The sequence below is a fragment of the Sciurus carolinensis genome, chromosome 12, assembly GCF_902686445.1.
Source record: "Sciurus carolinensis chromosome 12, mSciCar1.2, whole genome shotgun sequence".
Classification (NCBI taxonomy): domain Eukaryota; kingdom Metazoa; phylum Chordata; class Mammalia; order Rodentia; family Sciuridae; genus Sciurus; species Sciurus carolinensis.
The window spans coordinates 37,017,886-37,089,974 of record NC_062224.1 but is presented as its reverse complement, the minus strand read 5'-3'; the positions used below and the strand labels follow the sequence as shown (position 1 = coordinate 37,089,974).

Sequence of the window (72,089 nt, the reverse complement as noted above, 5' to 3'; positions counted from 1 at the left end):
AAATGGATGCCAACCAAGAATCTTATACCCAGCAAAACTTACGTTCAAATTTGATGATGAAATAAAATCCTTCCATGATAAACAAAAGCTAAAAGAATGTACAAAAATAAAGCCAGCATTACAGAACATTCTCAGCAAAATGTTCCATGACGAAGAGATGAAAAACAAAGAAACAAATCAGCAAAGGGAGGAATTATCCTAAAGAAATTGTCAAATAAAAGAGGAACCAAGTCATGTCAAAAATAAATAAATAAATAAATAAATAAATAAATAAATAAAATTTTAAAAAAGAACCAAGTGACTGGGAATACAAATCATATCTCAATAATAACCCTGAATATTAATGACGTGAATTCATCAATCAAAAGACATAGACTGGCAGATTGGATTAAAAAGAAAGATCCAACAATATTTTGTCTGCAAGAGACTCACCTTATAGAAAAAGACACCCATAGACTAAAGGTGAAAGGATGGGGAAAAACATACCATGCACATGGACTCAGCAAAAAAGCTGGAGTATCCATCCTCATTTCAGATAATGTGGACTTCAAGCCAAAGTTAGTCAGAAGGGATAAACAAGGACATTTCATACTGCTTAAGGGAAGCATAAATCAGCAAGATATAACAATTGTAAACATTTATGCCCCAAACAGTGGCTCATCCATGTATGTCAAACTAATCCTTCTCAATTTCAGAAAACAAATAGACCATAACACAATAATACTAGGTGATTTTAACACACCTCTCTCACCACTGGACAGATCTTCCAAACAAAAATTGAACAAAGAAAACATAGATCTCAATAACACATTCAATAATTTAGACTTAATAGACATAGAATATACCATCCAACCAAGAGTGAATACACTTTCTTCTCAGCAGCATATGGATCCTTCTCTAAAATAGACCATATATTATGCCACAAAGCTAATGTTAGCAAATACAAGAAGATAGAGACACTACCTTGTATTCTATCAGATGATAAAGGATTGAAGTTAGGAATAAATGAAAGAGTAAAAAACAGAAACTACTCCAACACCTGGAGATTAAACAATATGCTATTATATGATGAATGGATAACAGAAGATATTAGGAAGGAAATTAAAAAATTCTTAGAGGTAAATGAGAACAAAGAAACATCATATCAAAATCTCTGGGACACTATGAAAGCAGTACTTACAGGAAAATTTATTTCATCGAGCGCATTTACTAAAAGAAGTAAAACTCAACAAATAAACGACCTAACACTACAGCTCAAAGCCCTAGAAAAAGAATAAGAGACCAGCACCATAAGTAGTAGAAAGCAGGAAATAGTTAAACTCAGAGCTGAAATCAGTGAAATTGAAACAAAAAAAACAATACAAAAAATTGACAAAATAAATAGTTGGTTCTTCGAAAAAATAAACAAAATTGATAAAACTTTAGCCACACTAACAAAGAGAAGATGAGAGAAAACCCAAATCACTAAAATTCGGAATGAACAAGGAAATATCACTACAGACACGACTGAAATACAAAACATCATTAGAAGCTATTTTGAAAATCAAAATTCCAACAAAATACAAACTTTGGAAGACATCAACATGTTCCTAGAGACATATGAATTGCCTAAACTGAACGAGGATGACATACACAATTTAAATAAACCAATTTCAAGTAATGAAATAGAAGAATTCATCAAAAGCCTACCAAGAAAGAAAAGTCTGGCACCAGATGTGTTCTCAGCCGCGTCCTACAAAACCTTTAAAGAAGAACTCATTCCAATACTTCTCAAAGTATTCCATAAAATAGAAGAGGAGGGAATACTCCCAAACTCATTCTATGAAGCCAATATTACCCTGATACATAAACCAGACAGAGACACATTGAGGAAAGAAAATTTCAGACCAATATCCTTAATGAACATCGACGCAAAAATTCACAACAAAATTTTAGCAAATCGCATACAAAAACATATTAAAAAGATAGTGCACCATGATCAAGTGGGTTTCATCCCAGGGATGCAAAGTTGGTTCAATATCAGGAAATCAATAAATGTAATTCACCATATCAATAGACTTAAAGTCAAGAATCACATGATTATTTCAATAGATGCAGAAAAAGCATTTCATAAAATATAGCACCCTTCATGCTCAAAACACTAGAAAAAATAGGGATAGTGGGAAAATTCCTTAACATTGTAAAGGCTATCTATGCTAAGCCCATGGCTAATATCATTCTAAATGGTGAAAAACTGAAAGCATTCCCCCTAAAATGTGGAGCAAGGCAGGGATGCCCTCTTTCACCACTTCTATTCAATATCGTCCTTGAAACTCCAGCCAGAGCAATTAGACAGACCAAAGAAATTAAAGGGATACGAATTGGAAAAGAAAAACTCAAACTATCCCTATTTGCTGGTGATATGATTATATACTTAGAGGAACCAGGAAATTCTACCAGAAGTCTTTTAGAACTCATAAGTGAATTCAGTAAAGTAGCAGGATATAAGATCAATGCACATAAATCTAGTGCATTTTTATACATAAGTGATGAATCTTCAGAAAGAGAAATTAGGAAAACTACCCCATTCACAATAGCCTTGAAAAGAATAAAATACTTGGGAATCAATCTCACAAAAGTTGTGAAGGACCTCTACAATGAGAACTGCAAAACACTAAAGAAAGAAATTAAAGAAAACCTTAGAAGATGGAAAGATCTCCCATGTTCTTGGATAGGCAGAATTAATATTTTCAAAATGGCCATACTACCTAACATGCTATACAGTTTCAATGCAATTCCAATTAAAATCCCAATGATGTACCTTACAGAAATAGAGCAAGCAATTATGAAATTCATCTGGAAGAATAAGAAACCCAGAATAGCTAAAGCAATCCTTAGCAGAAAGAGTGAAGCAGGAGGTATCGCAATACCAGATCTTCAACTCTACTACAAAGAAATAGTAACAAAAACGGCATGGTATTGGTACCAAAATAGAAAGGTAGATCAATGGTAGAGAATAGAGGACACGGACACAAAACCAAATAAATACAATTTTCTCATACTAGACAAAGGGACCAAAAATATGCAATGGAGGAAAGATAGCCTCTTCAACAAATGGTGTTGGGAGAATTGGAAATCCATATGCAACAGAATGAAACTAAACCTATATCTCTCACCATGTACGAAACTAAACTCAAAATGGATTAAGGACCTCAGAATCAGACCAGAGACTCTGCAGATTATAGAAGGTAAAGTAGGTCCAGATCTTCAACATGTCGGTTTAGGACCAGACTTCCTCAACAGGACTCCCATAGCACAAGAAATAAAAGCAAGAATCAATAACTGGGATGGATTCAAACTAAAAAGCTTTCTCTCAGCAAAGGAACTATCAGCAATGCAAAGAAAGAGTCTACAGAGTGGGAGAAAATCTTTGCCAATCATACTTCATATAGAGCACTATTCTCCAGAATCTATAAAGAACTCAAAAACTCTACACCAAGAATGCAAATAATCCAATTGACAAATGGGCTAAGGAAATGAATAGACACTTCACAGAAGAAGATCTACAAGCAATCAACAAACATATAGAAAAGTGTTCCACATGTCTAGTAATAACAGAAATGCAAATCAAAACCACCCTAAGATTCCATCTCACCCCAAATAGAATGGCGATTATCAAGAATACAATTAACAACAGGTGTTGGCGAGGATGTGGGGAGAAAGGTACACTCATACATTGCTGGTGGTGCTTAAAATTAGCGCAGCCACTCTGGAAAGCAGTGTGGAGATTCCTTAGAAAACTTGGAATGGAACCACCATTTGACCCAGCTATCCCACTCCTTGGCCTATACCCAAAGGACTTAAAATCAGCATAGTACAGAGATGCAGCCACATCAATGTTCATAGCTGCTCAATTCACAATAGCCAGATTGTGGAACCAACTTAGATGTCCTTCAATTGATGAATGGATAAAGAAACTGTAATATATATATACAATGGAATATTACTGGCCATAAAGAATGATAAAATTATGGCATTTGCAGGCAAATGGATGAAATTGGAGAATATCATGCTAAATGAAATAAGCCAATCTCAAAAACCAAGGGATGAATGATATCGCTAATAAGTGGATGATGACACATAATGGGGGGTGGGTGGGAGGCTTTAGTGTTAGGGTTATAGTTAGAGTTAGGGAGGGGGGCAAGAATGGAGGAAGGAAGGACTGTATAGAGGGAAAAGAGGGGTGGGAGGGGTGGGGGTTGGGAAAAATAACAGAATGAATCAAACAGTATTACCCTATGTAAATTTATGATTACACATATGGTATGCCTTTACGCCATTTACAAACAGAGAAACAACATGTATCCCATTTGTTTACTATAAATAAATAAATAAATAAATAAATAAAAGACAAAAGGAAGAAAACTGTTCCGACCTGTGAAACATCAACGGGGACGGCGAACCTAAGAGAGAAGGAATGAAGGGACAAGAGACACAAGGAGTGTCAGCAAGACAGGAGTTCTGATCAAGCTGCAAATTTTTATTTTCACCCGGGTATTTATATCCTGAGGGAATGAGGGGTATATCGAGGCGCAGGCTGGTTGACTGTGTTCTTCTATTGGGCTCCTGATAGGATGCAAGTTCGCGCTGGCGAGAAGATGAGTTAGCGCCAGTGGGAATGTGAAATCCTGGAAGAGAAGCAGGGACAGCACCATATCGTTAGAACTATCAACCTGGAGGGGGGAGGGGTGCGCCCTGCCAATCTGTCAGCCGCCAGCTGCAGGGTGTCTGTGCAGGGCGAGGCAACCACAAAATGTTCCCTTGGCTGCCGCTTATCAAACATTCTTGGAATGAGAACTTCCTCTTGGTCCCTGACATTTCCCCCTTTCTTATATAAAATCATTGACCATATTCTGTGAGCCATATTTTAGGGGGGGTGATAGATGCTATGTGGTGAGGCGGGTGTGTGGCCTGCCTGGACAGGTATAGAACTGGAGTGACAATCCCTCGGGAACTGCGCCTGTCTTAGGTTGTCTGTGACAGAGCAACATCCTTACCCGTCATTGGATAATGAGGTTCTAGCCCTCATTTCTTGTCTTGGGTTGGTATGAGCTCTCACGAATCTTACCTGTTATTGGCTGTCCAGTTCAGTTCACAGGGGTGATGGTCTATTAAGATCACCATCACGATCCATCATCTCCAGTGGATGGTAATGAACCTGAATAGGTTTCTCCATATAGCATCAATTTGAGCTCTAAGAAAGTCACGATCTTGTTGAATATCAAAGGACCTATAGATAGGATAAGCAGCAAGCAAAGAGGGGACCTAGGAAGGGAAGGAGATAGGGAAGGAGTCCACTGAATCCAATCCATAGTGGATTATCAGCCAGTGCTTGTTGGCGTTTTTCTAAGTCTAATGTCATAATCCCTACATTTAAATCCCAGGTATTATTATAGCCAGGTGAGAAAAAGCAAGTAGTATTGGAAAACATGAATGGTTGTACCAAAAATGGTGGAGTCTGTAGACAATTTTCACTGGTAAAATTGGACCGCAGTGTATTAGGATAGGTTACATTCTCAGCAATTGTTCTAGTAAGGGTAGCAGCTGAGTCATTTCTATAATCAATCGGAATAGCTAATGGAGTGGGATATCCTAGCTGCAAGCAAAGCCAACAATCTGCACTCAAAGGAGAATTGGACCAATTAAGCAAGGCATAAGTGGCCTCAAGAATATCGTAAGTGGCAGGGTCTATCTCAGAAGGTCTGTGTTTAGGTAGTGTTAGTGGGTGATAAAAGAGACTAGGATGCAGTTCCTCATACATCCATTGAATTTTCTCATGGACTTGTTTGGCTCTATTAAGATCTTGGGAACCTCCTTCGTCAGTCTCGTGTAGGGGGGCCATAGTAGGCCAGCAAACTGTTTGCCCTACTAAGTCTGCAGGACATGAGGCAACACTTAATTTTCCAGGGGTATTAGACCAATCCCCTCCAACTGATTCTGGATGGGACCTTAATAAGGTGGTAGTAAAATAGTTTTTACTCCCTGAGGAACAGGATTGAGCTAAGGAATAGCAGTAACTATGGAAGGAAGTGTGAACAGTTGTGCAAGAACAGGGTGCAGATTTGCCATTAACTGGGGGATTTTTCGCATAGATTGTCAGCTGCATCTGTAAGAGAGAAGGATTCATTCTCAGGGGGAAGGTTTCCGTCCCTGGGTTGTGGTAAATCATTGACCTGTCTAAGCAGGCAACCATCTTGGGGCTGCTTGTTCTTGATCTAAAACGCAAGCTGAGCCTCCTCCCCAAATGAGGACGGGATCTGGGCCTTTCCATTTATTTGTTAAAGGATCATGCCACATAACAGTGGGCGAACAGAATTAGAAGAGGTATGCTAATGTCTGTCCACGGCCAAATGTCCTTCATTGTCTATGGTAAGAAAGTTAAGAACAAATAATGCATGATTAAGGTGATCCCTGGGAGTGGTAAATGCAAGGGAAGAGGCCTTAAGACGGGTAAGCCAGGTTTTTAAGGTAAGGTGTGCGCATTCCACAATGCCTTGACCTTGAGGGTTATCTGCAATTTCAGTAGTATGAGATATGAAAAGTGGCACAAAACTGTTTAAACTTGGTACTGGTATATGCAGGGCCATTATCTGTCTTAATATGTGCTGGCTTTCCCATTATGGAAAAGGCTGAGACAAGATGAGAAAGGACATCCTTGGTAGCTCCTCCGAATGCGGTGATGCAAAAATAAGGCCACTAAAGGTATCTATGGAAACATGTATGTACTTTGTTTTTCCAAATTCGGGAAAGTGAGTAACATCCATCTGCCAAATTTGATTGGGCAGTAATCCTTGAGGGTTAACACCCAGATGTTGAATAGGAAGGGAGACAATGCAAGCAGGACATGCTTTTACAATTTCCCTTCTTGTTGCCTGGTAATTTTACAAAGTAACTGAAGGCTCTGAGAATTTAAGTGGTGAAGTTTATGTAAATCTGTGGCCTCTTGGATGGATCCAATAAGAACTGGGAAAATAGAGCGAGTGGCTGCATCAGCCTGAGCATTACCCTGTGATAGGGGACCGGGAAGATCAGAATGTGCTCTAATGTGTCCTAAAAAAAATGGATGTTTTCTAGCCTGAATTAGTTGTTGAAGCTGGTTAAACAAAAAGGCTGCGTTGGAGGAAGACTTAATGGCGGGTGAAATCTCCAATAGGGGCACAGAATGGGCAATGTAAGCACTGTCTGTATAAATATTAACAGGTTTATCAAAAAATGTCATAAAGACTTGTGTTATAGCAAACAATTCTACAAACTGTGCTGATGGATAAGCAGTGTCAAAGGTGGTGGGCTGATTATCAACAACAAAGGCTGCTCGGCCGTTGCTGGAGCCATCTGTAAAAACAGTAAGGACTTGTGGAATAAGAGCCTTCTGAGTAACCCGAGGAAAAATGAATGGATGTAACTGAGCAAAATGCAAAAGGGGGTCATTGGGAAGGTGGTTATCAATTGTTCCCAAAAAGCCTAATAGGGCAATACCTTATTCATCCCTTGTCTGTAGTAAAAATTGGGTCTGATCCTTAGTGTATGGAATTAAAATCCTATCAGGGTCTTTGCCAAAATGTTGTCGAGAAAGCAGGTGACCTTCAATAATGATAGAAGCTACCTGAGCGGGATAGACAGCAATAACTTTAGAGGATGTGGCGGGCAAATGAACCCAAAGCAAGGGGCAACCTTTATTTTTAAAATGTGGATCCCGCTGCCAGAATAGTCCCATTGGTGTATGAGGGGTGTGTAATATAACCAAAACCAAAGGAAGGTTATAAGATATTTGTGTAACAAATTCTTGAACAATGGCTTCTGTGACTTGATTTAATGCTTGCCGTGTCTCAGGAGTAAGCTCTCGAGGAGAAGAGGGGTCAGAATTTCCCCTTAGAATATCATTAAGAGGCAAAAGCACATAGGTAGGTAGTTTTAAATATGGTCTTAGCCATTGGATATCCCCTAGTAATTTTTGGAAATCGTTAAAAGTGTGGAGATGGTCCACACGCAATTGTATATTAGGGATTTGAAATTGATTTGTTTGAAGTTTGAGGCCCAAGTAGGTGTAGGGGTCCTGTGTCTGAACCTTATCAGGAGCTATCTGTAGTCCCAAGGCAGTGAGGGCCTTATAGAGATCCAAATAACAATTGTTAAGATCATAGGTATTAGGTGCAGCGATTAACAAATCATCCATATAATGTAATATATAAGATTGTGGCCACTGCTCTCTCACAGGGCGTACCGCTTGAGCAACATATTTTTGGCAAAGACTAGGGCTGTTAGCCATACCCTGGGGAAGGCCCTTCCATTGAAATCTTTGCATATGGCCCTGAAAATTGTTGCAGGAGAGGCTGAAAGCAAAATAGGGTCTGTCCTCAGGATGTAAAGGAATAGTAAAAAAACAATCTTTTAAGTCGATGACCATTTTATAATAGTCCCTAGGAATAGCTACCAGTGTAGGGATGCCTGGCTGTAGTGCCCCCATCGGGTGCATAACCTTATTGATAGCGCGCAAATCCTGTAAAAGGCACCATTTGCCTGATTTCTTCTTAATAACAAAAATAGGAGTGTTCCAGGGTGAGGTTGAGGGTTTCACATGGCTGGCTGTCAACTGTTCCTGCACTAACATGGAGGCAGCCTCTAATTTTTCTTGGGTAAGGGGCCATTGATCCACCCACACAGGAGTTTGAGTTTCCCAAATAATTTTGTCTGCATGGGGTACAGGAGGGTCAGGTACTGACACTAAAAATCCGAATACCCAAGTCCAAATTTGTGTTTTTTGTATGGGCTGTACAGGCTCAACCTGTCCTTGTCCTAGCCTCCCAAGGCCTGTACCAGGGACAAAATCCATACGAAGCATCTGATGAGTAACTATAGAGTTGGGACTAGCAAGAATAACTTCCATTTGACTCAAAATATCTCGTCCCCATAAGTTAACAGGGAGGTCAGGAACAACGAAGGGAGTAACAGTTCCTTTATTTCCTTTCTTGTCAGTCCAATTGAGAGTCCTAGAGCTGACTAGGGGATTTTTTGATTGTCCTATTCCTTTGAGGTCAGTTAACGATGAGGTAAGGGGCCATCCTGATGGCCAATATTTTTGAGAAATAACTGTGGCATCCGCACCAGTATCTAAGATTCCCTGGAATATCTTTCCTTCAATAAATAAGGTAAGAGTGGGTCTTTTGTGGGAGATAGGGTGGACCCAATACACATCAGAGGAACCTAAGAAGGCTGTGTTTCGTAGTGAATTTTGGGCGGCGGGAGTGTTTCCTGAATTGAGGGGAAGGAGTATTGTGCAATTCTTGTTCCTGCAGGGATGGCCGCCATTCCGTTAATCGCTGTGGCCAGTATTTTAATTTCTCCAGTGTAATCATTATTAATGATGCCAGGAAAAACCTGAACACCTTGTAAGGTAGTAGAGGCTCTCCCAAGAATAAGAGCACACATATAAGGTGGAAGGTGGCCTACAACCCCAGTGGGTATTATTTGGGGTCCTTGCATAGAGTCTAATACTGTATCAGTGGAGACACAGAGGTCCAATCCTGCGCTGCCTGGGGTAGCGCGTTGGAGGGAGGTGATTGTGGAGAAGGACAGGGGGCCTGGATTGGGTTGGGAGTCTGAGAGGGAACAAACCTTATTGACCCTGGATTTGTTCTGGGGGTGGTTGGGGGCAGGGGCTGGCCCCAAGAGGAGTTTCCCAAGAAGCGAGAGGGGATATGCTGTCCAAGGGCATTTGTCTTGGATCTACACTCCTTGGCCCAGTGGCGACCTTTACCATATTTAGGGCAAAGGGTGAGCAAAGGTGGTTTAGCCCCTGTTTGAGGAGATATGGGTCATTGACCCAGTCTCCCTGTTGGGCACTCTCGCGCAAAATGGCCAGGTTGCTTGCAAGTAAAGCAAGTACGTGGGCCAGGGTTGTGAAGGGCCTTGGTGAAGGCGGCGCCAATGGCGAGACCCATGGCATGGGCCGTTCCCACCCCGGCACACAGCCTAATGAAGTCAGAAAGTTCCCCTTTATCTTTATGGGGCCGAAGAACATCTTGACATATTGGGTTGGCATTTTCAAAGGCAAGATATTTTACAAAGGAGCTCTTGTTTTCACTTGGTCCAAGTAAGTGCTCCACAGCTAGATTAAGCCGGGCAACAAAGTCACTGTAAGGCTCGTCAGGACACTGACAAATTTTTGCTAGGGAGGTGGTGGCCGAGCCCTTTTGAGGGAACCATCTCCAAGCATGTAAACCAGCAGTTTGAACCTGTGCTAGGAGCCCAGCAGGGAAGCACACCTGTTTAGGGTTTGTATCAAATGGCGCATTGCCCACTAGCTTAACATAGGTCCAGGATTTAGAGGAAGCCTTGGTTGAATTTTTTTGAGCAGTTTCCCGACAGTATTCCTTAAAGTCTGCATTCCATAACAGGAAGTCACCCGCACTGAGGGTGGCTCGGACCCAAAATTTCCAATCATTAGGGGTAAGCCATTGTGTACTATGGATTTCTAGCAAGGCCAGTGTATAAGGTGCAGTGGGGCCATACTGAGCACAAGCCTTTTTAAGTCTTTCAAGAAAGCAGAGGCTCAGACTTTTATAAGAACCAAGGGCTCCACTATGTCCAGAGGTGGGCTCCTCCTCATCCCCTGATTCCTGGTCCTCCTCTTGTTCTCCCTCTGGTTCTACCTCTTGTTCTTCCCCTGATTCCTTTTCCTGACCTCCTTCTAGACCCTCTGCCTCAGTCTGTGCGGGCTGATCTGCTTGACTGCAAGTAACTGGAAAGGCAAGAATGGGCCGACCGCGTGGCTTCACCGTACGAGTATTAAAGGGTCTTGGGCCAGTTTGTGTTAACTCCGTGCCCAAGGCTAGTGAGCAAAGTTTGGCATCAAGGGCTTTTAGTTCTTTTAAAAGTTGGATTTGTTCCCGCCAATGTTGGAGAGACTTGTGTAAAGGGGTTAGATTAGGCAAGGGAAGTGGGGAAAAAGTGTCTGGGGGGGCAGTAGGTCCCTGAAGGGCCGGAGCACAAAAGGCATGGGATATATAAGAGGGAGGTGGATTTTTAAGAGGTGGCAGGTCTGGAGAATGGTATTGAGCTGCTGCCTCCTCCAGGGTAGCCTCATCCTCTGGGGTCAACTCATCATGGGGATTTTAAACTGGATAAATCTTAGGGGGATTTTTAGGGGACTCCTTTGGTAAGGTGGGGTCTGGGAGGGTCCCAGGGTCCTGAGAAGGCTGAGTAGGGGGCATTTGAATACTAACCGAAGGGCATGCCGAGGGGGGGCAAGAGGTGGATTGCATCGCCTGCTCCCCAATTTTTACAAGTTTTAAAGTACCACTGTCAAAGGGTGAACTTTTAAGAATCTCATTAATTAAATTCCAATAAGAAAAGGCAGTGACTGGCACCTTTTGAGGACCAAAAGTCTCATAATAATCTTTGGGGCAGTCTCCTACTCTGAGCCACCGTTTACCGTCGAGGGGAAACCCTCGAGGGGAAACCAAGGACACAAATCCTCTATGTATGAAAAGAATAATTTTAAGTACTTTTTCTTAACACACACTCTCCGAGTCTTGAGGGCCTCTTTGAGACCCGACAGAAACAAATCGTGTGACGAAACTGCTTGTCCCATGGTGTGCCACTCACCTTGTGCCGGCCTCACTCTCCTCCTTGATCTGACTCTCGGCGACATTAGCCGAAGCAATCACGAATCCCACTTGGCAAAGGCTTCCCTGGAGGACGGCGTTCACTTCTCAGGCAAAGGCTCCAGTCAACCACGTTGGGCGCCAACTGTCCTGACCCGCGGGACATCAACGGGGACGGCGAACCTAAGAGAGAAGGAATGAAGGGACAAGAGACACAAGGAGTGACAGCAAGACAGGAGTTCTGATCGAGCTGCAAATTTTTATTGTTCACACAGGTATTTATATACTGAGGGAATGAGGGGTATGACGAGGCGCAGGCTGGTTGGCTCTGTTCTTCTATTGGGCTCCTGATAGGGTGCAAGTTTGCCCTGGCAAGAAGATGAGTTAGCGCCGGCGGGAAGGTGAAATCCCAGAAGAGAAGCAGGGAGGGCGACATATCATTAGAACTATCAACTGGGAGCGGGGAGGGGCGTTCCCCGCGAATCCGTCAGTGCAGGGTGTCTGCGCTGGGCAAGGCAACCGCAAAATGTTCCCTGGGCTGCCGCTTATTGAACGTTCTCGAAATGAGAACTTCCTCTTGGTCCCTGACAGAAAAAAAAAAATTGTAACCACATGTCCTGGATCCAAAATGGGACACATATTCTATCCACAGGTTTTTCTTCCCAGGCTTAAGATTTTATGAAATAAATCAAGAGACTGCACCTGAAGTGGAGCTGATCACTGGTAACATTCCTCACTACTCCTGGGCAGTCTGGTAGGACATTGTGGAGGGATGGGGCTACACAAGCCCTGCAGCTTGAGTTCCACACACTGGGATTTAGTCTGTGTTAGCCAGCCCCAAGGCTCTTTCTGTCACTGTTCCTCACCTGGAGTCCTGTCATGGGTCTTCGTCTACAGAACCAGGCAATGCAGAACTGGGACTCAGAGCCCTTCCTCTTGGCCCATGCAGGAGCTAGATCTGACTGCAGCGAACACCTTCAGTGCCCCAGTTTCTGCCCTGGGGCTCTCCTTCCACCACCTAGGGTTAGGCACTTCCCCATTTCCCAGATAAGAAAGAAGGCTGAGATCCAGTGATTTGTCCAACATCTTTACTCAGAGCCCAGGATCTATCTGATACCTAATAAAGCAAAGAGACTGGATAGTGTCCAGAAAAAGGACAGGTAAAGACACGACTTACCTTTGTGACCTGGCTTGAGGCTGTGGTCCACAGCAGGAGGCTGGATCCCACTTCCTCTGATGAGGTCTTTCTGTAAAGAAAGGGCTGCAGGTGAGCAGGTAGAGGGACAAAATGAGGGTTCCCTGGACTTCAGGGGTTAGGGATATTCTGGGCATTCCCACCTGCTTTCTCTGTAGCCAACAGGATGAAGGGAAATGTACTCATGGGCCTATAGTTATCATCAGGACCAGCCTCATTCAGATGGCCAGTATCTGTTTCTTCTGGCTAAAAAGAGGTCAATGAAGGAAACTGCCATCAATGATCAGATGAAATAAGAAGTGTTTATATATCTGTATTCAAATCAAGTTAGACACCACTGTATGGGCCACACTGTGACTATGGAGCCTGCAGAGGCCAGGCAGGAAGGCAATGGAAGAGAGGTGTGTGAGCCTCCTCCAGATTTCCAGGAATCCACCACCATCAGGGGTAAGAATAGTGTGAAATGCTCATGGTGGTGGGGTCATCTCCACCCAGAGTTGTATTGGGTATGGATAGCCCTGACTGCAGACTGTGCCTCCAACTTCACCATGCCAGGTCAGTATCTCAGAGTTGATCAGGAGAAATATGTGGGCAGTCCTAAACCTGCAATGTGGGCCTGGGTCCTTGATGCATGTCCAGAAGCTTTCAGCTCAGGTCAGAATTTAAATTGCAGGTAAACAACTCAGCTGGCTACTCAGCTCTGGCTCCACAGCCAGGCACAAAGCTGAGAATTTGCTAAGCTGTATTTCACAGTCCTCAGTTCACCAGTCAGACTGCTAACACACAGCCTGGGCATTGTGGTGAACCCCCATCTGCTAGCACCTGACTCAGCCCTTGCAGCACCATTCTTCTCCATGAGACTCTGTATGTGAAGCTGCTGCAGGGAACACCACTGACCAGGATTCCTGGATCTGCTGATCAGGTGAGTCATGGAGCTTGTGCACCATTCCACCTCAGCCCATTCATTTCTGCCAGACTACGAATTCTGTACTGACTTGGGGTCAAAGGCAATGGACAAAGCAGGAGCTGGACCAAAGGGGTCCTGATGGGACAACAAAGAAGAAGGAAACAAAGATAAAGGAGGTAGCCAGGCTTCCCTGGAGGTGGCCTACATGGAGAAATGGGAGTTGGTGGCCCTCTTTGTTAAGGTGGAGGCCTGCCAGCAAGGCCCAGTGCAGAAAATGAAGGGAAAGTCATGCCAGTGACTCTCCAGAACTGCCTGCAGGTGCTGTAATGCCAACAGTCACAGCAAGGCCCACTAGAAGAGGTGAATGGGGAGCAGGTCGCAGGGCAGGTCCAGGATCTGGAGACCAAGATGAAATGGACCACCAGGTTGAGCAAGGTGGACTGTGTGTTGATCTGCATCAATGCGTGCCTGCTGCTAAAGGCCCTGAAAGACAAGGGGAAGCCCTGGGTGCAGCCACACCAGTGGGAGAAGCGCTAGCCCACATGGTGGAGAAAACAGCTGACTCAGTACAAGCAGAACCAGAACCTGCTCAAGAACAAGGCAGCTGAGGCAGAGTGGTTCCTGCACAAGGTCTGGAGGAAGTGGAGTGGACAGTCTTGCCTGAGAAGCTATGCGCTGCACCTAGGTCCCTCATCAGCTCCCCTGCAGGACAGCTCCTCATCCTGGCTAGTGTTTCTGAAAGGCTTGAGGTTCCCCCAGTGATGTGTGATGCTGGGCACATCCCCAAGTAAGCTGGCCACAGTCCTAGCCTCCCCAGAGCTCTCCATGAATGCATACCATGTACCCAAGAAAATATTGTTTCAGTATGGTCACTGAACAGGCCACACCATCAGACACTGGGAAGGGGTGAACCCAATGGGCATCTGGGTACCAGGAGAGCTTCCCTGGTCTGCAGGGTCAACATACATAGACTGCAGTGGAAGGGGTAGGGATTGTTGCATGAGGCAAGCTCATAGACACTCCTGCTTCTCCTGGGTTCCCAGGCACCACAGGAAGAAAAAAAAGGGCCTACACCAACTGCCTCATCAGTCCAAAACTCAGCAGAAGGGATTCAGACCAAAGGATCTGATTGGCTCCCACAACTGAGGAGAAACCAAGCCAGGCAGGAATGGTTCCTCTGTGGTAGAACAACAGGCTTCCTGGTGTTTCCTACCTCCACCCTTTTTAAGTCTTTTTATCCTGTTCCCCAGAATTCCCTGAACAATGTCCTCAGAGCTCAAGCCCAAAAGAGAGAAAGAGAGTTGCACATCCCTGGCCCATGGGTATGAACCAGTTTGCAGGACTAACGAGACACTTGTGAGCTGGAGGCTGTGGTGCAGTGAGAAGTGTGACTTGGCACTTTCCTGGATGCTCCTTGCCAGGCCCATGGGAGTGACTCAGGGTGCAAGGCCATGTCTGGTCAGTTGTGGATCAAGGGTGGACGTGAGGGAGATTTAGAACTGCATGTGCAGCCAGGACAGGATGGTGAAGTAGGAAGGCAGGGGCAGGTTCAGGTCCAAATAGCAAGAGTAAGATGGTTCGCCAAGAAGGTCAACTGCCTAGCTGACAGAAGTGCTTGTGGACATGAAGTGGAAGTCCAACAGAAAGACCAACAAAGATACATGGTGTTATGGTTGGATGTGAGGTGTCCCCCAAAAGCTCACATGTGAGACAATGCAGGAAGTGTCAGAGGAGAAATTATTGGGTTGTGAGAGTCTTAAGCCAACCAGTGAATTCATTCCTGATGGGATGTGGTAAGGTGTGGCTGGATCAGGTGGGAGTCGGGGCATGGCTATAGGGTATATATTTTGTATTTGGAGAGTAAAGTCTCTATCTGTTTCCTGAGGATGCAAGCTGCTTCCTTCTGCCACACTCTTTCAACATGATGTTCAGCCTCACCTTGGTCCCCAAGGAATGGAGCTGGCATTCTATGAAGTCATGAGATCTCAGATAAGCCTTTCCTCTTCTATAATTGTGCTGGTCAGATTATTTAGTCATAGCAGTAAACAAGCTGACTAGAACATATGGGCTTGGAGGTATCAGTGAGTGATAAGATGGGGAGTGTGGAGCGGGAGGTGATAGAAAGTGGAACAAGCCTCTGAGGAGAACAAGTCAGTAATTTTTCTGTTGACTACCCTGTTCTGGGCAGGAGTCTGTTACTTTGTAATCTTTGCTTTGCAATAAACATGCTGCTTGTTTGTTACATTTGTAGCCTGTTCTTCATTTCTCTGCTAAGTGTACCCTCAGTACCAAAGGCAGGAAGATCCCCTGAGCCCTGGAGTTTGGGGCCAGAATAAATAACATAACACCCCCACCCCCACCCCCACCTAATAATTGGAGTTGAATGCAGGCTTTGGAGGCCACAGTCAAGGGAAGTCAAAGGTGCAGGGCCTCTGGGAAGTGTTTTCACATGGGCTCAGAGACAGGTTGGGCGGGTCAAAGGAAATGTTTATAATCAGTAACCTCTGGCCCAGGGATATTTTATATGTTGAGTAAACGGCAACCAAAAAACTAACAGATTTTATATCAATGATGTAAAATAAGAAAATGTGTTGAGCTCATTCCATATTAATAATGTGGGCACTTGGATGGTTTAGATTCTAAATTGGTTGGTAGTTAATGCAACCAATTGTGTGGTGACGGCTTCCCAGGAAAGTTTTCCTTCTGAGTGAGCAATTTACAGATAATGTTTCCCCACTAGTTATTCACTATGTCAGGGTGACTCCAACAATAGGCTGGGTCAGTGATTGACCTGACGTACCTCACCCCAACTATGTCTTTCTGTATTCTCTTTCCATCCCTTGAAAAGAAGCCTAAAGATAAAAACCTGGAAAATGTTTTCTTATGAAAAGTAAATGAAGGGAAAAGAATGCAAACATCCATTCATGAAATTATATTTCCCAGGGGTATTCAAGGTATAACTATGTAACTTATGTAACTTATCTCTGCATATCTAACTTATTTTGGGTAGAGATTTTCTCATAGTAAAGAAAAGATAAGATGGCACTTTGACTATCAATGTGATCCTTCCACATTTCAGTTGGGACACTGGTGCTACTCGTAGTATAGAAATAGAATGCTCAGACACTGGGCATGAGGGAATGTCAGTTACCTCATACAGGAGACTGAGAACTAGTGTGCAAAGGGAAACTAACAAAATTTTACAAGGGTATGCTCCCTGTGCCAAAGGTTCACCCTCTAGATAAGAATCCACTGAGCGAGTGCTGGCATGTAAAAACACTGGTTCCTGCTGCCATACCTGGTGTCTCATTTCTCTTCAAATATCCTACAACAATTTCACTTTGGCCACTATCCATCACTGTCCTGAAACACACCTTTTGTTTGAATTCTGAATCACAGCAACCCAAACCCTAACTTAAGTATAACAGGTTACCAGAAGCCAGTCCTTGACACCATGGTGTATTCATGATTTCTTCAACAGACAGAGGGACTTCATTCAGATCCTTCCTGAGTACACAGTGCTTGTTTCTCTCTTCCCATGGGTTTTGCATGAGCGTTGCATACATTTCTTGCCCAACAGACTGGACTCCCTTATAGCATCATCTCCAGGCATCCAAGCCTCACAGATTCCAAGACACTGCATCATACATTTTTGGACAGTGAGGGTGGAATGATGCAGCCCTCACAGGACAGTTCTCAGGTCTGGGCAGAGGCATCCTCTTGCCAGGTCCTGCAGGAAAGGAACATGGCTAGTGAAGCATGGCAAATGTAGGGGGGTTGACCAGGTCAAGTTTCCTTATTCCTGAGGCCCCCTTCAGGTCCCACATCTCCAGACCCAGGTGGACTGCCCAAAGCTTGCATTCTTTGCAGTGTTCACAACTTACTCTTCATGCTCTGCATGTCTGGCACCTCTTCCCATGTCTGGCTGGTCCCACATGTGGAAAGGATGGGCACCATGTGAGGATCCAGGCAGATCCTTGAGTTGAGTGTGGGGAGAAGACCTGCCAGGAACTTTGGAAGGGCACCAATGGTGTAGAAAGTCGAACTTTCCTGAGCACAGATATTGAGCTGCAGCTTGGAGAACTGCAACAAGAGAGGTAAGGGCACTTTACAGTGTCTGTTGCAGTCAGGGAGCCCAGCAACCCACTGGATTCTGGTCTCCTTTCACCCAACACCCCCTCAGTGCATGGTCCAAGGAAACTTTTCTTTCCAAATTTAAGGTTCTCATCCAACCTGCACCCAGCCCTGTCCTCCCACATAACTGCTGGCACTGTGCAGGAGGAATATGTTTTCCTGAGAGGTCTCTGTCCTCCTCTCTGGAAGCTCTGGAGCCCTTTTAGTTGAGGGGCAGATGAGTCATGCTGTGCCCTTTGGGGCACTTGGTATCCAGCATGGGAGAATCTGAGCAATCCAGATCCACAGCCAAGGAGCACAGGCAGGCTGAGGTCCCTGCATCTGGAACGGCATGTCTACAACTTCACTTTCAGGAGAGTGTTCTGTGGAATTGAGTTAGGTAGCAGTAAGATGTTCTGTCTGAAAATTCAACAGCAGCAAATTGCCCCAGTCACCAAGTGGGGAGCTCCTTCTTTAGTAAGGGTGCTCTGCAGTAAGAGCAATGATTCAGAAAACATGTCTATCATTCTAGGGGGGCTGGTATTGGCAGAAGCTTCACATGTACACATGTTAAGTCAGGTGGACCCCATCTGGAAGCCCAAGACATCTGGTGAACCAGAGGTCACACCAGGAATGAGGGGAAAGTTCTCAGCACCTTGAGGTGAGGGATAAGGAGAAATATGAAGACCAGGGTGTGCCGGTGAATGAGTGCAGGGGAGAGGGGAGACTCAACCCAGGTAGATGGTTGCAGACAGCACTGAGCTCAGAGCTTTGCACAGAGGACCTAAGGCTAAGGATGTAACCAATGAGGTAGGTGTTCACAAAGAAAATCTATGTGGTTGTGATGAACATCTCCTCTCTCAGGTAAGATCTTACTGTCATACTGTGCAGGTGTTCCTGGCCTCAGGTATACCTACATCACAAACTTGGTCTGAAGGTGGATAGACAGGAAGTATCAGCTCTGTGTTAGGAAGGATTAAGCATTTCCTGGTGCTGATGAGGAAGCACAAGGGCTGCTTCCAACCTCCTGCAGAGCTGGTGACCCTGGCAGACTGGCTGTGCCATGGCATGAAGGATGGCCTTGCTCAGGGACAACCATTGGTTGCTGCTCTTCTGGACAGCCAGCTCTGCTTGCACTTCCTCAGCAATGGGGATGTGTCCTTGATTTGTGCTGTTCATGGTCCAACAGGAAAAACTGCAGGCTGCCCGCTGGTTTCTTGAGGTAAGCCTGGGTGGGGATCAGCATGCAGAGAGAGGTGTGGAGGCAGCCTCCACCATCCCCAGCAGGATGTGAGCTCAGTCAGGGTGACCTACTGTCCCTGAATCAACATTAACTGGCTTGGAAATGGGAAGCAAAACTCCCCTATGTTCAAGTCCAAGTTCACTGGTGATCCTGTGTGACCCTTGCAGCCCTGTGCAACCTGTAGAGCATATCAACATGCTCCTGGGTGTTCACACTCAGCCTGGCACAATGGCCTCTCACATCAAGCAGTCTGCAAAACCTCCACCTCTGCCCATGACCTTCCTTCTTCCCAGGCATCTGGACTCCTGGAACCGACCTTGTCACCAAGCATCCCCACCTCAACAATCCTCTGGTTCACCAACACAGTGAGGACAGAGACCAGGTTCTCCTGTCCACTGTCCACTTTCTCCCACTGTCTTCCTCCTGTGGTACCCTGATGGAAGGGAGAGCAAACCCAACCAATGCCTGTTTCTACCCTTGTCCAGTGTTGTCACATGCTCTGCTCCTGTAGATGGTTCTGACGTGCTCCAGGGCACCAAGTTACCTTCATCTCCTGGCCTTTGACTTTGATCTTCTGCCTGGACACCTGCTCCTGTGATCAGCTGCTCCATCCTGTTCGGGACTCTTCCAAGGCTTTGGAAAGACCCACACTAGCTACCCTTCTAAACAACTGCTTGTCCCACATCAAAGACCTAAACTGTCCCGATCCTCTGTTGAAACTGTTCTTGCACACCCTCTCTACCACCCACTCCCCATGGATTGTGGCCAGCACCAGGGATGATGGGATGTCCACAGCCGGCATCTCCCAACACCAGAGAAAGAAGGCAAATGTCACCTCCCCAACACACAGAGAAATCCACAGGAACTGGTGCCCACGTCTCTGACTGCTGAGTCATGCCCTCTCAAGCAGAGAGCATCTAGACAACCTACTAGCATTGAGACCTGAGATCATGAACTGCTGGACTTCTGAGGACCTGTCTCCTGCCTCCACTAGCTGATGGGAATTACACAAGAAAATCTCTCTGATCCAAAACAGCATCTGTCTATTCTTCCTGCATCATGATTCCCTGGGAATCAGCAACCTTGAAGTGAGACATGCAGTGCACCCCCAAGCAGCACTGACCCTGAGATGAAGAACAGAGGCTCTGTGCTCTAACTCTGGCTGGAACCTTGTGCACATCTCTCATGTGAAGTGTCAGCAGCCAATTACACTTTGCTGTGTCTCATGTGTGAATGGTGATGAAGGTAGTGAACACTTATTAGAATGAAATTCATTTACAGCTGATCATATAGAAAAGATGCCATTGCAATTATTTGGCACCTGCCCTTTGCCAGGTGTCCTTCTGACATCACACACTACTCATTCTACTCCTTGCTGCACATTCATTCCTATGGCCTTGAGAAGCACCATATTGGCTGAATCTGGGACACAGTCCCAGCAGCCCTGACTTGACCCACATGTCTACTCCCCTGATCCATGGGCTCTGTCATCCTGCCACCCTCAGGAGGCAGATGGGAGGAGATGGCCATGGTGCCCACAGCTGGCATGGCCTCAGCCACCAAACCAGGACTGAAGAGGTGTAGGAGTGCATTTCGGGGCCTGGTTCACAGTCAGCAAGAAACACTGATGCCATACTGCTGATGGTATTGTGGCCGTGACGTTTGGATACCATTGCCAGCCTCTTTGGGACCCTCATGGTACATCCAATCCTTTATGTCCCCCAGTGAAACCAGCACAGCCACATGCCTGCACTACCTCTCCCTGCAGCAGAAGCTCTGAAGGCTGATCAGCACCTCCTGGAAATCATGTGGTAGTGGATGTCATTCCAGAGCTTGCACCAGCTCCTTCCTTCCTCCTGACACCTGGTAACTGTAGAAGAACATGCTGAGACCTGGCAGCCCTCATCAACATGGGCTGCCACACCCATAAACCAACATTGGGGAAACAATGATGAATGTGAGAAGGAGCAGGCCTGGGTTTGGACACAATGAACAGCAAATACACAGTGTGTTGAAGCAGGGCAGGGGCTACTGTGCCCACAAGGCTCCGAGGAATGGTGCTGACATGGAGGCAGTTCTCAAGCATTTTAGTGCACCTCACCTTAACTGCCAAGGGGTCAGACCCCAAAACCTACCTGAATACTTTTCGACCATCCCATCAGAGCATGGTTCTCAGCTGCACAGGTGAAGAAGATAGGCATGGAGAGGCCTAACAACCCATCTTTGGGTGCACAGAAAAGATGATCACACTCTAAAGGCCACAGTGTTCTAACCCATAGTGCCAGGGTTTGGCCCACACCTTAAGTGAAGGACCACCATCTCCCACCCAACAGAACCAGGACCTCAGTTGTGAGGTATGTTCTGAGCTGAGTGGGATGAAGGGGTTCAGTGACAACTCACTCACATTCTGATTCAGATATGGCCACCAACAAAGGACCCCTCAGCTGGTCCTCCTAGTCCCATTTGTAGTCCCTCCATTTACTCAATCATGACCATCCACACTACTACCTCTGTTGCGATGTCCACAGGACAGGGAGAAGGCACTGGGAATTATGTGCCCTGCTCACTGAGGCTGTGACCTGTGGCCTCTTGGCAGCTCAGGACACTTTTGCCTGCCCTGGTACAGATATAGGCCTTGACTTTGTGAGAAGGCCCTGCAGAGGACAGGCTGTCACTTGTGATAGGTGTGGTGGCCACATTCCCTCAGGTCTCAGCTATACATTATATCATCAGACATTCCTGTGAGCCATCCTAAATGATGTTCTAAATATCTCTGTGGTTCGTCTCACCAATGTTAGTTAAGGAGGGCTCCAGGCACTAGCAGAAGGAGCAAGACACCCACATGCCCTAGAAAGAAATATGTCAGGGGGTCTGGGATAAGGATGTGGTCACATGCCATGTAAGAAAACAGGGGCCCAAAGTTTGGACTGGAATATGGGCAGGCCTGGTGGTCCTTCCAGGTGTACACCTGCACTTTAGGGATCCCTTGGCAGTGGGGTAGCCTGAGTGGCCAGCTCTGGGGTCAGGGCAGTAGGAGAAATGAAATAACTAAAGGGCACTGAGTAATTTGAATGTAAACTCACAATAAGTGATACACAGAGTGTACCATAGGATGAAGGGGGAAGGAAGGTTCCAAATCCTTCATTCAAATCTTTCAGGGCAAACTATTCAATTCTTGGCACCTGCCCAGCACCATCCAGCCATACTCTGCCCAAACACACCACAGTTTAGGGAGAATGAAGCACAAATGTCACACTAGATGTACAAATAAAAATTACAATGTCTCTGTCAAACAGGTCAGGTTCTGATGCCAAATACATTGAGATTCAAGGTGCCACCAGATGACCTCAGAGACATTTCTAGTGGTCAGATCTGCTGGAAACTTCAAATTCTGGGACTAAATGATCACCTTGCTGACCAGGACATCAGGGCTTCACAGGTGTACCATGACTTACCAAATAGTTTCTTGTGTTATTTGGCATCGGGTCACACAGGTTCACATGGAATTTGGACTTGATCATAGGGGAGTTTTGCCTCCAATTTCCAAGCCAAGAAATTGATCCAAGGACAGTAGGTCACCCTGACTGAGCTCACGTCCAGCTGCTTCAACACCTCTCTCTGCATGCTGGGCCCCACCCAGGCTTATCTCCAGAAACCAGTGGGCAGCCTGCAGTTTTCCCGTCAGACCATGACACAGCACAAATCAAGGACACATCCCCATTGTTGAGGAAGTGCAGGCAGAGCTGGCTGTCCAGAAGAGCAGCAACCAATGGTTGTCCCTGAGCAAGGCCATCCTTCATGCCATGGCACAGCCAGTCTGCCAGGGTCACCAGCTCTGCAGGAGGTTGGAAGCAGCCCTTGTGCTTCCTCATCAGCACCAGGAAATACTTAATCCTTCCTAACACAGAGCTGATACTTCCTGTCTATCCACCTTCAGACCAAGTTTGTGATGTAGGTATACCTGAGGCCAGGAACACCTGCACAGTATGACAGTAAGATCTTACCTGAGAGAGGAGATGTTCATCACAACCACATAGATTTTCTTTGTGAACACCTACCTCACTGGTTACATTCTTAGCCTTAGGTCTGAGCTCAGTGCTGTCTGCAACCATCTACCTGGGTTGAATCTCCCCTCTCCCCTGCACTCATTCACCGGCACACCCTGGTCTTCATATTTCTCCTTATCCCTCACCTCAAGGTGCTGAGAACTTTCCCCTTATTCCTGGTGTGACCTCTGGTTCACCAGATGTCTTGGGCTTCCAGATAGGGTCCACCTGACTTAACATGTATACATCCTTTTCACAGCAGACACAGGTTCTGCCAACACCAGCCCCCCTAGAATGGTAGACATGTTTTCTGGACCAATACTCTTACTGCAGAGCCTTAAAAGAAGGAGCCCCCCACCTGGGGTTTGGGGCAACTTGCTGCTGCTGGATTTTCAAACAGAACATCTTACTCACTACTACCTAACTCAATTCCACAGAACACTCTCCTGAAAGTGAGGTTGTGGACATGCCGTTCCAGATGCAGGGACCTCAGCCTGCCTGTGCTCCTTGGCTTTGGATCTGGATTGCTCAGATTCTCCCATGCTGGTTACCAAGTGCCCTTTGATCCACAGAATGACTCATCTGCCCCTCAACTAAAAGGGCTCCACAGCTTCCAATCAGTGGCACAGAGACCTCTCAGGAAAACATATTCCTCCTGCACAGTACCAGCAGCTAAGTGGGAGGACAGGGTTGGGTGCAGGTTGGATGAGACCCTTAAATTTGGAAAGAAAAGGTTTCTTTGACCACGCACTGAGGGGGTGTTGGGTGAAAGGATACCAGAGGCCAATGGGTTGCTGGGCTCCCTGACTGCAGCAGACACTGTAAAGTGCCCTTACCTCTCTTGTTGCAGTTCTCCACTACAGCCAAACATGTGTACTTAGGAAGGTTCTAATTTCTGCACCACTGGTGCCCTTCCAAGGTTCCTGCCAGGCCTGCTCCCCACACCTAACACAAGGATCTGCCTGAATCCTCCCATGTTGCCCATCCTTTCCACATGTGGGCACCAGTCAGACCTGGGAAGTGGTGCCAGACATGCAGAGCATATAAAGCACGTTGGAATCACTGCAAAGAATCCAAGCTGTGACCAGTCCACATGGGGCTGGAGATGTGGGGCTTGAATGGGGCCTCAGGAAGGAGGATGCTTGACCTAGTCAACCCCCCTACCTTTGCCATGCTTCACTAACCATGTTCCTTTCCTGCAGGCCCTGCCAAGAGGATGCCTCTGCCCAAACCTGAGGACTGTCCTGTGAGGGCTGCATCATTCCACCCTCACTGTCCAAAAAATGTATGATGCAGTGTCTTGGAATCTGTGAGGCTTGGGTGCCTGGAGATGATGCTATAAGGGGGTCCAAGTCTGTTGGGCAAGAAATGTATGCAACGCTCATGCAAAACCCATGGGAAGAGAGAAACAAGCACTGTGCACTCAGAAAGCATCTGAATGCAGTCCCTGTATCTGTTGAAGAAATCATTAATACACCATGGTGTTAAGGACTGGCTTCTGGTAACCTGTTATACTTAGGTTAGAGTTTGTGTTACTGTGATTCGGAATTCTAAGGAATGGTGTGTTAGGACAGTGAAAGGTAGTGGCCCAAGTGAAATTTTTGTAGGATATTTGGGAGAGACATGATACACCAAGAATAGAAGCAGGAAGCAGTGTTTATATGTGCCAGCACCGGCTCAGTAGATTCTTATCCAATGGGTGAACCTTTGGCACAGGGAGCATACTCTTGTAAAATTTTGTTAGTTTCCCTTTGCACACTAGTTCTCAGTCTCCTGTATGAGGTAACTGACATTCCCTGTTGAGCATTCTATTTCTATACTACGAGTAGCACCAGTGTCCCAACTGAAATGTGGAAGGATCACATTGATAGTCAAAGTGCCATCTTATCTTTTCTTTACTATGAGAAAATCTCTACCCAAAATAAGTTAGATATGCAGAGATAAGTTACATAGGTTACATAGTTACACCTTGAATACCCCTGGGAAATATAATTTCATGAATGGATGTTTGCATTCTTTTTCCTTCATTTACTTTTCATAAGAAAACATTTTCCAGGTTTTTATCTTTAGGCTTCTTTTCAAGGGATGGAAAGAGAAAACAGAAAGACATAGTTAGGGTGAGGTACGTCAGGTCAATCACTGACCCAGCCTATTGTTGGAGTCACCCTGACATAGTGAATAACTAGTGGGGAAACATTATCTGTAAATTGCTCACTCAGAAGGAAAACTTTCCTGGGAAGCCGTCACCACACAATTGGTTGCATTAACTACCAACCAATTTAGAATCTAAACCATCCAAGTGCCCACATTATTAATATGGAATGAGCTCAACACATTTTCTTATTTTACATCATTGATATAAAATCTGTTACTTTTTTGGTTGCCATTTACTCAACATATATAAAATATCCCTGGGCCAGAGGTTACTGATTATAAACATTTCCTTTGACCCGCCCAACCTGTCTCTGAGCCCATGTGAAAACACTTCCCAGAGGCCCTGCACCTTTGACTTCCCTTGACTGTGGCCTCCAAAGCCTGCATTCAACTCCTGTCTTTAGATGGGGGTGGGGGTGGGAGTGTTGTGTTATTTATTCTGGCCCCAAACTCCAGGGCTCAAGGGATCTTCTTGCCTTTGGTACAGAGGATACACTTAGCAGAGAAATGAAGAACAGGCTACAAATGTAACAAACAAGCAGCATGTTTATTGCAAAGCAAAGATTACAAAGTAACAGACTCCTGCCCAGAACAGGGTAGTCTACAGAAAAATTACTGTCTTGTTCTCTTCAGAGGCTTCTTCCTCTTTGTATCACCTCCCCCTCTACACTCCCCTTCTTATCACTCACTGATACCTCCAAGCCCATATGTTCTAGTCAGCTTGTTTACTGCTATGACTAAATAATCTGACCAGCACAATTATAGAAGAGGAAAGGCTTATCTGAGATCTCATGACTTCATAGAATGCCAGCTCCATTCCTTGGGGACCAAGGTGAGGCTGAACATCATGTTGGAATAGTGTGGCAGAAGGAAGCAGCTTGCATCATCAGGAAGCAAATAGAGACTCTACTCTCCAAATACAAAATATATACCCCATAGCCATGCCCCGACTCCCACCTGATCCAGCCACACCTTACCACATCCCATCAGGAATGAATTCACTGGTTGGCTTAAGACTTTCACAACCCAATAATTTCTCCTCTGACACTTCCTGCATTGTCTCACATGTGAGCTTTTGGGGGACACCTCACATCCAACCATAACACCATGTATCTTTGTTGGTCTTTCTGTTGGACTTCCACTTCATGTCCACAAGCACTTCTGTCAGCTAGGCAGTTGACTTTCTTGGCGAACCATATTACTCTTGCTATCTGGACCTGAACCTGCCCCTGTCTTCCTACTTCACCATCCTGTCCTGGCTGCACATGCAGTTCTAAATCTCCCTCACATCTGCCCTTGATCCAGCAACTGCCCAGAGATGGCCTTGCACTCTGAGTCAGTCCCATGGGCATGGCAAGAGTATCCAGGTGGGTGCCAAGTCACACTTATCACTGTACCACAGCCTCTAGTCCACAAGTGCATCCTTAGTCCTGCAAACTGAGTCATACCCATGGGCCTGGGGATGTGCAGCTCTCTTTCTCTCTTTTGGGCTTGAGCTCTGAGGACATTGTTCAGGGAATTCTGGGGAACAGGAGAAAAAGAGTGAAAAAAGGGTGGAGGCAGTGAACACCAGGAGGCCTTCTGTTCCACCCCAGAGGAGTCATTCCTGCCTGGCTTGGTTCTCCCCAGTTGGGGGAGCCAATCAGATCCTTTGGACTGAATCCCTTCCTGCTGAGTTTTGGACTGATGAGAGACAGCTGTCCAGAGCCCTTTTCTTTCTTTTGTGGCCCCTGGGAATCCAGGGGAAGTAGGAGTGTATATGAGTTTGCCTCACATCACAATCCCTACCCCTTCCATTCCAGTCTACCTATGTTGACCCTGCAGACCAGGGAAGCTCTCCTGGTACCCAGATGCCCATCGGGTTCACCCCTTCCCAGTGTCTGATGGTGTGGCCTGTTCAGTGACCCCACTGAAACAATATTCTCTTGGGTACATGGTATGCACTCATGGAGAGCTCTGGGGAGGCTAGAACTGTGTCCAGCTTCCTTGGGGGTGTGCCCAGCATCACACATCACTGGGGGAACCTCAAGCCTTTCAGAAACACTAGCCAAGATGAGGAGCTGTCCTGCAGGGGAGCTGATGAGGGACCTAGGTTCAATATGTAGCTTCTCAGGCAAGACTGTCCACTCCACTTCCTCCAGACCTTGTGCAGGAACCACTCTGCCTCAGCTGCCTTGTTCTTGAGCAGGTTCTGGTTCTGCTTGTACTGAGTCAGCTGTTTTCTCCACCATGTGGGCTAGCACTTCTCCCACTGGTGTGGTTGCACCCAGGGCTTCTGTTGAGAGCAGGGTGGTATCTGTGCTGCTAACTGTCTCAAGGACAAACAGGACTGCTGGGCCCCTGTGCTTACCAAGGTTGTTAAGAGATATTTGTCCGAGGAATGTGCGGTTGCCTGGAGACCTTATCCGTCAAGGACGGGAGCGGGGCTTATCTCCTACATAGTTCACCCCTTCCCTCCTCCCTTCTTCCACTAGGACCGTTCAGTTCTGACAGGACCCAATGAAAATCAAATAGATTGGCCGGACCCAACCAGAGGAGGTTTAGCTGTTCAAATGTTAACCAATTAAAAGAACACTGTAAAACTGCTTGCCTTTGATTATAAAAACCCTGCTGACAAGGGCTCGGGGCCTCTCTTAGCGTCACTGGTTAAGGACGCAGAGGACCGGGTTCGAACTTGCTAATAAATGACTCTTTGCTGCTTGCATTGATCGTGGTCTCTGGTGGTCCTTGTGGGGTCTCGAGCCTTTGGGCACAACACTTCCCCTTGTCTTTCAGGGCCTATAGCTGCAGGCATGCATTGATGCAGGTCAACACACAGTCCACCTTGCTCAACCTGGTGGTCCATTTCATCTTGGTCTCCAGATCCTGGACCTGCCCTGCATCCTGCTCCCCATGCAGCTCTTCCAGTGGGCCTTGCTGTGACTGCTGGCATTACAGCACCTGCAGGCAGTTCTGGAGAATCACTGGCATGACTTTCCCTTCATTTTCTGCTGCTTCTCTTTCTTGCAGTGGGCCTTGCTGGCAGGTGCTGCCTCACACATCTCAACCTTATTAAAGATGGCCTCCAGCTCCCATGGTGCCATGTAGGCCACCCCCAGTGAAGCCTGGCTACCTCCTCTGTCTTTGCTGCCTTCTCTGTCCCACCAGGATCTGTTTGGTCCAGCTCCAACTTTCTCCGTTGCCTTTTATCCTGAAGAGCAGCGGACAGCTCCTTAAGTCTGCCCTGTTCCCTGGTCTGCTGGGTCTTTTCCTGTAGAACTGTTGCAGGGCCTCCAGGTCAAAGAGAGTCTGGCTCTGCCATCCCAGCATAAGCCTTTTCCCCTTAGATTGCTCCTGGCTTCTTTGCCCATAAGGTCATTGCAGACTTCTCCCCAAGGGTGTTGACCATGCTCCCAGCCTTCTGTTCCTTTATTTTATTTTTTTAATGTGGTACTCAGTCTCAAACCCAGGTCCTCATGCATGCTAGGCTTGTTTTCTACCACTGAGCCACAACCCCAGCACATGTCTTCTGTTTCTGTTCTCAGAATTTGTTTTGTTTTTTTGTTTTATTTTTCTTTTGGGGGACCCAGACTCCTCTGGAATCTTTAATATTCACAGTTTGTGTGTGCCAGAGTGACTTGGGCCAGGGCAGGTTGCAGGTCATCCTAACCAGATCCCATAGGTTGGCATATGCATGGCCTCCCACCAGGACCCTGCAGTGGCATAACTCGTGTATCTTCTTTTGAAAAATGTCTACTTAGAACTTTGGTCCATTGTTTAGTGTGCTTTTGTTTCTTTGTTTGTTGTTTTTCCTATGGAAAAGTTTAAATTCCTTGGAGATTCTGGGCATAATGAATAGTTTTTAAATATCTTCCCTCCTTTTGAGGTTGTCTCTTCACTCTATTGATTATTTTCTTGGATGTTCAGAGGATTTTAATTAGATATGAACACATTTGTCAGTTTTTGTTGATGTGCTTTTGATGTATCAAGTAAATCATGAACTTATTTTCTAATGTGAGTTCTATACTGGGCTACTCCACTCTGTGAGCAACAGTCAACCTAAGGAGAGACTTTGAGCTTTCTTCTGGGCAGAGCTTCTCCATGAGTGTGGTCTGAGGTAGGCTGTGGAGACAGGTCCAGATATAATCATGTCTTTCTATGGAAGAAGAATGGAGATGGTGCTTCTGGTACTCCACTATGGAGGTGAGCCCTGAGTTCCCAAATTGGAATCAGCCCCCTCAAACTGTCCACCGATGTCCTGGTTATCTTGATGCAGCTGGGTGGATAGGATCTTAGGACCCATTGGTGATGGAAGTAAAATTGGGTCAGGTGAAACTTTTTGGGGGCTTCCATTTTTGAAGGGAGATATTCCCACTGGAAGACATCAGGTTGCCATGTGGACGAACATCGGGAGCTCTTTGTTTGGTTACTTGCAGGAGTGGGATGCTAGTTGTCTTGATGTGTGCTTACTTCAGGCACTTTGCTGTGTTTGCGTGCAGGGCACCCTGGCCTAAATGATGCAAAGCTGACCCTGGTGGGGTGGCATACACCAAGCTCCTTTGCTGGTTCCATTGGGCAAACTGAGGGATTGTTGTACTCCAGAGACCTAGAAGGACTGTTAGTTGAAGCAGGAGGTCAAAGCCAGAACACCATCAGCAGCATGGCATCAGCATTTATTGCTGGCTGTGAGCTGGGCCCCAAATATCACCCCTCAGTGCTGGGATGTTGAGGCCATGTCAGCAGTGGGTACCTGGCCATTTTTTGCTGTCTGCCTCCTGAGCCTAGCAGGATGACAGAGCCCATAAATGGGAATAATGGATATTAAGGGCAAGTGAGGTCTTCTGGGGTTGTGTCCCACATCTAGGTCCCCAGTGGGTTCTCAGGGTGAGATGAATATGTCCCAAGAAGTAGAATGAGCAGTGGGTGATATGGTCAGAAGGGCGCCTGGCACAGGGCAGGTGCCAAATGATTGCAATGGCATCTCATCAATGTGATCAGCAGTAAATAAATTCTATTCTAATGAGTGTTCACTATCTTCATCACTATTCATGCATGAGGTACAGAGAAAGGTACAGTAGGCTACTGAGGGTTTATATGAGAGATGTGAACAAGGTTCCAGCCAAACTTATAGCTCAAAGTCTCTGTTCTTTACTCCAGGATCAATGCTGTTTGATGGTGCACTGCATGTTTCACTCCAAGGTTGCTGAGTTCCAGGGCTTCACATTGCAGGAAGAAGAGATGGATGCTGTTTTAGACCAGAGAGATTTTCTCGTGTATTCCCACCAGCTAGTGGAAACAGGATACAGGTCCTCAGAAGTCCAGCAGTTCATGGGCTCAGGTCTCAGATGCTAGTAGGTCCTGTAGATGCTCACAACCTGCCAGGGCATGGCTCAGCAGTCAGAGAACTGGGGACCAACTCATGTGGACTTCTCCTTGTATGTGCGCAAGGGGTGATTTGTCTTCTGCATCTGGTGTTTGGAGATGCTGGGTGTGGATAGCCCATCTTTCCTGGTGCTGGACTTGGGCCATGGGCAGTGAATAGTAGATAGGCTGTGCAATAACAGCTTCAAGAGCAGATCAGGACAGGTTAGGTCTTTTTTGTGGTACAAGGAGCTGTTTAGAATGGTGTCTGGTGCAGACCTATCCAAGGCTTGGAAAAGTCCTGAACAGGATGGAGCAGCGGAGCATATGAGCAGGTGCCCAGGCAGAAGGTCAAGGTTATAGGCCAGGGGTTGAGGGTTACTTGGTGCCCTGGAACCCATGGAAACCATCTGCAGGAGCAGAGTGTGTGGCAACCCTGGACAGGGTAGAAATAGGCTGTGGGTAGTGTTTGCTTACCTTTCCATCATGGTCCCCCAGGAGGATGAGAGAGAGTAGGGTATGTGGGAAGTGGGCATGAGAACCTGGGCTTTTTCCTCACTGTACTTTTGTCCTGAGGGTGATGTGGATGGGATTCATGATGTCAAGGTGTTTCCAAGGACCCCAGTTGACTGGAGAGAGGGAAGTTCATGGTAAGATGTGGAGGTTTTGCAGATGGGTTGATGGGAGATCCCAGGGTGCCATGCTGAGTGTGAATACCCAGAGACAGGCTGCCTTCTTCTCCAGGGTGCACAGGGCTGCAGGGTAGTCGGATCAGGGGGTGGGTTATTGGGTTTTGTGAATTGTGAGCACCATCTAGATGTTGAGTCTACCACAAATGGCTCATATGTGTGTCACGTTTCACTTACAAAGAAGATCAGTCATAGCAGAGATAGAGCCACCAGTCTGGACACCCCTCATCCAGCATCAGTAATTCCAGCACTGTGCCCTTTTGTCATCTTGTGAGTTGTCCTGAAACCCCTCAGGGTGCATAGAGGAGAGGTTGAGGCAGCACCTGGGCCACTCCTGCAACAGGACAGAGCTCTGAGGCTTTGAAGCCCAGAGCAGGGAGAGCAGCAGTGAGGTGAGAGGAGAAGAGTCCAGGAGTGCACAGGGCATAGAAGGAGTAAGCTGGGAGGTGACTTGGGGTTTGAAAAGAAGGAGGGATTAGGTGAACTGTCTCCAGCAGGGAGTGATCCTGATGCAATAGGACCAGGCCACCCAGGGGAGCAGTGGGAGGGGAAGGGAAGGTGAGACAGATTGCTGTGTTCACCTGCTCACAGGCCTGTCCCTGTGTCTGAATCACTTCTGTTCAAACTCTCCAAGTAATTTAATCCCTGGGGTCTAAGTATAGTATGAAATGATTTGGAGTTAAACCACAGTTTTTGACAATCATAAGTTAGTGCAAACAGGAGTTCTATAGCAAGTTTTCTTTCAGCCCTTGACTTAACATTTTTTACCCAGTAGTTCTGCCTTTCAGGTGTTGGCGATGGAAACATAATGCCATACAGCTGTCTTGAAGTGCTTCTAGATGTTCAGGAATCAGAAACAGCACGAGTGCAGGAGCACATCCCTGGAGGACAAAGTTATGCTCTGCTGAAGAAAGAAGGGGAAATGCTGGAAATAAGTAAAAACAGGACTCAAACAAAAATATGTCTGATGTGTTTCAAAAGTGACTTGTATTTCTCCTTTCAAAATTGCATTGTCAAATGCCTGATGTTAAGAATTCCTTCATGAGGAAGGAACTGGAAGGCCAAGTCTCTGTTGGGGGGCTGTGGTCAATGGAAGGAGACAACGTGGTTAGCATTATGTCAGGGGACAAAAGGAGGATGTTAATTTATGTGCAAAAATGTATTTTGAAATTTGATCCAAGATGAGATCCATCATGTTCCAATTTCCTCAAAGAGATGTAAAAGCTGGAAAGTGCCCAGCTATGGTCCAAGACTCAGACACAGGCTGCCTGGAGACAGACAAACTCTGTCTGGGGATCCTTCTACTTAGCTTTCTCAGGGCTTTGGTGTTTCTGTATGGCAATAGGTGTGCTGTGGGGACCGTGGGGAGAGTCTGTGCATTTGCACCCCAAAGATACTCACCTGGGAAGACAGCAAAGCAGCCTGGGGAGGTGGAAGCAGGGAATTTCACGGGTATGGAGCAGTTTGGACTGGGTGGACTGGGTAGACTGGGTAGACTGGGTAGAGAGTCCCCCTTCTCCCATGTGTATTTGCTTCAGCAGCAGGGACATCACAGCTGACCCTTTCTTTCGTGGGTCTGTCCAGGACAGGTGAAACATCCAGGTGGCAGGTGGGCTTCAGTCTTCATGTGCCACATGACTCCATTCTTGGAATTACTCGGGAGGTGGATCTGAGGGACTAACTCTGCCTCTCACACCAAGGTCAGTGGACCTGCCCAGGGCTGTCTGAGCTCCCACCTCCCATGCCCCACCCTCTCAGGCCCCAGCTCCTGGACTCTGTGCAGTTCGAACCCCTGCTAACATCTTTGGTCTGACCCCACAAAGTCATTTCAGCCCTATGCAAGTTGTAACTAAGTATCCGTACTAATAATGACATGGCCCATCACTGCACACTGCAATTGGAAGGTATCACTCCAACTTCCATAGAAATATCACCCGAAATGAAAACTTGTCATTTTTTATTCTTCTTTCTAGGCAGGGCCATGTGGGTAAAACAAGTTCTGGAGTTAATATTTTATTGTTCAACAACCTTTATAGAAAGATTGTTAAAATGATCTGTCTTTCAGAGCTAGGTGATGATTGCTTTTTCATCTGACTTTTTCTCTTACAGGCAGGGCTTTGTTTCCTGTGTTAGCAACAGCTGTAATGTCAGGGGCTCAGGCCCAGTTCTGCAGTAGTGTGCAGGGATCATTGGTAGCCTGGTACAACTCCTTCCTTTTCCTCACATTCACCCAGCTTCTTCCATAGCTGCCCCTTGGCCTCCTTCCTTGTCTTGATTGGTGAGCAATGGCTTCAAGTTTCATCAAATAATATTTGAAAGTAGAAAGATGTAGAAACTTAAGTGAGACATGAGGGCAAGCTTTTGTTCCATTATGGGCAGAACGCACAACCATTTTGGGAACCCAGACTTCTTTGATGCTTCCCAAATCCCAACCCAGAGACCATGGTGAAGATGCAGGTGAGGCTTGTGGGTCCAGGATTCCAGCCAAAACCTGAAAATCCCTGGCAGTGCATATTATGGAGCAGATGGGGGCTCCATGAAGGTACCATGCCACCAAGAAGAGCGAAGGCAGTCAGGAACCTACTGAGGCCTCCAGGACCTGCAGAGAATGACCCCCCTTCTGCCACCCTGAGGGTTCCCTGGGTAGTTCAGGAACCCCACAGAGGAGCAGGACCAATATTAGGCTGTCACACACTGCTCCATGAAGCAGCCCAGTGACAATGAAGAGTGGCCTTAGCTTTGACTGCTTTAATTGGTGACTAATTTGCTACATAATTCCACTGGACTATGGGAGCTGGAATGTGCTCTCCATCTGAAGCAGCCACAACTATGCCCTTTATGGAGTTTGGGCTGAGGGCCAGGTGGGACCAGCAACCACACACCAGCCAATGGGCCACCTTGAGTTCTGACAAGAGGCTGTCAGAGAGCTGGCCTTTCTGTGGATTCTGTGGAATTGCTGGAATTTCTCCTCAATTCTAGCTCACAGCTGATGTGCTGGTGACAGCCATGTGGGGAGGTCCTGGGGCAAGGCCTGGGAGAGAGCCAGATGTGAACTTGGAGCAGGCTGGACATTCTATGTTTTCCAGGAAGTGAGGGTGGCACTTGGGAAGAGAATGAGGTCCAAGGCAGGAGCAGGAGGACCCTTCTATTGAATAGGGTTTCTTCCACATCCCCAGCCCCAGGGTTTCTTCCTTGGAGGGGTAAGGGCGATGGTGTCACCTACACACAGACACCAGGGACTCACTCGAGATGGTGGTGAAGCAAAATCCATTTATTGTGCACAAAGCTTTTGGTTACATAAACTATGCAGCTGCTAACATGAGGGGAGGCTCCTTCTGCATCAACCAATGAAAATGTCATTAACTCCGCTTATTGGGGATGTTCCCAAGGCTACAGGAAAGCCTCACAAGTCAACTGGATGGTGTTCCAATCCAGCCTGAGTGGTGGGCCTTTGCTCACACCATTGACTCAGTGACTGCTGCCAAGTATGCCTGTGGGACTTTGCCTACACCTTTGTCCATGGCAATCCTGTGTCCTGGCCACACAGCCTCCTGTGCTGTAACTGGAATTCCTTCTTCTCACAGCCTTCCAGTGCCTTCAGCTCCTCACACCAGAGAGAGGCCCATTCACAGGGGCATTGCTGGGGACGTAGGCATGATGGTCTTGGGGTTCCAGTGCCCTGGACCTTGTGTGACTCCACAGTCTTGAGTGGCTACACAGTCCTTGCAGAAACCTCAGACATGTTTCTCCAGAGAGATATCTGGGCTGGGAATGGTCAAATTCCCTTCAGAGTAGCAGATCATCCATGAGGTAAGACCCACCACTGATACACAGAACAGTGTTCCAGAATTAACTACCTTGTGGCCTGTGAGTCAGCTTGTCCCCTCCTTCCACAAGCTATGTGCTGCCCCAAGTCACTGAATCAGGATCTCTGAAGGTAGGTGGATATTTGTCTTTGTAAAGTTCTCCAGGTGGTGCTAATGAACAATAGCACTGGAGCTCAAAAGACTTATTCCACATCTGGGAAGTGGGCCATGAAGGTGACTCACCAAGGCCAATGGAGTCAGGTCCAATATTACATTACCCCCAATGACTGTCAGTGTTCTGGGACAAGGCTACCCCACCCACCCCAAGGTCCCTGGGCTTCCATTCTCACCAGGGCACAGGTTCTGAACTCTCCTGTGTGCCCATGGGTGCCTGCTCTCTAACCTGCTTTGCATGGGAGAAAATTGTTAATCACTCTAGTTTCATATTTGGACGATAGGCCCACAGTGTTGTAGCCTACAGTTCCTGAACAAGGCTGAGGGCCCCCAACATGCTCTGGAGAAACAGAGAAGTCAAGTTTCTTCCAGGATAGAAGATGACATAGTCTCATGGAAAGATATCTACTCTGGAAGCAGGCGGGTGGGTATACAGCCAGTTTTTGCATATGAGGGTTGGATCCTGGCCTTGCTGGACTTTTACTCACCTATGAAATAAGGCTCCCAGTTGGCAGGGGTGATTACTTGAGTTTACAGATGGGAAGGCACCTGTTCTGTTATCATAGGTAGAATTTTGCCTGATGATAGTCAGGAGAGGTTAGGTTGCTACTGCAACAAACACTCCCCAACTCTCCATGCACAAACCAAGGCTTCATTTCTGCCACACATTAGATGTTGAGGAGGGACTACAAGTGGGATTGGTTGATAGTTGACCCTGAGAATCAAGCTGCAGAGTCTCCATCACCAATGGAGCATCAGGTTTCAGGTTCACAGTGACAGAGAAGAGAATGTTGGAGAACCACACACCAGATCTGAAGTGTTCTCCCCAGAAGTAATATATCATGCCTTTCATATGTATCAGCTAGAGCAAGTCAAAGGGCACATCTGACTTTGAGGGCAAATTTTCAGATGATGATAATGAGAGGCCTTGATGATCATGACCAACAAGCACAGGATGTAAGAACTTAGCCTCATGTGGGTGGCAGGGAGACACACAGGACTGCCGCACAGAACTGACTAGCAGCCAGGTTCTCCTTGGTCACAGCATGCAGCCAACAATGGGCAGTTCTCTACAGAATGACCATGCCTTCTGAGTCCTTCACCTCACACTGGATGGTCACTGAAAAGGGAGATTTCCAATAAGCAAGAAAAACATCTGAACAAATGCAGTGAGTTCTGTTGTCAAGTCTTGCTGCTGGAGGATGGTTTCTTCTCTCAGGTTCATAGCTTCTGCAATATTGCTAAGTGGCTTACACGTGTCAGCAGTAGACTTATATAAGCAGTAGGATTTCAGGTAGGACACATGGAAGGCATCTCACTCCTCAGCATTGCCTTTGACTTCATGTGTGGGTTCATATCCTGCTTCCCATGGTTACCTACAGTGAGCTCCTCTTTCAGCCAAGTTCTGCAGAGGCTCCCCAGCATGCTCACAGGGACCTGGCTATGGGGCATCTCAGGTCTGCAGTAGCTGCTGGGACAGAAGGTCTACTGAAACTCTGACTCACTGCAATAAAATCAGTGGGCACCATGGGAGAGGAGAGATCCAGTAGCCAAAACTCTCTGGTTCATACAAGGTTCTTCCTTATGAACCTACACTAGAGCTGGAAGTTCCTTAGTGACTACTTATACATGCATAGTGTACTCAGCTCCTGCTACAAGCCAGATTTTTCCTGGGTTTGGGGGTCAGGCAATGAGTGGCAGAGTTCCTGCTCTCCTGGAGTTGATACTCTTGGAAAAGAAGAGGAAAACAGAGAGACCCACAGAGAAGGAATCCTGTTTTAAGTGGAGCATATCATGAGGAAAATCACACAAGGTAAGGGGAGAAGGGATGCCTTGGCCTGGGAAGGGGGTTCCCCTTTAGTAGAGGGACAGGAAAGACTTTCCAGAGGAGTGCATGAAGACAAGCATGAGGAGAAGGGGTGAGTAAGCTGACACATATGCACTCAGGGGTGTGTGCCTGGTGCCAGCATGCCCATGTGGAGGGGGTGACATTCCTATCGAGTCTCTGCAGGTCGACTGGCACTCTATCAGGGGGTTAGCTTCAGTGTGGCAAGGAGGCAGGGTAGTAGCTCACATGAGGTTGCTCTCTAAGCTCTTGCCCTGCCTCATCCACCTACTGGGTCAGGAAGTGGCTTAGCTTATGGATCAGCAAGCAGGTGAGAGGGGACAGTGTCCAGCATCTGAACAAGAAGAGGAAGGGTGCAGGGTCAGGTCAGGGCCCCAGTGGGGGCCAAGCTCTGAGGCATCAGAACATAGCCCTCAAGGCCCATCTTGCCCTTCAGAACCCACAATGCTGGTCTCCTGAAGTAGGGCCAGCTGTGAGAGCCATGCTGGGGAGAGGCTGGTGTCACAGGCCCAATAGCTGGGAACCCCCTGAGTCCTGCAGCATCACCCTGCATCAGTCTGCCCAACTTCCTCACTTCCACCCACACACACCACCACCATCCATAGAGTGGCAGGTGGCCTTGTGCACCCTTTTTGTCTGGGAAGTGTCTGAGCTTCTGCCAAGAGCTTCAGGGACCGGAGAGATGCACCTCTCCCTTTAAGGAATGGGTTGTGGGACACTGAGATCAGTAAGTGGGGAGCTCCTTGAAGTTTTTAGAAAGACCTTGGTCAAACTCGGAGGATCAGGATTTCAGAAAACAAACCCACTCTTGACCAGTCAGTCCAGGTCCCCCATCCACTCTCTATGCTCTACCACCATAGTAATCACTTTCTTGGTATTACAGGGTAACAGGTCACATTAGAGTCTTTTCTTTCAAATATCCTACTGACATTGAGGTGGAAGGATGTATGGTAAGAAAGGTAAACTAGGGAGGATTTATATGTTTCATGTTTCGGATGTGCAGGAATGCAGGCTGAGCACAGACAGTGAAATCCTCAGTTTATGGAAGGGTGGGTGGGTGGGAGTGGGACCTCCGAATGCAAGAAAAATCAGGACTCTTAGCAGAGTGGTCAAGAGCAGAAAGCAAGAGTCCAGGGCAAGACTTGGCAAGTTGAGATATTGTGGTGGATAACAGAGGGTGTACACAGAGCAATAAAATATGCACAGGCTGCAGAGGAGGCCTGATGTGATGGAGGGGTGCAGAGAGGCAGGAATCTGGCCTTGGATTCCTCTCCTGGGGTCCAAATATTTTCCTCTGTAAAGAGGCATCTTGAGGTATAGTTTTCCATGTCTCAGAACTTCCTGGACATTCCTGACTCAGGAAAAAATAATTCTATTCCCAAATAGTCATTGGGTAACTGAGTAATCAAAAGCAATTTCATTTTAATAACCTAGTCCTGGTCCTGGGATGTGGAAGTTGTCAATCTGAGGGAGGAGTGAATGTGGGCATGTAAAGTAACTGCAGAGGTCTGAAACAGCACCCAGTGAAGGGTCTCTGAATCATTCAGAAGAGAAAGATTCCAAAGGGAAGTGTCATGGAGTGGGCTGCAGAGAAGCCATCTTGGAAGACTGCAGGGGAGGGCATTCTTGGGGAGAGAAGTGAGCAGCCTGCACAGAGGCATATAATTCTCCTGCCAGCCATTTCTGCCATGGTGAATGAGCCTGAGCACCTGGCTTGAGACAAGTTTTACTTTTTAAACTTCTCCCTGACACTTACTTCTAGCAAACAGAACTTATGCATTCTTTATAGCTCCTCAGTCTGTATTCTCCACACCCCGTGGCCCTGTCTTCCTGAGTCAGTGCTAGTGAGGGTGTGTGTGGTTCGCTTGCATGAGTTGTCTGTCTTTGCTTAATTGGTGAAAGGAAGAGGAAAGCTTGCATTTGCACTTAAATTATGATTATGCTCACTGGGCACCATAGAATCTGCAGCAAGCAAATTGACTCTGCTCTTGTGGATCCTGTCTTCAAGCAGGAAGAGAGAAAATCAGCTCTGAGTAGGTGAATGTGATGGTGATGCATCCCAAGAAGAAAACACTGGATAAGAAGATGGCAGAGAAGGAGGTGAAAGGTGTGGATATGGAGGTGCAAGATGAGAAGATTTTATGGATGCTTCCCTTCAGAACCTCTCAGGGCCTTCATCACAACATGTGTGAGACTCCATAAGGGAATGTGGGAATGTAGCCTGCCCCAGGGGGAGCCCCAGCATAGCAAGGGATGTTGCTCATGATCTGAGGAGCATTCAAATGTTCTTCTAATTCTAAGGAGGAAAGTGGGGCTTGGAGGACAAGCAGCTCACCCAGGAAGTCACAACTGGACCCCTGGGCTGGAGTTTCAGCCCTGGTTGTGTTGGGATCTCTGTTCTCTAAACTGCACTCAACCCAGGCATCATTACATTCATTCCTCTGTCAGATGCAGCTAATGTTTAAATGATTACCTGTGTCGAAACACCTTTTATCAGGTGGAAGCATGAAACTTGATACAGCAGTTTCCAAATAGAGGAAGTGTGTAAGATACCTAAATGGACATATGGATCAAATCTCAGCATTATGAAAAAATGCTACTAGCCATCTGAATTCCTTCCCTGTGATGGAATTTAATTATGATTACACTCACCTGAGCTGCTTTGTTAGGAACTTAGTGAGAACATATCAGGCATTTCAGCACTATGGTGAATTTTAAAATAGGAGAGAATATAATGAGCACAGGATGGAGAAGAGGGAGACTTCTCTGCCTCTGTGTCTCTATCTGTCTCTGTGTCTTTGTCTCTCTCTCTCTCTCTCTCTCTCTCTCTCTCTCTCTCTCTCTCTCTCTCTCTCTCTCTGTCACACACACACACACACACACACACACACACACACACAACTTATTTTACTGTCTTGCCTGCAGAATCTGGGACTGTTGGGAACACTTTGCCAGGTGGTGGAAACTCTTTGGATGGAGAGGCTGAGGGCAGCAGAGAGAGGGCTGAGATATTTCTGGTGTTTGGCTTTGTCCTATTTATTGGATGCCACACTACTTTATGTTAAAGAAGCCCATGAACACGCACCTGCATTCTCCTGCAGGCTCAGTGGCAGTGGAGTTGAAAAAGAAAAAAGAAAGTTCATGACAAAAAGAGAAAAAATTGGAGTGATAAAACTGGAATATTTGGAGAAAGAAAAAGTAAAGAAGCATCATATGGAAAGGATCACTGGATTGATCCTTGGATTGTCATGGATCCAGACTTGGTGGAGTGGAACACTTATATGGGGGAGGTGGTGACTTTGATTGGGGAATTGAAATCCTTTTCAGAGTCTCCCTATTCCCAGAACTCAGGTACTAATCTGAGGTTAAGAATGCATCTTTTCAATATGTAAGTACAGATGACTGATGGGTTTCAGGCAAAGCTTGCCAGACCACTGTGTTCTAGCATGGAAAACAGAGAAAGAGAGGATGCATTCATACTGTGGAATTTCAGGACACAGTACACTTAATGGATGACCTCACAGTACCTTAGTGAAAGGCATAAGTCTCATGGCCTAGGAGGCTTCCTGCCACCCAAGCACAGGTTGGACACCTCTCCAGAGACAGGCTGATCTTTGAGTTAAATCCTGAACCTTTGAGATGTATTCTGAGGTGGGAAGCAAACTGACCTCCGGCTAGTGTCCTCTAACCCATTTCTTCCCTCTACTCTGTGCCTGTGTCCCATAGGGGCAGAACCCTTCTGTTGAGCAGTCACAGGGTCAGTCAACCTGAGAACATGACACCTCCTACAGCTACCTGCAGCACCTATGTGTGGCTGGTCACCTGTACTGTGCTGTCAGTAAACATCCCTGACTTGTATAAGTTTCCTTCATTCAGCGGACAACATCTGGGAGCCCTGCAGGTCTGGGGTTAATGCCTTCAGCAGATGGGGTCCATGATCCCTGGAGAGGAGCCCACAGGGAGTGAGCCTTTCACCTTCTGTCCTCTAATAGGAGAAGATATTCCCTGGTCTTGAGCCATCCTTCTGCCCAGGGATCATCCCCAGAAGATTGTCATCACAAGATTCCTCTTCCAGATTCCACCTGGAATTGGAGACATGTCTCTTTCTCCCATTCCTGCCGAGGTGTTCTTTCTCAAATAGTTATTGAACTTCTACCATAATTAGGAGCCTACAACACCAAGAAGCATGGGTCCTCAGGAGAAATAAACTAACAGGGGAGAAGGAAGACTACCATGCAAATTTTATCCAGCATGCTAAGCAGAGAAAGGACAGGATGCTGTGCAGACTTAGGGCAGTGTTCCATGCACTTGATCATCTGGGCTGTGTCCTGAAGGACTTTCAGAAGATGGCTAAGCAAAGTGGGCAAAGTGGGGAGAGGAGTATTCCAGAGGACAGCATTGGAGAAGTCCAGGGGCCTGCTGCAAGATGGAGGAATTCCAGGCACTCAGCAGTAAGAATGGAGGGTGGGTGTTGGAGGGTGTGACAGGGACAAGGCAAGGGTCTCAGAAGTCTGGGTCACACTCTGATTATAAATCCTGAGGGTGAGTCAAGGTAAGTTCAGGCATTTGCTGGGTGCCTTGCCCATCACAAGGAGTGTAGGAAGGTACACCTGGATCACTGGGTCCTGGGTGAACTTCAGGTGGCCCTGTTCCTAGGTTCAGGAAGGTCTGACTGAGGAGAGCCCTGGAGCTAGGCTTCAGTTGTGATTCACATTCTCCTTCAAGGGTCCTGAACAATGAGGTACCATGACATAACCTTGAGAAAATAACACAGAACCAGAAGTAGGACCTACATAGCAAGAAGGGGATGCAGACCACCTTGGAGCCCCACACAACCACAGAATAAATGCCCCAGTTAGTATGTACCCAGAGGCTCTTCTGGGATGAAGGGGGCACCATGGCCTGCCTGCCAAGGGAGGTTCTACTCTGACACAGGGGATGGTGGCCCAGAGGCTGGTCTGAAGTAAAAACAGGCACACCCCACACTTGGAGTTATGTCCTGGCCATGGGCAGTCCTGGGCACCCGAGGACTCTTCCCTACAAGCTGCCTCCGACAGCCCAAGGTGAAAGTACAACCCTGCCACACCCTGTGTTTCACCAAACATCTCTAGCATAATGGCTTGGTCTAAACCTAAGAACTTAAAAACTGCCTCATTTTCTCCAGAAAATTAACTTTCTTAAACCTGTGCTGGGCCTTATACAGACCTGTGCCCAGTGCCTATAGTAGAGCCCATTGAAAGTCAATGGTGAGTAGATGTGGGTTGTAGTAGGAAGGAAGAAGGGAGGCAAGGAGAAAAGGAGCAGGGAAAGCAAGAGGGCAAGAGGGACATAAAATTACCTGGTGGCCAGCTGTTGGCATCAATATGATTCACCTGAAATGTGCAATGGAGAAAAAAGTTAAACCCATCATGACTCACGGCTCTTCCACTGTGAGGAATATATCAGAACAGAGAAAGGTAATGAAAAAGCTTATAAAAGATGTAGAACAATTAAAATATAACCATATTTCATGATAAGATGAACTATAGCCATCTCTGCTGCAGGCCACATGCTCACTACACTACCCTCAGTGGGTAGTTTGGTCCATCTCTCCAATGCTGTTCTCCTGCAGAGGTTCCTGCAAACTCAGACCACATGCTCATAAGGCACCCCTGATAATTGTGGCCAGTGTAAACCATCCTTCCTGGGCCAACATCACCCACAAAATTCATGGAACTGCAGGCCCCATACCCCACAAAGCCCTGATGTTATATAGTGTAACCCATTTTTCCTGCTCAGGATTCTCAATAATGTCACATTTTCCTGAGGCCGTCACCCAGCAGTTCTAGAGAGCTGTAGGCCAGATGCTTACCACACACCACTGAGGATTCTGGGCAATACAACCCATCCTTCCTTTTCAGCCTCATCCAGAGGATGCTGGGAGCTTCAGGACAGAGGTTCACCAGAAACCCAGATAATTCTGTTTACTGAAGCCCTTCCTTCCTTTGCAAACCTCACCCAGATACTACTGGGAGCTGAAGGCCACATGGTCTCCACACACCTCTGAAGAGTCTAGATAGTGGAACCAAATCTTCTTGGCAGCCCTCACCAAGAGTTTCCTAGGAACTGCAGGTCACATGCTTACCTGGCAGACTTAGGATTTGGGGTAGTGCATTTAATTCTTCCTTTGCAACCAAAATCCAGGGTTTCTAAAATCTGCAGGGCACATGTTAACCATATGCCCCCAAGGATTTTGTGTAGTGCAGCTCATTCCTTCTGTGGGGTCCTCATGTAGAGGCTCCTGGGAGCTGCAGACCACATGCTCACAAGGCACTATTTAGGATTGTGGGCAGTGTAACCCATCCTTCCTGGGCAAACCTCACTCAGAGGGTCAAGGGAGCTGCAGGCCACCTACCCCCACAATCCTACAAGTTTCTGGGTAATGCAGCCTATACTTCATCTGTAGCCCACAATCAGATGCTCTTGGGACCAGCAATCCTCATGTTCCTAAGACACCCTGAAGTTTCTGGGTAGTGCAGACCATCCTTCCTTTGCAGGCCTCACCTGTAAACTCCAGGGAATGCAGGACACATGTTCACCACATGACCCTGATGATTCTGTGCAGTGCAGCCCATCTCTTCAGGAGGTCCCATGCAGAGACTCCTAGGAGTTGCATGCCACATGCTCACCACACACCCCTGAGGAATCTGGTCAGTGTTACTGACCAAAGTCTCCCAGAAGCTGCAATTCACATGCTCATAAGGCATGCTCAAGATTCTGTGTAGTGAAGCCTATTCTTTTCCTACATCCCTCATCCAGAGGAACCTGGGATCTTCATGCTTACCACAATCCCCTAAGGACTCTAGCATTGTAAACCATTCCTCCTGTGTGGCCCTCATGGAAAATCTCCCAGGATCTGCATTCCACATGCACTACACATACTCCTGAGGATTTGGTTAGTGCAGTGCATCCCTTGTGTAATGCCATACTCAGAATATCTAAACATCCAGGAGACTAAGCCCCACATGAATAGGTTAAGGAGTCCCCCACACTGGAACCTCAAGGGCACATCTTATTCACAAGAATGACTCCTGGAGCACCAACAGTGTGTAGTTGCCTGCTGACCATGCCTTTTTAATGTCCAGGAGGCCACTCTGGTTGATTGACTCTTTCTCCTCCAGGTCTGTGAGTCTGGCAGGGCTGGGCCACACTGTTAACACACAGAGGCAGAGAATTTTCCATTGTCTTTATTTCTGGGAGGATGAAGGGATAAAAACCCTAATAAATGTCAAAATATGATTTTTTCCTATAAAAATTTTTATTCTGATCATGTCCTTTCCTCCAACTTTCCTTTCTGAGGACCCTCAGTGATACAGTTGTTCTTTTTTTAGTCAATAAGAATAAAAAGGAGAATTAAGGGAGAGAGCTATTCCTTTGCCATGATTTGTCACTTAGCCTTCAAAAGGAAAGTTCTTCTTGCAGGCTTGAGGCTGATCTCAGTGTCAGTGATGGACAAGATCTTGGGTTGGACCTATTTTCCTGACCTTGGACTTAGAGGTGTGATGTGCAAAATGTGTCAGTATGATGAGCTAAATGTGTCAGTATGATGAGATTTGGGGGTAATAGCATACACTAGTGTCATTGATGACAGCAAAGTATGTAAGAGAAATTGCTGACATGCAGATCAGTCACCAAGAAGCAACATCCTAAGCCTAAATGGTAGGAGAAGAAACCACAGAGGAGTAAGTGTAACATCTGCACTCTACTTGGAGTCACGGAATCAGAAAGTGCTGTTTCCAACTGTGACATGTTGCTTATGCATTGAATTTCATGGTCCTATAGCAATAGTCTGAGGAAAGGGCACCCACATGAGCTGCCACTTAGACCTGCATTGTTGGTGTGTCCTGCAGACACCATGGAAGCCATGGCCTCCCAGGCATTGCTAGCATTGTGCAGATCAGAGCCACATCTTGGAGAAATTGTCTAGTGTTTTTGGTAGAGGTTTGTGTGTGGTCCCATGTTTAGGAAATGTTTACTCATCTATTATTTCTTGACCACATTTTTAATTTTCTGAGATTTCTGAAGTATCTTGCTCTTACTTTGCCAGGAAGCATATTTTTTCCTGATTTCATATTAGCACAATATTTACAAAAGTTCTGCACATTATCATGATTTAAACAAGATTTAAATTCTTTTGACATTTCTCAATAAAATAACTTTATATAGAACAATTTATGACTAGCTAGAACATTGAAAATAACCTTACATGGATATATTAATTGTAACTATTTAAATGAGATTACACAACCAGCAAAATAGTTTTCTTAATAAAAAACACTTTAAAAATTGTTATTTGTAATTTCACTGGAATGATGCAAAATTCACCTAGGAAAAGGAAGTGTTGCAAATACAATTTGAAGAGAGGTGCTAATTACGAAGTGATTCCAAATTACACTAACTGAAGTGAAACAACAAGAAACAGGATGAGGGAAAAAGCAAAGATGCTTTTGTGTACATTGTTAATCTAGATGTCTACCAAACCCCCTTTGTCCAACATTTAATCATTAGAGCATCAAGCAGGTGATCTTATCATATGCAATTAATACTAAAGCTGATTTAATTATGGATTCTGCTTCAAGACTGCCTTTGTAATCTCCATTCCTTCCTTTTTTGTTTCATGTACTTATAAAGTGTTTCTATTGCACTGTTGGTGCTTAAGTGCTATAACTTAAGCTCTTTCTTTTTAACTTCTTTTTTTTATTGTAAACAAATAGGATACACATTGTTTCTCTGTTTGTACATGGAGTCAAGGCATAGCATTTGTGTAATCATAAATTGACATAGGGTAATGATGTTTGATTCATTCTGTTATTTTTTTCTTTCCCCCCACTCCTCCTACCCCTCTTTTCCCTCTATACAGTCTTCCTTCCTCCATTCTTGCCCCCCTAACTTAAGCTCTTAAAACACAGGAATCTGGAAAGTACCTAGGATTTGTAAAATGATATTAGGTGAAATGCACACAATCTATTTTAAAAGTTAACATTAGGAACTGAGGTATAGCTCAGTGTTAGATCACCTAGCACGCAGCCCTCAGTCCAATCCCCATCACAAAATCATGTAAAATAATGAATCATGCAAAGCCAATGCTACTAGAATGGCATTTGACATAAAAGTTGCCAAAGTCAGTAACAGGGTCTTGAAATGGTCTATTTTCTGTATTTTTCTGTTTCAAAATTTATTTTACCCTTCAGAATTTATAAAAAAGAATAGTGAAAATTTTAACCTTCATAAGATTTGGATTATATTCATAAGATTTGGATGATGCTAGATTTTTTGAATTCTTTGTTCAAAAATAATATTGCTCATCTTTAAAATGCAAAATCTTCAAAATCATAGTATATTTCACAAACACTCAGATACTCAAGTTTTATTTTAAACATTAATAATTTCTTAAGCATGCAAATATGTTATAAACATCAAGGCTATATCACTGTTCAGCAATTATATTTAAATTAATAAAATTTATTTTAGATCCCAAAGTTAAATGAAGACGCTTCCATAAGTCAAACAAAGCAGTTTATTGTACAAGTTTAAAAAAAGAATGATTCACAATCCAGGAACCCAAGAGCACAACATTAGGGGCACAGGATCAGGCAGCACATATTGACAGAAACCAGATGTTTCTGACTGAATGTTACCTACCCCACAACAAACTGCTGGTCTTGTCCAGTTGCAAACATTTTGTGGGTATCAGAAGACAAGCCTCTAGGAAAGGATGGGCTAGGTCCACCTAACTTCATCACACACCTCAGGTGCAGCCAGATTGTGCAGATGTCTCAGGGGCTGCAACCAGGGGACTCAGCTCCAGCACTGGGATGTGAGGGAGATTCAGCACCACTTTCTTTATGATGGGTCACCCTCCTGATTTTGCTGAGTTTAAATGTTTAGATATTTATGTCTCTTAGGTGTTTAGGTTGCAGCTGGTTCTCCATATATGCTGATTCCGCATCCTCATATTCAAACTATCTTAGTGGCAAAACGTTTAGAAGCAATTCCATCCGTACTATATAAATAGGTACATTTTCCTTGTTATTATTGCCTAACTTGTTACATAGTGCTTATATTCTACTGGGTATTCTATGGAATGTCTTGATGATTTAGAACATGCAGGAGGGTGTGCATGCATTATATGCAAATGCTATGCCATTTGTTATGAATGACTTAAGCATCCCTGGGTTTTGATATCTATGGGCTCCTAGAACCCATCCAGGCCAGCAGTTAAAAATTTATGTTGGACCCAACCAGCTCGCAGCGGCATGCAACAGACCATGTGGGACAGAAAAACCTTCTAAAATTCTGGTGAGAATAATCCCTTCCTTGGGGTAGGGTTTGCATACCCTTCCTGCTTGAAGACAGACAATACCAAAGAAAGCAAAGCCTGCAGGGAATGGGAAGGAAGAGAGTCCTGTTCCCTGTATGCAGGTGAAGGAAGAGGCATTTGGTGAGTCTTCCATCTTAAACTTTGAGAGCCCCAGTGGTCTCTTTGAAAGTTTGATTTCACCCATGAAGGCAGAGACTTTTTCCAGGAATTCTGGGAGCAGAAGCACCTTCTCATTCAGAGGAATGACCCTGCACTGGCAACATGCTACAGTCCCTGTTCAGGCTGACAGATCTGAAGAGTCTGTGCAGCCAGCGTATATACTATGTAAGAGATGTGAATGTCTGTCTGTGTGTCAATGGGAAGAAAAAGGTTTTAAATAAAGATGGAAAAGCACACTTCCTTCAGCTGAGAAAAGATTTTGATCATAAAAAGGCAACATTTCAATTTCACCAACCTCAGAGATTTAAGGATGAGCTTTGGCAGATCCAGGAGAAGCTGGAATGTTACTTTGGCTCTCTGGTCGGGCTCCAAAGTGTACATAACCCCCAGAGGATCTCAGGGTCTACCTCCCCACTATGATGATGTCAAGGTCTTCATCCTGCAGCTGGAGGGAGACAAGCACTGGCACCCTTACCCACTCACCGTAGCCCTGGCACATGAATACAGCACGGAGGCAGAGGCCAGGATTCACACTCCAACACATGAATTCACGTTGAAGTCAGGTGATTTGTTGTACTTCCCCAGTGGGACTATTCATCAGGTGGACACTCCTCCAGGACTGGCCCATTCTACTCATGTGACCATCAGCACCTACCAGAACAATTCATGGGGAGATTTCCTTTTGGACATCATGTCAGGGCTTGTGTTTGATACTGCAAAGGAAGATGTAGCATTATGGTCTGGAATACCCCAGCAGCTGCTCATGCAGTTGGAAACCACAACAGTTGCAACAAGAAGACTAAGTAGGTTTTTGAGGTCTCTTGTAGACCGGCTGGAAGGCACCAAAGAACTACTTTCATCAGACATGAAGAAAGATTTTGTTATGCACAGACTCCCACCTTATTACATGAGAGAGGGAACAGAGATGTTGACACCAGGGGGAAAGTTACCAAGGTTGGACAGCATAGTGAGTCTGCAATTTAAAGACCACATTATCCTCATAGTAGGGTCAGATCAGGATCAATCTGATGAAGCTCAAGAAAATATGGTTTGCATCTATCATTCTCTCAAATATAGGAGATAAATATACATGATGGGAAATGAGGAAATAGAACCTCATGGACTTTGTTTCCCTTTGTCACTGTGGATGCACCGAAGCAAATTTGGAACAGTTCAACAATTTCTGTCAAGGACCTGAAGTTTACTACAGATGAGAGAAAGGAAAGTATTGTATTATCCCTTTGGACAGAATGTTTAATCCAAGTAATCTAGTGCTGTTATGAAATCAAATACCTGCTATTTTACATATTTTTTTTAATTGGGAAGCTGGTAGGAGAAAAATGTCAACCATCTTTACTTACCAACCCCCAATATATGGGAACATGGAAGGGAAAAAAACACACACACACAAGGTACCCCAGAATGTGACAAAACCATATTTTCGACAAGTTCATTTAATCCAGTGTGGCAGAAAAGGCACAATTCCAAAAATATATGATGTAGAACTAAATGTCATTAACCTTTGTTCTTTGGAAGTAATAACATCTTTAAAATTGTTCTAGAGCCAAGAAGGTGCTTTAAAACTATTAACATGAAAAATTTTAAGTTTTTTTTTACAATGGAAATATACATACATTAGTGTATACACAAGCCCCCCTGTGAAAATAAAGTTACCCTGTAAAAAAAAAATCTGTTGATTTTGCCTGTGCAAAATTTAGGTGATTTCTGATATTGTGTTGTCTCTCCATACCTCTGGCATTGTGTTGTCTCCAATCACATACTGGATATGTTAGGAAGTTAGTCAAGGGAACAGACCTGGAATCCTCCCAATGAGCTTTGGAGAGCTAGGCATGGAGTTGAGTGGGTGATGTTGTCAATGAGATTTATGCAAATGAGATAGCCAGGGGTATGTCATAGTAGTTTATACCTACTTTTGGGGGAAATGTGGATAATAAAGACACTGAGAAAATGTGTGTAACTAGGGAAATATTTAGGGTCAGGAGTGGCTCTATTTTTGTGTCTCTATATGTTTATGAATATTCATGTGTTTGTCTTTTGAGAATTGAAGATATTGGAGCATATTCATTATTTGGTTGACAAAAGTAACTCTAGTTAGGACCACCAGAAAACAAAAGTTACTGCCGGTAGAGAAACTGCAATTTTTTATTTTTGAAGATACCTGCCATTTTTTTTATTGTAAACAAATAGGATTCATTTTGATTCTCTGTACATGGAGAAAAGGCATACCATTCGTGTAATCATAAATTTACACAGGGCAATGTTGTTTGATTCATTCTGCCATTTTTTCCCTTCCACCCACACCACCCACCCTCTTTTCCCTCTATACAGTTCTTTCTTCCTCCTTTCTTGCCCCCCCATCTCTAACCCTAAACCTAACCCTAACCCTAACACTAACCCCTCCCACCCCCCATTATATGTCATCATTCGCTTATCAGCGAGACCATTTGTACTTTGGTTTTTTGAGATTGGCTTATCTCACTTAGCATGATATTCTACAATTTCATCCATTTGCCTGCAAATGCCATAATTTTATCATTCTTTATGGTGGAATAATATTCCATTGTGTGTGTGTATATATATATCACAGTTTCTTTATCCATTCATCAATTGAAGGACATCTAGGTTGTTTCCACAATCTGGCTATGGTGAATTGAGCAGCTATGAACATTGATGTGACTGTATCTCTGTAGTATGCTGATTTTAAGTCCTTTGGGTATAGGCCAAGGAGTGGGATAGCTGGGTCAAATGGTGGTTCCATTCCAAGCTTTCTGAGGAATCTCCATACTGCTTTCCAGAGTGGCTGCACTAATTTGCAACCCCACCAGCAATGTATGAGTGTACCTTTTTCCCCACATCCTCGTCAACACCTATTGTTGCTTGTGTTCTTGATAATCGCCATTCTAATTGGGGTGAGATGGAATCTTAGGGTGGTTTTGATTTGCATTACTCTTATTACTAGAGATGTTGAACATTTTTTCATATATTTGTTGATTGCTTGTACATCTTCTTCTGTGAAGTGTCTGTTCATTTCCTTAACCCTTTTGTTGATTGGATTATTTGTTATTATTATTATTATTATTATTATTTATTATTATTATTATTATTTGTTGATTGGATTATTTGTTATTATTATTATTATTATTATTATTATTTGTTATTATTCTTGGTGTAGAGTTTTTTGAGTTCTTTATATATTCTGGAAATTAGTGCTCTATCTGTAGTATGAGTGGCAAAGATTTTCTCCCACTCTGTAGGCTCTCTCTTCACATTACTGATAGTTTCCTTTGCTGAGAGAAAGGTTTTTAGTTTGAGTCTATCCCAGTTGTTGATTCTTGCTTTTATTTCTTGTGCTATGGGAGTCCTGTTAAGGAAGCCTGATCCTAAGCTGACATATTGAAGATTTGGACCTACTTTTTCTTCTATAAGATGCAGGGGATACCTGCAATTTTTGAGAGCAGTGTTGAGAAATAAAAATATGAGACAAGCATGTTTTAGAATACATATTTACTGAAGTTCATGGGATCTCCGTGCTATAGAAAGGGGACTACCCTTCACTTGGCCTGTCCTCTTGAAGCTCAAAGAAGCAACCTTTCCTCTTTGGTCCATTCTCTCACTACCAGCCCTCTCCAAGCCACCATCTTCTCTTGTGATTGCTGCAGTCACCTCTTTCCTGGTTCACCTGCTTTCCCTGTAGAGCCTCTTCTAGCTCCCACTTTTCTACTGAGAAGCCAGGGAAAGGCAACCCCCATCTGGCCTTTGCCCCAAGTGGATCCATTCTATGACTTTCTATTGCAGTCAGAATAAAATGTGAAGTGCTGGTGAGAGTAACAAATGTGACCTAACTCCTCAGCATCTTTCCTATTGTCCTCATCTCTGCTCAAAGTTCTCAGAGATGCTTTCTGTGGCCATCTGGTCTAAAATAGAACCCTGCCTGGTTCCTACCATCCCTGTCACCTTACCCAGTTTCACAGCTTCAATGATCACATCTTATCTTGTGCCTCTGTTCTGTCTCCCCAATGAAAATACAATTGTCAACCTAAAATGAAAGGTCCTACAGTCATCATATACCAAGAACTGTGCCCAGCACACTGTGGGTGCTCAATAAATACTGGCTAAGTTAATATTCTTTCACTTGTCAATACCTTCTCTCGCTAGTGTTCCATGTTCTCAGTCCTATGATTTTACAAGAAGTGCTCTCATTTAATAACCATGGTTTGTGGGGAAGGATGCCAATATAACTGCAGCAAACTTGAAATGGAAACTTGGTTTCTGCTAGGCATTCACATAGTGCAAATGTAAGGGGAATTTTATTAGGCAAAATGGAGCATCCCTTTGTGAGGGCATCCGGAATTCCATCCAGTGCTTGACAAAGATCCCCTGGAGGATGATTGCAAAGGCTCATCTTAAAGGGATTTGCCGGATGTTTTGCTCCAGAGCATGGTGTTTTTTCTGCTGTGTTTTTCTGATAATATATTACTCATTTCAGTCTGAACAGATTGCTTAAGGGGATGAGGGGAATACAACAAAAATTCCAGAAAATATTACCTACAATCTGAAAAACAATGGGTCTTTACCACTAACAAAGTCAAAAATAATTTTGCAACTGTGCAATGAGTCCTTGAAAGCCTTTGGAGAAAATAGATATAGATCTGCCTTTCTCCCCAACAGGCTGGTTAAATTCTAATGATGGTTTTGTTTATGTGTGGTGGTGGGGTAAAAGAATAAGCTCTCACAACATTCCTTCCTTCCTACAAAGAATAGGTCACCCCTATAATAAATGTTGGTGCACAATGCCCTGTTCTGGAAAAAAGAGCTACCTAAGACAATGTAATCTATTCAGTAAAAAAAATCTTGGCCAGGAGAACCACTGCAACTGCTGCCCTCCTGTAGCCCTTAACTCAGCAATTTAGATATTAACCAGATGGACCTAGTAGAGATGGTCACATGAGATTACTTGTCTATCACTTTAACCGCGAGAGTAATAAGAATAGTCTTAGGTCACATAGAGTTTAGATATTAAGGAAATAAATATTGTATTAGCTCATTGACGTAGTTAGATATTCTTAAATCAATTGTGATTAGGTAAGGATAATCTGTAAGGTTACTGTTTTCTCATAATCTTTTCATTCCTTGTTAAAAACAATTTCTGCCTATGCTTTGGAAACTTCTTTAATATTAACCACAAGACTGCCATTATAGCCTGAAGAAAAATGTATATAAACCCAGCCTTCCCCAGAATAAAGTGGGAGTGATTGCACCAGAACTAGAGTCTGTGTCTTTCATTCTCCATCCATCGCTGACGCTGTCTCCCTGCTCCCCGTTTACCAGTGTGGAACCCATGGACTCCTGCTAGGACTGGACCCCGGCATCCCTTTGTTAACTGGGTGAGCAAACCTGATTATCTTGTCTCAAATGGACAAGTGCAACATTATCTTTGCTTTTGAAAGATGAGCTAACTTAGGGGCACAAGGAGGCAGAGTGGAAGAATCCTTCAGGAAATCACAAAGACATTCCCTTGAGAGTGAGATGTCCTTTATTTATTTTTTTTCTTTTTTGTATGAAGAATTGAACCCAAGATGCTTTACCACTGAGCAACATCCCCAGTCATTTTTTACATTTTATTTAGAGACAGGGACTCACTGAGTTGCTTAGGGTCTTGCTAAGTTGTTGTGTCTGACTTTGAATTCATCATCCTCCTGCCTCAGTCTCCCAAGTCACTAGAGTTACAGGTGCACACAACTGCATCCTGGGAGATGTCTTGTTTAATCCACAGTGGTACAGTAAATTGCAGCCTGTGACTTCCTTTATACTAGTGCCAGCGAGTTTCAGAAGTTTCCTAATTTTATTGCATTTGCAAGTACAATATTGGCAAGTCAATTTGACCACAGATCTAAGATCAAACCTTCCAATACACTTTATAGGTAATAAAGATCATATTTAGACTTCCATCTCTCTGACTTCTTATTGGTTCTTATATGACCTAATACTTAGGATAAGTAGGTGTTATTTATTGATCATCCACCAAAACCCCCGAACAGACATGTATGAGTCAGTTGGATACACAGGCCTTTTAGATAGGTCACTATTGATTGCTTTATTTTCAAATATGAATCTTCATCATTATGGCTACAGTCTGACAACATTAAGTCAGTCAAACAACAAGACTTTTAAAAGAACCATCTTAAGCACATTTTGCAACACTGATATGCGGCTTGGTTTCAGGTGCTCATTTCTTAATACCCTAAACACACCTTTAGCTTGGAGGTGGAACCTCCCAGGTGGAGTGGAACTGTGTTCACAGAACCTGGAGGCCTACTTCTTCGTTTCTGGCTCAGCTCCTGAAATCACTCTTACTGACTCTTCTCAATCCAAAGGGAAGACTTTCTTTGTCCATGTCAGTGCTGTGTCTGAAGCACCTGTTTGTATCCCAAAGGGAAGCGGGAAGGAAGGCTCTCCTCGGTAAGAGTGAAAATCATTCAGGCAGGGGTGGCCCAGTGGTAGAACACCTGCCTGTATGCCTGAGGCCCTGGGTTCCAGTCCAAGCACTGAAAAAAATGTTCTCCTTATAACCAGGAAAAGATGATATCCCACTTTATTTCTTTTCCCAGAATAAATTTTAGATGAAGTTATCTCAAAAGATGTTTTATATTCTTATTAAAATTACATCCTAGAAAAGTTGATTGTTGCAGTAACACTTTGATGTAACAGTTGCTTCAAACACAAACCGAGAAGTTGTTAGAACATGTCTGATTCCTACTAGGACTGATGTTTTTCCTAATATTTAAAAATAAAACCTTTTACACCTTGAGAAGAAATTTATAGTAGTTTTATAGCACTCCTAAGTTACCACCAAAGAACTGGTACATTCTCTAAAGAAAGAAGTAATACAAATGGATACTCCTAGCACATATTTATAATTAAAAAGAGGGAGATTTTTATTACAGCAGATACTTCAAAAGATCACCTGCTTCATCATTAGTAAGTCTCTCCCATTACAGTCAGAAATAACTGACAGAGTGTAATAAGACAAAATGAAAAGCCTTCTGTTGCACAGACAACCTTACCTATCCAGTATTCAGTGGTATGCTGGTAATGTTAAACTGGCCCTCCAAAAAAGGAGGCAGGACCTTATTTATGGTATTCTTCAGTTTTTGTGTTGCAGATAAACCCACATGGCTAATTTCAGGTGACCAATGTGTTAAACAACAAGCTTGCAAAAACCTGAGTATTGAGCCATGAGCTTTTCCAAGCCGTGACTAGCTGGCTGGAGCATGCTACTGTACTCAACCTTTACCTTCTCCTTCACTTCCTCATTTTGTCAGACTGACATTTGTTGGAGTGACAATTTGTCCAGATTAAACAATTTAAAATGATATTTCTCAGCCATGCTTGCAAATAGTAAAGACCATAGGAGTGTTTTCACTCAAAAGGTGTGGGCAGATGTTGTAGTAGTGGTCAATGCTTGCCACAGGTGGTGATGGTGAGTGGCATCTTCCTCCCAGGGGCTTCAGGCCATTCACTTCTTTTGGCCTTGCCCTTTCCTTTCTTCACTCTGGAATGCAGATAGGATGACTGAAGCTGCAGCAGGCATTTTATAATCAACATTGAGGTAGAAGATAAGATGATTGCAGAGACCTTGGCCCTAACACCTTCACATTATTTCATCACCTCTGGAATTCTTATTTCTGACTTTCTTTTTATAAGAGATTAAATAAGTTCCTATTTTGCTTAGTCAGTCTTATTTAGGTTCTGTGTGAAATGCAGTCAAAATCAGTCCTTCATTGTGGAAAATTTGACAATGGATGTATGTCTAGTGGGGAGAACTTGCTAAGAGAAGTAAAATAATTGAATATTTTTTTCTGGAAATCATGTAGTCACTTTCAAAAACTGACTAATTATTTTCAAAAACTGATTAATTATTCTATTGGTATGAATCTAAGGTATTTGGCTTGGAAACAGAAATTGTATTCTTAGTACAGCACTACAAACATTCAGAGAGAAGAATATCAGTAACCTTTGTGACACATACAAGATGCCAGGTATCACATCCAGTACTTTCTAGGCACCAGGATATTTGCTGTGGGACCTTGGTGAAGTTGCTTAACATGTTGGTGCTTACATTTCTGCATCTATAGAGAAAATAATGTCTATCTCATGTTTTTTTTTTAAATCAGTGTATATTAATTATACAGAATAGTGGGTTTCATTGTGGCAGATCTGTACTTGCATATAAAATACTTTATTTTAATTCCCTCCCAATGACTCTCCCTTACTCTCCCCTTCCCTTCCCTAGACCCTCCCTATTTTCTATTCCTTATAGGATCATTTGAAGGATAAAGATTTTAATAACATATGCATAATGCTCAAAATCATTACTCAAAAATTGCAAACCCAAGTATTAGATACCACCACTACCATCATCATCCCATAGAAGCCCTAATTCAATAAGCACTGCTATCATCTAATGATGAGGATGATGGTGTCTACCTTATTGGAAGGTTCTGAGACTATAAACAGAAGATGCCTCTCAAGTGTTTAGCATTGTGACAGGTAAATGCTTAGTAAACTCTAGCCATTGTGAGTTTCAAGTACCCCATTCACAAATTGCTCCTCAGCTTTTGGGAATGGCCCCAAACTCTACCAATGCAGGGACTACACTAGGACCTTTGACCTGTGGATCCTGCCATCTTTTCAACATCTTGCATTCCTTTATGTCCTCACCTCTCTCCTTATCACCATCATCCATGGTCATAATCTTCCATTCCTGACACTCTTTTCCTCCATCACACTCACCTGCAAAATCCATGCTCTGGTTAGACTCAGCTCTGACTCCTTAGTCTGTCTGAGACTGGATAACAATTCACAGTCACACTGACTGACTGGCTTTAAGTCATGACTACTAAACTCAAATGGGCACTTCATAGTGTGGACTGACAGTCCAGCCCTTTTCCTGTTTAATTTGCTCTCAAGCCCTCCCAGAGGACAACTGCTTCTCTCTTCCAGCTTCCAATGTCTCTTCACCCTCTGCAGTTCTCTGGAAGCAGGTCCTTGGCTATTTCCTTCAGATACGAGAGCAGTAAGAAAAGATCACCCTGGGGTCCTACCTCTGTGTCCTATGTCCTGTGTGCATCTGGGGCCCACACCACCTTCCCTCCAGGAACTCACTTCTCCTGGTAGCACTGCAATGGGTGCCCCTGTGTCTTTCACAAACAGATGAACTAGACTCACCTCTCTGGACTTTGCACTTGTTCTGTTCTTTGTTTGGGAGGTCAGAAACCTATCCCTTGGATTGTGCACTGGGCTTCCTTTTCTTTCTGCAGAACCTTCTGCAAGGGGGTTTTCCCCTGCCCCTGTAGAGAGAGTCACCCCCACCTCTTTTCTGGATCCCTCTTACCTTTCTTTTTCTGTCCTTGTACTATCACCTAACATATTTGTATTTATTATGTCTCCCTTGAAGAGTGCATGGATTTTCATCGGTTTTGTTTGCCATCATATCCCCTGAAACTAACAAGTCTTAATTGGGTCATTCATTCACTCCATTCCTTCATTCATCTGGCAGGGGTTTAATGAGGTTCTGTTAGGTGCCAGGTAGTTTCAGGCACCAAGGTTATAGCCGTGAACACAACAGGTCAAGAACTGAGCTCTCTTTGGGAGGTAGTTAGGTCATGCTAAAGTTTGAATTTGAAATATCCCCCAAAGACCTCAGTGACTTTGTTCTCACTTTAGTCCTATTGGGAGGTGTAGATGGTGGGTCCTAGTGGGAGGATTTAGGTTATTGGTAGCATGCTTTCAAGGGGATTGTGGGTTGGTAGTCTCTCTCTCTCTCTCTCTTTCTCTCTCTCTTTCTTCTCCCCTCCGATCTTGAATGACATGAAGATGCATGGATGATTTTTCATAAATTAAAGATAGAACTAGAAAGCAAGTAAGGCCATGAATTTTCTCACAGGGAAATAATCAAAGATAAATAAAACAAATCTGCCCAGATTAAGCGTTTCTTTATTTGTTTCATTTATATCATGTCTTTACAAGCAAACCAATGATATAATAAAAGTGCTAGTTTACCTGTGGAAAATAAAACACCATATCTTCAAAACATCCTCAAAATGAGTGTGGGAACCATTAAAACTTTTGTTCTTTCAGGCAGACATATTGTTGCAAAATATAGAAACTAAAAAAAAGTATTCAGTCTCTTTTTCTCTAGAAATACATTTTAGAATCATTTATCTTAAAAAATAAACTAAGCAAGAGATTTTGGTTTATTTTTAATATTTCCAAATTCTTTCTCACCTAGTGGACAGCTTCAAAAATTAAGTTTTACATGGTAGATAAGTATATTAAACCCACATCTCAAATGAATATTTACTAAAGTATTAATTTATTTAAACATTTGTAAATTTAAATTTATTTATACTTTACACACTGTTATAAAGTTTTTGAGGTAGATTATTAAAAGCATTCATGATATATAACATAATACTAAAATAGAAACAAAACTATGGATCACAGTATAAGTTAACAAAAATACAAAAAAAAAATGACACCTGATACAGATTAAGTAGATATACAATGTTATTAGTTAAGTTGAATTTTTGTTAAATACATATCAAACCACAATAGAGGAATGGTGTTCTTTCATATTCTTATCCCCTGCTTGAAAACAAGTTTTAATTTTCAAGAAAAAAAATAGTTTTCTACAATTTATTGAAAAACTGTTAAATGTGGCTTCATACAGGACAAAATTAGCGAGGATAACACTCAAACAAATAATTTTGCTTTTTATGTGGGTAAAGGGTCTCTAGCACATTAACATTTCCTGAAAGCAGTTCTATGGGTCAGTTGAAATGGAGAGAGACTCTGAAAACACATGAAGTCAGGACAGAGGTATTACTTAAAGTTTACTCCCAAATTCTGGCAAAGTAGAATGTGAAAAAAAAAGTCTTAAACAGTACTCCTATTATTCTTTTTTTTTTAATGGAAACAAGTGCACTAATATCACTGGATGACTTGAAAATATCCACAGGGAAGTGAAGAATTGTAGTGTAATATTTTACACTATATATTACACATTACATATTAAAATATCCACAGGGAAGTGAAGAATTGTAGTGTAATATTTTACACAATATATTACACAAGTGTAATATTTTCTCAAGTACTGGTTACAGATTCTCTTAATATTCAGAGTAAGTAACAGTTATTCAAAGTTAAGAACAATTGTAGGATGAAATCTTAGAGTAGTTTGATTTGCATTTCTCTAATTGCTAGAAATGGTGAACATTTTTTCATGTGTTTATTGGTCGATTATATTTCTTCTTCTGTGAAGTCTATTCAGTTTCTTAGCCCTATAATTGATTAATTGATTGGTTTGTTTTTGTTTCTTTTTGGTGTTAAGTTTTTTCAGTTCTTTCCATATCCTGGAGACTACTGCACTATCTGAGGTGCATATGGTAAAGATTTTCTCCCACTTTGTAGACTCTCTCTTCATGTTATTGATTGTATTCTTTGGAATATTACTCAGTATTAAAGAAGAATGAAATTATAGCATTTGCAGTTAAATGGGTGGATCTAAAGAATATCATGCTAAGTGAAATAAGCTAATCCCTCCAAACCAAAGGGTGAATGTTTTCTCTGATAAGAAGATGTGGATCCATCCTGGGGCAAGGGGTAGGGAAGAAAGAAGGAACTTTGGATTGTACAGAGGGGAATAAGAGGAGGGGTGGGGCAGTGGGAATGGGAAGGACAATAGGATGAGACAGATGTTATTATCCTATATACATGTATGGTTACACTACTGGTGTGACTCAGCATCATGTGCAGCCAGAGGAATGAAAAATTATGCTCCATTTGTGTACAATGTGTCAAAATGCATTCTACTATCATGTATAACTAATTAGAACAACATAAAAAACAGAAAATGCTAATTATCATGATTTATCAGTTCATGCTGCATATCACATTATCTGAAAACAGCTGATATTTTAAAATTTTAATGATGACTGAATTTCAACTAAACTTGGTTAGGTGCATATTAAAGAATTCTTAATTTTATTAACATGTATAGTTTTCAGATGAGACTTTTTATTAGAGAATTTTGAATAAAATGGCCTTAAACTTCCCTTCAGATTGATGACACTTTAAACAGGTTCCTTTCTGACTATAAACCCCTGACCTTTCTTTTCTTAGAGCATTTACTTTAGAAAATTCTCCACTGTAAATTTTCCTCTTCTGATTTGAGATGTAAATCTTCTATAATCTGGTAATGTGAGTCCAAAGGACCTTGGAGCTATCCTTCTGAAATGTAATCATCAAGAGAGAGAGCTCTCCTTTTCTCAGTCTCTGCCTGAGAGAAGATGGAAGTCTGAAGTCAATTAAGAAGGATTAGCAAGGAGAGGTGGATTAATCACATTGCCCAACCTCACCCTAACCTCCACTGCACTTTCCTGCTAGCTCTGCCAGGGCTTAAACACTTTCCATCTTTTGTTTCAGGTGAGTAGAGTTTCCTCCCTTCCCATTTGCAATTTTCTGGCATAAAATGTTTATTGCCTGTTTAATTTACACTTTGTGCTTCTTTCTTGGCAACACACAGTAGCACATATACATATAATTAATTTTAAATACATGCATTTTCACATGTCCCAAGAATAAGGAACAAATTAAAACTAGGATTATTTAAAAGCATATTTCACCCATGCAAAAAATTACAAACAAATTGACAGAATTTCAAAATATTTTAATAATGTGTTTTCTAAAATAAAATGTTTTGCAAAGATCAGGAGGGCAGTGGAGGAGGTGCATCCTACTCTGCTCTGAAAGGCCTTGAGATTGTTGAGGATACCCTGCATGAATGAAAATATATTGAACACTGAATTTAACTTTTACATGTATCCAAACAAGGAGAAGATATTTCCAGCACTTCTGTCAAAGAAAGCATGTATTGGAACCAATCATATAAGCTAAGAGAAAAATGGTGTAAGGAGTAGTAGAAAGAAAAACGACTTAGAATATGAGTCTAATACAGAAATCAATTTCAAGTGGTGTTTATGGAGTGTTCAAGTGGAAATTTCATCTTTATTATTTTGTGTGGGCCTGATTTGAGCACTCATAATATCCTGCACAATCTCTGATGATGATAAACTTCAGTGTTTTCCACATTTATTTTAAAACACACCAAAATTTCAAGTTAGAAGCTTGCATTATTATGAAGAGTAGCATAAAAACCTAATTAGTCACTAGTAATTGCATAAAGTAATTATTCTCAATCTCTTCTAGGAAACATTGCTAATGACATTTGAATGTCTAACTCTTGATTATTCAATATAAAAAGTATACATTTTAATCTACATTTTGTATTTCTCAAAGGTAACACTGGTGATTCCTGTTTACAATGGCAGAATACATTTACTTCCTCTCACTCCTGAGACTTAACAGCAGTTACAATGAGGGAAAGTATCAGTAAACACCCAAAATCATGGAGATGATGAAGAGGAGTCAGGAAAGGCAGAACAATTTCAGCAAGCTAAGGAAGGGAGGAAAAGATTACCTGGAGGTGAAATTGCAGCAGAAGCTAGAAACTAAAACATACATAAAGAGAGAAACCAGAGAAACTTACTGAATTGTAAAAGAGAAAGGTAGGTTCTTAAATGAGAGGAAGCAGTTACAAGGAAAGGTGTAAATGGATCCTGGAAGAGGGGTTAATTGAATGTGTATGTACAGAGCTGCCTTTGCCCATCTCACCCCAGATATCAGGGAACTTAGAGTGTACTACAGAAGTATGCAAAATGTGGGACAAAGGAGGGATGATGCAAAAATACAGGAAAAGAGATACTTGGGAAAAAATAAAACAATTATTGACTCTAGAACCAGTTTTTTCTTTTCAGTGCTCAGTAAGACTCCCAACATTATTCAACTGTTTCCTTGTTAGACAAATATAAAATGGTGTGTGTAGGCAACAAACCTTGCCCATTCAAAGTTGGCTTGTGTGGGGCTTTATTCTTAAATAGAAAGGGACAACGTAGGATAAATAGAGAAAATAAGAAGACTTGAGAGAAAAATACAATATGAAAAACAAAAAACCCATAAAAAGAAACAAAGAGGAGGGGAAGGATTTACTACCCAATGATAATGTAGGAACTAAGAAAGTTTCTCATTAATACACTTAGAGGGATCTCTAAAATAAGGAAAACTGTTAAAGTGTCTAATCTCAAACAGTATAAACTGATGGTAAGCATTGTTTCAGGAAGCCCAATTCCTTATTGTACAAAATGGTAGCAGAAAACTTATCAAAGAGGAAAGGGAGAAAAGGAAGAGGAATATTTCCTAGGTGGCAAAAGAAATTAATAAACAAGGTATAAGTTTTGTAAAAAAATATTTTAAAAAGTTATTGAAAAGATAAGTTATTAGACTTTCCTTGGTTGTTCCTTGAATTTCTTTCACAGTGCCTTGTCCCTTGGTATTCCTTGCCCCGCCTTTCACACTTATGAAGTCCTAACTGTTATGACTGCTGAGAAATAGCTGTAGATTTGTTGTTAGAATAAAAGCAAATGGTTTATTATTCTATCTCAGATAATGTAACTGAAAGATAAATAATTTTAGTCCATAAAACGACATAAAACTCACAGGAAATATTGGGTAGGTTCTATAAGAAACTTATTGGGAAATGATGTGGGGATGAAATAAAAGGAAAAAAATCCAGCAAATTAGAAACCCTTGATTTATTTATTTATTTATTTATTTACTTATTTTTACTTCATGAACATATACCAGAAATATGTCAAACTGTGTAAATTTTCTGTACAAAATTACATAAAACCTTTTGGAATATTGCATAAACCCTTGCAAAAAATTTTTTTTTAGGTTCCAATGTACAGAAGAGAGGAGAGGCATTTGGTGATGCCAATTTTTATTTTTATAAATGTTTGTAGTGTGCAACAAAAAATATCAAGTGCTTTCCTCTTTTCACTTCTGCAAGTATTAGTGATGTGTGGGTTAAGTTAGCTTTATGTATAATCACAAAAGCAAGACTTGTGTTTGTGGCTGGTATTTCCTTTTTTTTTGTCAAACCACTTTTAACTGTTAGTAATTTTAATTTATGAAGCATATCTAATGAACAGAGTTCTTTTCAGACTTTTATATAGTGCTTCGTATATGATGAAACCAGCAAACTTCTGCCAAATGCCAATCAAAGTTTTTATTTTATTTTGTCTTTTGAAGCAATGCCTTTTAGCCCTTTACCTTGTGCTAAAGAAATCCTTTGAGATTTAAATCAGAAAGCTGAGATTGGAAAAACTTATCCACTTAGACATTAACTCCTTAACTGTTCCACAGTCATTGACAGTTAAATGCATTTCTTATCATGATGATTTAAGCAGATAATGGTATCTTTAAACTGACACAGATGTCTGTAATATTATCTCAATTTATAGATATTTAACTGAAATAATTTTCTTCCCATTCACCATAAGATTAATGAAATTCTATAAATAAAAATATTAACAAGAAAAATTACATCAACATTTTCAAATTATATTAACTCCACCAAGACTCATCTGAAAATTATAATAAAAAGGAATGAGGGTGTTGCAAAGACCATCATATTCTGTGCTATCTTCCTTGTAAAGATGTTTAATTTATTTTGTATAACAGCATCTCAGTAAGGTGTCTTGTTGATTCCTTCACCTTACATAACTGTGGAATTGCTGAGAATCAGAAAATTGTTCTCTAGAGTCTTACTACAGCAAGGTAAATTGTATGCTTGCCAAAGCAGAATGTTATTTTGTGCATAACTAGTAGTGTTCAACCTGGTGCACAGAAGGTGGGGATACTTGATATTCTGTTGCTGCAACAGACTCAAAAGATGGTAACACTATATTTTGCTCAGTGATGCAACTCAAATCATTACCTTTGCATTTAAAAATAAAAATAACATCAAGTTCATGAAAGCTTATTTGCTTGTAATTCCTTTGCAGTTTGGGCTAAATAATAAAGGTTGTCAACAGTAACATTTTGTCAAGTTTTACATAATACTTTTGAGTTTCAAAGTGACTTCCTTAACTCCTATCATATTTATAGATATCTGATATCCAAATATCATTAAAAGTATTATAATTGAGGGCTGGGGAATTAGCTCAGCTGGTAGAGTGCTTGCCTCGCAAGCACAAGACCCTGAGTTTGATCCCCAATACCACAAAAAAAGTGTTATAATTGGTTTAAGATTCATAAAAGTCATAAATATCATAAATAAAAGATTCTCAGTTAAGAAACCATTCTCTCCTTACCCCTATATATGTACAATCTCTGTTATTCAACTCTCCCATTTCCCCTTCATCAGATAAGTTGTGACTATTGTAACCTAATGATTATAATTTACTAAAATTTAATGTGAAATAATTCTAATTGCATATATAATTATATTAATTCTGATTTGAGCCAAAGCTGGATCTCTAAAAGAGACAGTTGAATCATAATCTTCTTTGTTCCTTCCTTCCTTTTTTTTTCACTTAAGAGAAATGGAACTATTCCTTTGTCACATTTTTTTTTTGACAAAGAAATGGAACTATTCCTTTGTCACATTATAAAAGAGGGTTTCTAGGACATAAAAGCAATATTTTTACATTCAGGCAGAAAATTTACACCAAACTTTTGAGTTAAGTGAGTTATGTAGGAAGTTAAGGTTAGCAATATTTACCAACAGGAGCCAAAATCAAGAGGGAGCTAAATAGGATCTGGAATGCAACATCTTGAAATTACAATCAGAGTGTAAAATTTCAAGTTAGAAGTCTGCCAGGTATTTCACAAGAAACATTTTTGTATGAGCTCTGTAGGAGAGAATCCGGCTATACTAATCCTTAACTGTTGTGTGTAACATGGATGACAGTGTTTATTAAACAGAACACCTTTGGTTCATTTTATAATGGATCAGTGTTCCTATAAAACAGAATTAAGGAAATGTAGTATTCTAAAATTTAAATTATGAGAGAACATCAGTCTATAAAGACATTTTAGTAAATGCAATTCAATATATATAGGACAGATTATAATGTTTGGGGAATAAAATATATTGTCTGTCTGTTGAGATGAATATGAAAAAAAGATATACAAAATAAAATTCACATAGCCAATCTCAATTTCTCATCTGAAAAGAAAACATGTGCCTTTATCTCTCCTGATAGAAAATAACGTAAATAAGCTGTCTAGAAGAGAAGAACTGTAATCAGCAGAGAAAGTGGGAGGTTTTTAACTTTCTAGAAATTGAAAAGTTAGTGATCGATTTTTTTCTTTTGACAATAGTAGGCAGAGAAAAATATGTATATTACCATCCCAGGGTTTTGAGTGGTCATATCAGCTTAGATCCATTCATGCCCAGAAAAGATGCTATAAAGGCACTATTTAATAAAACTCACAATTAATTTTGAAATGCACATTGAAATTCCTAAATAAAGAAATATTGGACACTCTCAGAATATTTCTCAAGCAATGTTTTCTTTATGGAAATTCTCTTAGACTTGGGCATCTGCTCCTCTTTAGGTACTGTCTCCCAATATCAGGGTACAGGCAACTTATTCCATCAATTGCCTTCCAATTTCTCATAACTTTCATGAGCCACATATAGTTCAGAATGTCAACCTAAGATTTTTTTTTCACCTCTCATTCCATTTATTAGAGAAACAGAAAAGCTACAATGTGGGAAAAACCCAACCATACTTCACATCAGACTGAATGAAACACAGTGACTTCACCCCCACCCCGACCCTAATTCCCACCCACATCAGTTTAAATCTTGAGGTTCTTTGATAGGGAATACCAGTGAAAAGGGAGATAGATGAGCAGAGGAGCCTTGAAATCCAGTTTTCTCTAATTCCCAGGAGAAAGGAGCTGCAGGCTTAGTCACTCAAGCAGAAATTTATTTGGTGGGTTTGTGAAGTCATTGTCCACCTCCCTGTGTTCTGTGTTCAAGTCCCCAGGGAAAGGTCTGGTGGTAGAGGATGACCAGTTTCAAGCTGCCCAGGTCAGAGCTACTGAAGCATGGTCTGTTCACCAATGCCACATCTCTAGAGAGCAGTGAGCTGATTCTTCAGTGGGGAGCAGGGCATTATACATGCATTGGGACCTACAGGCCAATGTATCCCTGAGGAAAAATTCACAAGAACAATTCAAGAAACTAGCAAGAAACAAGGGGCAGAATGCTGTAGGACAAAAGCACAGCAGATTTCTGGAAGGCAGGAGATTCTCTTGAGGCCAGGATCATTCCCTCCTGCCACAGTCAGTGAGTGTCCCACAAATGACATTTCAAATTCAGTCAAGAGTAAAGCAGAGAAAAAAGATGGCTCATTTGAACTAGATTTCTAAAAGAGACAATTGAATCTGTAATCTTTATTTTTCAGACAGTAGCTCCATATCAACCCTTTTGCCTAAGATATAGTCCCTAACCAGAACCACAGTGCCTGGAAAACAAAGTGGTTCTGGAGATAAAGTGGTGTTTAAGGGGGTAACATTCCAATTGGGTATATTGCAGCCATTAGACCACCTGGTCTTGGGAAAGCAACTGAGTTTGTACCAGGGAGGCTCCCTACTCTAAAAAATGGAACCAAACTCTTACCTGCAGTGTCATTCATCCTTGGAAAGGATGCTGTTTAGAACCAGGGCCCCAGTTGGCCTTGCAAAAGGAGCTGGGTTGATACCCACAGGGCCTGCTGGAGAAGAATTCAAGTGCCCAGCATCTGACCTGGGGAAAGCAACTTGACCTGGGCCTAATGGACCAGTAGATCTTGGGAAGGAAGCTGGACTTGGACCCTGAAGGCCAGTGGCCCTTGGGAAGTTGGCTGGGTTGGGGCCCAGTGGCCCAGAGACTCTTGGGAAAATTGCAGGACTTGAGTCAATCTAAGATTATAGGCATACAATCAAGGTATTTTTTAAATGTTCATGCTTGTTTCTTAAGATCTGTGATGAACAAAATGTTAGATAAACTACTTAAATCCAGGGACTATGCCTTCTCTCCCTGAAATCCACAGCATGTGTTTAATATGCTAAACTGTGGAGGATTGGAACAGGCCATCAGACATACAGCATGCCCCTCTGATTCACTGAAACAGTGTCCCTTAGTAGGGAACAGATTCCTAGCAAAGCATCATGCTGAATGGTGATGAGTCACACCAAGGATCCCTGAAGTACAGAAGTCCTTTCCACTGGGGTTTCTTATATAATATTTGATATATCCTTATCAGCTCTACCTTGACCCTTTTCCCTGGTTATCTCCTTTTTCCAAAATTAGAAACAGTAAGAATCTTGGAAGACTGACTATGCCTCAAATTGTTCCCCTCACAGATGGAAAAAGAGGCCAAAAATGGAAGTCAAAAGAAAACTTTCTAATTTATTTTTGTGTACTCAATCTCACAGAAAGATTCCTAGGTAGTAGGAATTAGCTTTCTTAGAGAAAAAAAATTATTATAAGAACATAGAATCCTTGAATTAAAAAAATCAATTACATTATAAATCAGTCTCATTTTTCCAAAGCAAAGCTTTTGTAATATTAATTTCTATTCAAAGCTTAGGTAATAGGCACTGTCCTAAATTTACTTAAATATTCTCCATGTTATGTAAACTTAACACTAATGCCTGTTACAACAGAAGTGTCTTAGACCCACTTGGCGTAGAAGTCAATAGACTAGTTCTATGTCAGATGTAGGAGCAATCCTTTAGAAGTCCCTGTTGGCTGATTGCTGAGCTTCATCACTGGATTATTTATCAAATCCCAGAGGGCCTTCCCATACATACTTCCCAAATCTCACCCTCTCCAGACAGAATAAGTCATGAACCATAGCAGGGGAGAGCAGGGTCTTCATGTTTGTGTTAGAAGCTCAAAGGCCTATCCTAACACCAGTGGATAGTTTATGTAGTACAATAGGAATTAGGATAAATGAGAACTATCTAGTACCCTTATAGTAGGAGACAATTGTTAAAAGGCAATCATTATGTGTTAAACTCAGAGCACTAAACACAATCTTTAACAATAGTCTTAATGTTTAAAGAATGAGTATCAGAGCAAGTGGTCCTCAATCAAAGTTTGAAAGAAGTTACAGCCAAGAAATTCAGGGGTTTTATGAATGGATGGTGGACTGGGGGGATCATCACTTGTAGAAGCTCCATAGAATTATGGTCCTTACATCAGGAGCAAATAGGAGTTCACTGGGAAAAGAATGAGAGAGAGAGAAAGTGGAGAAAAGAGAGAGAGAGGAGAGGAGACCTGACATTACGGAGATCCTAAAGATCACACATACCAAAGAAAATAACATTTCCCAATATTTTTCTTCATACCTTAGTGGAATACACATTCTAAAACTGAAATCTGATGACATACATTAATTTTGCATTGCTCAAGATTGAACGTACGGCCTTGCATGTTCAGGACAGGCATTTTGACACAAAGCTACACCCCAGTGTAGCCCAATACCCTTCACATCTTAAAGACTGTGTCAGTCACTCATGTCTCAAATGAATCAATTCAAACGTTTATCCATATTTCACTAGATTTGTATTTTCAAAATGGTGTATTCAATCCAATCTGAAAGGAGACTGATGGAGATAACATTAAAATGTAGTAGAATTGTCCTTCTTTCTTTTCAATAAAACATATATTACAGGGAAGAACATTGACCTGGAAGCCAGGCAGCTTGGGAGAACTCAGAGCTGTGTCCCAATTACTTCTATGTCATGGTAAAAGCTACTCAACCACTCAGATCTCATCTGCAAAATGTGAACAAACATGGAACATGTTGAGTATGCAGGAGATTGCCTGACTACAGAACAAGCATTCAGTATGTGTTAGAGATCACTAATTTTATTTAAATTATGGAGCTAAGGTAGTGAAAATGGTCAATTATGAGAAAAAATGCTATAATAGTATTTTCTGTCTGAGTAACTATTTGATCACAGAATAATATCTTATTCCAAGTATTACATTACATAGTTGTGGACAGTCTGGAAGGCAGAAAGTTATAAGGGCTTAATTTAAAGTTATATCATCAACTAAATTAACATATTTTAATAACCTCCCACATCATAGTAATAAGTCCAGTGCAATTCCAGAATGTGTAGGATGAGGTGAGGAGGCAGCACAGAAGGAAACTAAAGTGTAAATAAATTTAAGGATTATAGGCAGTTAATAGAGTGATGAAATAAGATTGCATCTTCGACTTAAGGGGATGCCATAAGATAATTTAAGCCAAATTGGGCAGTTACCAACTATGTTACCATGATGCTAAAGTATTGATATTATTTCATTTTCTTTCTATTCTTCAGAATCATCCATAAAGTATTCATCAACAAATGTAGCTGTCTTCTTATTAATACATGACAAGACCTAACATTTTCTTCACTGTGGATCAAACCCAATTGTCTCACTACCTGTAAGAAATCACTACTTGAAAGGAACCACTAAACTAAATTATAGCTAGAAACTGCTCCACTAATGTAATCCCAAATTAACCATGAAACACTTTTGGATGCTCAAGTATCACAGGGATATAACTGAACACACTTAAGAGTGAGTGTTTATGACCACCCACCTAGTGGATGAACGGGTGTTACTTGGTCCAGTTTTATGAAAGCTGAAGTCTCTCAAGTTTTCTCATCACTCTTATTATTCATGGTCTTTAAATATTTCTCTATATATTTGCATATGTGTGCTTTATCAATTTATATTCATCCATTTTTAATAAAGAACAATCATGTAAGAAAATTTTTTTAAAGTTTCAATAGCCCTAGCCATAAATATCAATGTTTTCTGTTAAAATCATTTTCATGCATCATTATCTTAAAATTAATCTTGTTCTAGAAAGAATACATAAATTGCACCTTCTAAGTGTGTCTTAACTTTTGGAAAGATTTGGTATGAGCTACTGTTATTCTTGAATGAAACCAACGGGTATCAGCATATTAGAAGAAGTCAGTAATTGACCTAGAATTATGTTTTTACATTCTAACAATTTAATTTGTGTGTTACGTGCTCATAAAACAAGTATCACTCTTATGGCATATGGTTTTGGATTATAAATATGCCAAATGTTCATTAAAGAGTAATTGACTATAAATTTAGAAAAGATATGAAGTAAACCAGTTTCTACTCGTTCAGAAAAATCAGAATTTCATTTGTTATGTTTCTGAGTTTATGTCCATTCAGAAGCAAACTAGAACACATTAGTAGATCCATCTCCTTTTTCTTCCCCTTCTTTTTTTATACTTGGTAGAATGAAATTAAACTACTGTTTAATTCGATTTGATCACTTATGCCTTAAATCATTCCTTCTCTTGTCTTGCTGTATTTTAAGTTCAGAGTTCAATTAGCAAAATCATAGTGTTGTTTTCCCATGGTGAGTACCTTTTAAATAAAACACTTTAACCAAGAAACTGCTTTGTGAGTGATTATATTGATCTCAGCATGCATTCTATTTCTCTCTGTTTTGGCCAATTAGAGACATAAAAAATTTTAAGACTCCTATTAATTCTACAAACTATTCTGTTAAACATTGACATTAAAATCTTACACCTAATCTCAAAGAAAGTGTACAATATACAGCCCTGCTGTCCATCTAATAATGAAAAGCCTAGAATATATGAATATGTGCACATGGCTTCTCTTATGCTGCTATGCAAGTCCCCCTGAATGAAACTCTCTCCAGTTTAAGGAGAGATGAAAAATGTACAAAAGCAAATGTATTCACACATCAGATATTATGAGATCAATGATTCATTTTTCCTCTTAAAGGATCATTGTTATTTGGATTTAATATCATTTCTCACTTTTTAGTTTAAAATAGTGTTTCTTTCATTAAATAATTATGGTATTAGTGAGTATTCCTTCACCAATATGTGTTATGTTGACATTGGCAGTATGAACATTTCTAAATATTTTCATGGTTATTTATTCATACAATCCACATTTACTGACTTCTTTGTTCTAAGAAAAGTCAAGACATGGGAAATATTGTCAGAAGTCTGTACTCACTGCACCTTTAAGTTTTCTGGCCAAAGTCCAATGAAAAATATGTATGCCCTGACATATTCCTATGACAGTAGGGGTGGGGGAAAATTTCCACAGGTTCTTTCTTTCCCTGAATATTTTCTCTGAGAACATTGGTACTCATAGAAAATTCTGTGGGAGAGAGGATGGGTGATATCTACCAGGCAACAACTAGAAAAGGGAACATGAAAGAATGGGGCACATTTTGCATATCAATGAAGTTCAATTTTTGTTCTAGGTAATATTATGTGATGATTTATAAGAGTTTAACACAATGTTTATAAAGTGATGATTACTGGAAGACAAGCTAAATTTTATTTCTCCAAAATATTATGATATTACAATGAATTAAAATAAATTAAAAAAATAGTTACATAGGTAATATGTAGAGATATACCATATCTCTCAGCTTACAGATGAAATAATAATGAACATATTTGGCTCCCATCTGGCCCCAAGTAGAATACCCACAACCCAGAAACCTCCAGAGTACCTTTCTTCCACTGATCCCAAATGTGCCTACATCACCTTCATTAAATCAATGTTGATTTTTTATCTTATATGCATGTATTCCCAAAACTATTGTTCAAAACTGTTCATTTTTAGCTTCTTATAAATGACATCATGCTTTATTGTTTTTACATCTATATTATCCTTCCCTGTATATTTCACTATTGACATGCATATGCATTTATGTTGGAAGAAGTAACTCATTTTTGAGCATGACAACATTTATTCCTCTATTATCATGTTAACGGTAATTCAGATCATTTCCACGCTTTCTCCCACTGAAGGTGTGAATTTTATTGTGCATTATTTCTGGTGAATGGATAAATACTCAAATTACTGAAGAGTATGGAAATCACATCTTCAACTTAACCAGAAATTCCCATAATGTCCCCACAGAAATGCATGAGTTTCCATTGTCCCATATCTTTCATAACATTTATCTTTATCAGTACAGAAAATTTCTGTCAGTGATAAATGGTATTGCCAAACAACATCCTGAATTTAATTTACATTTTCTTAATTATCAATATTATTTTGTTGTAAGTCTAATTACTATATGATGCATCAGCCAAAACAAATATTGAGCATATGTGTACTTGCCAAGTTCATAAAAACTAGTGTAGCTCTATTGAGATCCTAAAAGCCAAAATGAACAAGGTGTTCTCTGAATTTGTAAAACTAGAGGCAAAGGAGGCTGGACTGTGTGCTCTTGAATTTAGTTGTTGGCTATGAACCCCCAGATGTTTCTGGCTCTGTTCAAGCAATGAAGTTCCTGCTGGTGTAGATGATCTTCCACAGGAGAGTAACAGCTAGGTCATTAGAGGGAAAAGCACAAACTGAAACAGAGAGGCTCACAGAAACAACCAAAAG

The 72,089-nt window shown here is 42.8% G+C and overlaps 1 pseudogene; it reads left to right on the top strand.

Moving 5' to 3' along the window:
- The first annotated feature begins 19,034 nt into the window (after nt 1–19,034).
- On the top strand, nt 19,035–48,946 carry LOC124961239 (ribosomal oxygenase 2-like; annotated as a pseudogene).
- The last annotated feature ends 23,143 nt before the right edge of the window (nt 48,947–72,089 follow it).